At 44.1% G+C, this 72,089-nt stretch overlaps 1 protein-coding gene across 13 annotated transcripts; it reads right to left on the bottom strand.

Moving 5' to 3' along the window:
• Nucleotides 1-15,943: 15,943 nt before the first annotated feature.
• Nucleotides 15,944-69,915, bottom strand: LOC135374874 (uncharacterized). Of its 13 annotated transcripts, none has more exons than XM_064607797.1 (16): nucleotides 69,847-69,915; nucleotides 54,745-54,817; nucleotides 54,625-54,675; nucleotides 53,707-53,745; nucleotides 52,793-52,831; nucleotides 51,879-51,917; nucleotides 50,963-51,001; nucleotides 45,557-45,598; nucleotides 44,161-44,199; nucleotides 38,503-38,544; nucleotides 37,102-37,140; nucleotides 32,585-32,626; nucleotides 31,185-31,223; nucleotides 30,406-30,455; nucleotides 23,004-23,111; nucleotides 15,944-16,002 (listed from the first exon to the last, which is right to left on the bottom strand). In XM_064607797.1, exons 2-15 carry the CDS (start codon nucleotides 54,779-54,781, stop codon nucleotides 23,025-23,027), a joined length of 624 nt encoding a protein of 207 aa, XP_064463867.1. In that variant the 5' UTR covers nucleotides 54,782-54,817; nucleotides 69,847-69,915; the 3' UTR covers nucleotides 15,944-16,002; nucleotides 23,004-23,024. The 13 variants fall into 13 exon arrangements, with proteins under 13 accessions (XP_064463867.1, XP_064463866.1, XP_064463871.1 ...); XM_064607796.1 differs by having other exon boundaries at nucleotides 23,008-23,111; XM_064607801.1 differs by lacking the exon at nucleotides 30,406-30,455 and having other exon boundaries at nucleotides 23,008-23,110.
• Nucleotides 69,916-72,089: the final 2,174 nt, after the last annotated feature.

Below are 72,089 nucleotides of genomic sequence, written 5' to 3'. Positions count from 1 at the left end.
AACTGACCTTCTCTTGCCTTACGTCCTACTCTATGTACACGCTCAACATCACCAAGAGACGTACCCAAGTGTTCCCTGACAAAATCACTCAGGATTTTCTCAGTGTCCAACCAACGCTCACCATCAACCTCAGGGATACCCTTAAATACTAGGTTATTACGTCTCATACGATTTTCCAGATCATCTATATGAGCAGCACAATTTTGCAGGTCACTCTGTATTTGTGGCAATACTAACTCCATTGAATGAACGTCGTTTTTCAGCCCCATAATGTCATTTTGCATAGAACTTATACTCTCTAAACAGGACTCTACTTTTCCAACACGTTCTGTCAGCTCGGAAACACCTTTAGCTATGTCACGCAGTTTGACAGAATTTTCCCGCTGATGCTTCAACACCGTAGTGCTTAATGAATCAATAGCATCTTGCAATTTATCAAACGATCAGCGTCAGTCGGGCCAGGGTTTAGTTCTACATCCCCGGCAAGGAGTAGCAGCCTCAAACACAGTAACATAACATAGCTTCTTTTTTTTTCTAGCATAGAGCGAAGGATTATCAAGGTACACCAATGAACTCTGCCCGAGGAACCCGGAGTACAGCATATGACTAAACAACAGCCAGGTAATCGTAAGTACTGATTTGAACATAGATGCATTGCGAGACCGTCGGTTCAACATACACACAGCTGGGAGTGGAGTAGGCAAGAAAGGCAACCAGCGAACAGTACATAAAGGGAAAACCTTGACTAACCTGCGAAAGGACAACAGTATGAGTAGCCTTGCCGTGAGATGTTCCTACTCCAACTCCCAAGCGGTACGTTCACAAGTCCTGGCTTAAATACTGTCTGGAAGCCATGTGACAAATTACGTAGCGGGCACTTCCCGATTGCTTCAGCCATCGTATCTGTCGCATCTGTTGAAGCTGGGATTATCAATTCCTCGTTATCACGATGAGCACAATAGTTCCATGACACCCTTGAAGAATGCGCTGACGGCGGTCCACGTACCAGACAGGTGGAAACAAGAAAAAGAATCTGTGAAAGGACAACAGTATGAGTAGCCATGCCGTGAGATGTTCCTACTCCAACATCCCAGCGGTACGTTCACAAGTCCTGGCTTAAATACTGTCTGGGAGCCATGTGACAAAATTACGTAGCGGGCACTTCCCGATTGCTTCAGCCATCGTATCTGTCCGCATCTGTTGAAGCTGGGATTATCAATTCCTCGTTATCACGAAGAGCACAATAGTTCCATGACACCCTTGAAGAATGCGCTGACGGCGGTCCACGTACCAGACAGGTGGAAACAAGAAAAAGAATCTGCGAAAGGACAACAGTATGAGTAGCCATGCCGTGAGATGTTCCTACTCCAACTCCCAGCGGTACGTTCACAAGTCCTGGCTTAAATACTGTCTGGAAGCCATGTGACAAATTACGTAGCGGGCACTTCCCGATTGCTTCAGCCATCGTATCTGTCGCATCTGTTGAAGCTGGGATTATCAATTCCTCGTTATCACGAAGAGCACATAGTTCCATGACACCCTTGAAGAATGCGCTGACGGCGGTCCACGTACCAGACAGGTGGAAACAAGAAAAAGAATCTGCGAAAGGACAACAGTATGAGTAGCCATGCCGTGAGATGTTCCTACTCCTACTCCAACATGTGGACTGTACTGCTTGTATGTAGGTAGTCTTCTAGCCTGTGGTTTCTCTCTTCAAGAGTGCACTCAGAAGTTTTCACCAACCAACTTCAGACACAATGACAGATTGATAGAAACACTTGTTCGAGAAAATTTCCCAAGAAAAACAGAGGATATGTCATGCTGTAAGTGTACTATGAGCATTCAATAAAATTTCAGTTTGCCTGAAAAGAGCTTTATTTGTCAACTTAATTTGCACACTATATAATGAATCATTGGTAATAAAAAAAAATCTCATCTGAGATAGGCTATTTACAAACAGTGACTTGCAAACAAAGACATTGTTGATGATTACATACATGCTAATAGAAACTGATTATTTCATACACATACAGTCAAACTCCTTTATAGCGAACACCTTTTTAACGATAATACCACTACAGCAAATTTTTTTGCGGTCCTGCTGGAGCCCTATAGGTCCAATAATGGACATCCTTTTTAAACGAAAATACCTTTACTGCGAATTTTTTTTGCTGTCCCCTGAGTTTCGTTGTAAAGAAGTTTGACTGTATAATCAAAAATTTTCTGACACGGATCATTTACAAACAGTGACTCTCATCTGAGACAGGCTATTTGCAAACACTGACTTGCAAACAAAGACATTGTTATAGATTACATACATGCTATTAGAAACTGGTTATCACATACTCTTATAATCAAATTCTTAGAAAACAGGTTATTTCATGCACATATAATCAAATTCGTCTGAGACGGTCCATTTACAAACAGTGACTTGCAGACAAAGTCAGTTGTTATTTCTATCGCAAATGCATGCAGCAATATGGAAAGCAAACTGTCTCTTTCACTCACATCAAGAGCTACACATTACTTCAGGAAGACATGAAAATTCATCAGACCAGGTCTCAGCTTAGTCATCAATCGTGGCTAACAAATATCCTCTAGCTCCTAACTCACAGTTGTAAGTAATCCCACACTGACAACCATAGATGTGGAATAATGCAATAGCTTTAGTTCATGGTTCTAACATGACATTGTTTCTAATATATGACAAACCATAGCTATATGGATGTAACATCTTTATTACAATTTTTTTCTGTGGGACCAGGAATAGAAGGGCAACATCTGTTGCGGGGTGATAACAGATGAGTTCCCTCCTACTCCCGTATGCCAACTCTGTAATGAAACCTCGTGACGGTGCACACCCCAACACCAGTCGCTTCATTAGAGAGACCAATCCGTACACATTAAAAAAATTCAACCATAGCCAAAAGGTAGCGTGTCAATTCCATCAACACAAATGAAGCGTTTCGTATCCATTGGATTGAGGGCTATTTTTGTCACTGACACACTTTTGTTGACATTGTCCTTGTGCACAATGAGGTTCTGTTTAACTTTATGCATTGTGCCCTGCTCAAGAGCAATTCGTGTACATAGAGAAGTGGAGTTTTTGTGCTTCACATTGTTTAACACCCTTAGCGCGATTGTACTCCTTTTTGCTGCACAGATCGAGGCGTACAGCTTTCGCTTCAGACAACAGAAGCCAAGAATGTGATCACGAGGAAGCTCATTTTTAAGCTTTCCTAGTACCATCCCGTTTTTTGTCGAATAGAGTGGGTGATCAGGGTCATATCCAGAGTTGTCCTAGATGCTCGTCAGCTAGTTCGTGGAGTACTTTATCGTCACTCAGCATCACAATGTAAGAATCAGTGTCCATGTATAGCACTCGTGTATCAGGGGCTACACGGAGAAGATGGTTATGATAAAAATCAAACATCTTCAGCTTAGACAATTCCAATATTGTGAAGCCCAGGTACAGCGGTTGCTTCAAGCGAAGAACAGACTGACTAAATTGGAACAAGATGACGTGATAGCTCAGAGGGCGGAACTGTTTCAAGTTTGGTTTACGTAGAAGCTTCAACACTTGCTCATCTGTTACTGTGAGGCGACAATTTACGAATTTCCTGACTTGCATACATGTCCTGCCATATACACTATTAATCATTAGCTTTGATTGCTGTTTCTCAAATGCGTTTGTAGCTCGCTTCCGAAGTTCGTGATTGAAGTCGGACATAGGATCGCAGAAAGGGCTTTTGATTGAACTTGAGAACCCTGTGAACTTTAGTGAGACGCAACCCCAATTGCAGATACAGTTGCAAATTGCGATAGTGGAGAAAGTACCTCTCTTTATCAAATAATGTTAGCAACAGTTTTGCTTCGGTAGCTTTCTGTGGAAGATTGAACTTCTTCATGAGCGCCCTTCTGATGTCTGACAATAGCTCATAACGAACGGACATTTTTATCAGGGGCAACGGGAAGATCTCTGGGGCGTTCATGAGTTGCTCGGTCATAACCCTAGGTCTACCTCAAGAAAGTAACCCACAGGGGTATCATCTCGCATCTGAGCTATATCCAAGTGAACAATTTCCTCCTCATGAGCCACTCAAATCCTCCGTAAGGCAATGGTTCTCTCATGACTGCTCCATACAGGCCATTTACATCAATGTAGTTAATTTTTTTTTTTTTTTCGGGATCAAACTGTTCTGTTCCTGGCACATTCGCAGTTGCTTTTCTCAGGGGGCACTGTGTGACACCTCCTCGTAAGCCATTCTCGATGAGCAGGTACACGTTGGGGTCGTTAATTAGTTCTAGTTCTACCTGACTCATTTTTAGTGCACAAGACATGCTTAATCCTGGAAGGGATACAAAATGAAACGGTTCAAATCTTGTGCACATCGAGTGTCCACTTTCGAAAGTTCTGAAACACATCTGCTAAAAGCAGTGTGTCTGTCAGAAGGTATAAGTCCGAATACTCTCCAAGACTCTTGAGCCGAAATTTTTCATACACATTCTGCGCGTGTTTGTAGTCTTGTTCACTTACTTTGGTTCCATTCAAAATGTTAAAGAACTTATCTCGAGGTGGTAGCGAAGGCTCATCATAGGCTTCAAAACTGGTGACAAAGTTATAACAGAAGACCCCCTTACGAACAACCAGCTGAAAGTGTTCCTCATTTGGAAAAAACTGGCGAAGGCATTGAAAGTTGGATTCACCTTTATCACATAGATTTTTCACCAGTGTTTCAAGGCTTGCGTTCAGAAAACTCAAACTGTCCAAGAATCGATAAGAGCCGATGTCAATTGCTTTAAATTTTTGACAGCTGGTGGCAATCACGTTGTTGTCTGACTTCTTAAGCAGATGTAAATGAGACAGGAGAAAACTCATGTCATAGTTAGCATTATGTGCAATGATTGGAATCTTGGGTGGCACTCTCAGTTTCAGGTTACACGTCTGACATAGTGTTTGTCGAAATTCTCCGCTTACATGGTCATGGTCTCGAACTTTTTGTCTTTTAGCAAAGGATTCTTTGCACATATTACAATGAGTGGCTGCTGTATGTTGACGCTCATTCTCTTCGGTCATTTCTAGAGGTGCAAAAGCATGTATCCATCCTAAAATTTCGTCATGCAATTTCCGCAGCAGCTCCATAAATACTGTGACACAATTAGGACCACGGAAAAGATGCTTTTGCAACACGTGTGAGTCGGATGCACGTATAACCAAAAGGCAAAATGAGGAAGGACAGTGATCTTCATACACGTTTGTTTCCTCCAAACAAGGTGACAAAACACTTTCAAAATCATATACACAGTAGAAAGGGACTTCCGACATGAGATGTTCCCCGCAAATGCTACCGTCTCTCCCTTCTTAGGGTAAATTGTCTTAGCAACCTTCTGATGCAAACACATCTTTAAATGATCACTGAGGATTCTGTCTGATGAGAAGCCCATCATACACCTCTTGCAATGAAACCGTCCGCTAGGTTGAAATAATCCATTAAAATTTGTGATAAGCAGAAAATGAGAGTCGATTAGCAACAGATCCACATGTTTCTCACGCTCGTCATCGACAACCTTGATGGGGTACAGAGATTTGTCTTCCCTTTCGTAGGCGTACACATTGATACTGATACCATTATTTTTTTCGAATGCTTCAACCTCTTTTGGGAAAGCTACCGGGAATATTTTCGGAAAAACATACTCAGAAATATATGGTCTGTATGAAGATGCCCTACGCCTGCGATAACCAGTAGCAGGATGCAGTGGCAGCTATTACAGAGAAGGCAAAACACATGTTCTGCTCATCTTCATGCAAACCAAAGTCTACACACAACAGAGAACGAAACTTATGCTTCAATTCTTGCGGTAACTCAAACTGGGCACATCCAATCAGTTGAGGCATCAAACGTCCAATGTTCATGATACAGGCATGAATGCGAAAGAGAAAAAAACCTGAACCTTCTACTTCGAGGTTTTCCAAATTTTGTGCTATTTCAGCAGTCACTTGAGTGATAGAAGGTTCTACATCTGCCTCTGACCATACTGTCACTACTTTGGAAGGCACGAAACTAATTTCGAGCTGTAACTCATCGTCTGGCGTGTGACGACCAAGTTCCACTTTAAGCAATACAAAATAGCGCAGTGGGAAACCAAAGTGTCGTAAGACATCAGCAATGTACTGTCTGTACTCGTGAAAAAAGGTTGTAACATCATGTCCGCTAAAGTCCCTGTCATGTAAATGTAGTTCGAACCGATTAGTATAGTTTCGCAGTGTGCACAAAGTCTCACAAAAAGGAATGCAGGGGGCTTGAAGATTGTGAACATTTGCCAAGTGAATCTGAAGACCTAATGCTGTTGCATAATACTGCCGTTCGTGCTGGGAGCATAAGTGGCACGTCACCATATCTCATCACTTTCTCTTCGAATTGGTGATGATAATATCTGGCGAATTGACTTTTTTACCATCTTTGGTAAACCGTTCTTTCTTCTCCATTTTGAGATTTGGAAGCAGTCGCATTTCCTCTAGCTCTTCCTCCGACAATTTTTTGAAGCGTCCAGGTAGATACACTTTCACTGGCTTGTCGTTTTCTATGCGGAGCTCCACGTATACTGCCTCGCCATACATAGTGTCAATTTTCTGAATGTCCAGCACTTCGAACTTTTCGTTTTTGGGTATGTTGCTCATTTTCTGAATTTCACCGTCACCACATTTTTTCAGTTTATCCAACTTTTCCATGACGGATGACATAGCTTACTTGTGTTATGGAGACTTGCTGTTATGATGACAATTTGCTTTCTCCCTCTTGCTGTATAGAATGAACTGAAAGAGAAGAATCGAGTTGCAAACTCTTACATCTTCCACAGGAATATGTAACGCACCTCCTCAGTCTGACGTTCTGAATGAAGAACCACTCTCTATGTCCGCTCTTATATAGCGATTGCATGCAGCTCTCTAACATGTGTGCACAGCCTTAAACGTCTATATCCTTGCAACGTTATACGTGAAGACATGTTTCAGCGTGTCCTATCTAACTTCATTGGTCTGGTAACTAACATAACTGCGTGCACAACCTTGAATGTCTACAACCTTGAACGTGTGTACTTCGACTTTGGGCAATCTTAGAGCACAAACTTGTCTTTGCTTTTTGTTGTAACCTTCCATTATAGAATGCTCCTGGTCTGATAACTAACATGGCTGTGCGCAAACCTTGAATGTCTACAACCTTGAATGTCTGTATTTCAGTTTAGCCAATCTGAGAGTGATGTACAGGCTCGTCTTTGCTGTAACCTTCCTTTATGCAATGTTGTGATTTCATAACATGCTTCATTTGTTTGCAAAAGATGGCTGAGGGTTGGACCTTATAGGTTTACCACTCCGGTCTCAATGACCATATCAGGTCAAAGCCAGAGTGGAAAGACGACACTTGTTACACGTCTAATTAAACATAGAGCTGCTGTCTTCGACAAACCATTTCCGTAATTTCACGCGTATAAGCCGCACCGCAGATAAGCCGCAGGACGCGTTTTTAGGAACGGTTTGAAAATTTTCTGGCAGATAAGCCGCACTCGCAGATAAGCCGCGGGCAATACGAGACGACTGATTTAAATCACGAAGGAGACCATAGAGAAGGCCATAAACCCTGTGGTCCATAGTGTACAACAAAGGAGGTCATCTCTAGAGTTCTACCAAGATCGGATTGTGCCCTTGTTGGGCGTTTTTTATGGATTGATGGGTCAGTGGTCTTCCAGAAAACGTGAATCACTCTCACCACTTTCGTTAAAGCTGCTTGGGGGAATGCACCAGGAAGATTAATCTACTCGAATGTGGACCCGTCCCTGTTACGCACTGTTCGTGCATCGGCAGGGCAGTGCTGTTCCAGAGACACTGTAGGCCCGGCCCCATTCGTTAAAACTGGCGTATGGGAAAAATGTCAGGAAAAAATAGTCATCAGATAAGCCGCACCGGTGGATAAGCCGCAGAGCACCCGTGAGAAAAAAAATCGCGCATAAGCCGCGGCTAATACACGTGAAATTACGGTACTTGTACAAACAACCAATCTTCGATAATTTTCCAGAGGTAACCTTCAGTCAGGATATTCCTACTAATCTTGATACTGTAAGAAATTCTTTAATTATATTTGATGATTGCTTAGCCGACAAACAAAGGCTCAAAGAAATCTGCAATTTTTATGTAGCTGGCTGTCACCACCTCAACTGTTCAGCTATTTTCATAACACAATATTTATTTATTAATGATCCTCTGTATAGATGCATTCAGTTTAACAGCAGTGCCTTAATTTTATGCCGTTCCGCCCGCACTGCGGACCAAATGCAAATACTTTCACAACAACTGTTTGGTCGAAAGAAAAGTGAACTACTGCCAAGTATATATAAAGATGCTTGCAAGAAACCATATTCATACCTTGTAATTGACCTATCCCAAAACTGTTCAGACCAATTTAGGGTGTGGACTAATATATTTCCAGACGACCAGCGACAAATAGTATATAAAACATGAAACGTGTCAAGAAGAATATTCATTTTCTTCAGTTACTTGCTGATGCAAAGTTGCCGGAGCAACGTTATTTTCTCCTGGAACATGCTACGAGAGAGCAACTAACTGCTATTCGAGAGATTTGTATGAATCTTTGTAAAGGAAACATTAAGGTAGCTCCAAGAGTGAGAAATCAGTTGCAACCTTATGCAACACCTATCCGCTTTTTGGCAAAACGAGACACTACAGGAGTGAAGAAAGTTCGAAAGGTATTGCAACAATCTGGTGGTTTTCTACAGTTCCTTTTGCCACCTTTGCTGGGTCTCCTCTCGACTTTAGGTGGAAGGGCGATAGCAAAAGCAATCGGAGTGTAGTCGATGCAGAAATACGAGCTTGTGCCTTACCGGGAAACTCCCATCCCACAGATATTGAAGAAAGATGAACCAGACGATATCAAAGCAAAAGAGATAGTCCAATATCTTCACTCCTTGCTACATCCCACTGTGAGTGAGAGCACACCTACACTGGGTTCAACAACAGCGAGAGAAGAGGAAACACAGACCGAGGAAAAAAGTAATACTGTCGTTGATTTCATGAGCAGTGGCTATAAAATCAGATCACAAAACCTATTACGTCTTCTAGAACCAACGATCTCATGGATAGGAAAACATTTCAGATAATTGTTGACGGTGAGCGACTAGACAATATTAATATAATTGACCTCGTATACTATCTCGTGACGAAAGCAAGAAATGTTCAAAGACCACCCTATTTTGATCGGATTTTGCCGCTATTGGTCAAGCTAAACTTACCAGCACTTATTGTGCACCCATCTCGTCTTCAAAAACATACAGCAGAGAAAACTCTGGCCACTCCTTCACCTCATTCCGTAAGTGAAGCTTCCACACCTCGACGTGCGTCACCACCGCTCACACGAGCCGCGAAGCGCGCACGACAGCTCACATGGACACCGTACTGAACTCCGAGGAGAGAGGCTACTTCGAAGAAGAAAAAATACTGTCACACTTCCCTCCAAGACATCATAAAAAGGTATTAGCTATGCTTCAGCTGATGACAACGGTTCTGGCTTATGACGAGTACGGAAGAGTTATCTGTCACGGAAAGGTGGTGCCACACTCATCTATTGTTGAGCTTTTGAAGTATGAACTTCACAACAGGCAACCTCCCTGGATGAGAGGAGGCGTTTCAGCTACAATCGACGCTTATCTATCACTCGATGCTCTTAGAGTTTGCAGTAGGAAGAAGTACTAATGGCAGCCTACTATGACCCGCAACATGTCGGAAGCTTTGGTGGAGTGCAGAGACTTGCTCAAGTCATTGGCGAAAAGAAGGGCAAAGTCACTAAATTTCTGGAGACAAGTGATGTGTACAGTTTGCATAAGGAATACAAGCGACCCACGAAGTTTCGAAAAACCATTGCACTTGGACTTCATGAACTATTCCAGGCTGACCTAAAGGATTTGCAAAGTCTAAAGAACCAGAACGATGGTTTTCGCTATTTGCTCTTTTGTATAGATGCTTTCTCTCGGCTTCTTGCCATTGTACCTATTCGTAATAAACGATCTCCCGAGGTTATTCGAGCTTTTAAACTTGCCTTTAAAAGAATTGGGACACCCAAGCTTTTGCACACAGATCATGGAACAGAATTTACAAACAAGGCGGTACAACAGTTTCTGAAAGCAAGGGGGATCCGGCTCATCCATACAAATTCACCTATGAAGGCCTCAATCTGTGAGCGATCTCAGCGAACAATTGTGACCACACTGTACCGTATCTTCACATTCCAGGGTCACAAGCGATATGTGAACATTTTACCTCAAGTAGTGAACGCTTACAACAATCGCGTACACAGATCACTTTCTGCCAGACCAGTGGACGTAAAGAAAGAAAACGAGCACATTTTCCGAGAGAGACTGTACCCCAGCCCGGTTGGACCACCAAAAAAGCCGCGCTACAGTGTTGGAGACGTAGTGAGAATTGCAAAATACAGACATCAGCTAATAAAACGTTATTTAGGGTCATTTACGTCAGAACTCTTCGTGGTGAGAGCGATCAAGTTAGGGTATCCTAACACGTACCTATTACGTGATCTTAAAAATGAAGACATCATTGGTGGGTTTTATGAGAGTGAAATTGTACGAGTGAGAGAGGTTCCAAAAGTAGAGAAGATCATAAAACGACGAGTTAGAAATGGGAAGCTTCAGTACTTGGTTCAGTTCACTGGCAGTCTGGACAAGAAGTGGATCGCAGAAAATTACCTTGGTTTGTAATGACCAGTCAAGACAAGTCAGCCGCCGATGACACAACATGGCCTGAGGTTGATCCTCGGCTTGATGGCGCATGGTCGTCATCATCAGACGCAGATGAAGAGCAGCCTGTGCTAGGTAGAGATGTGTGTGGCAGATGGAGAAGAGGTTACACACACGAATTTCGGATGCAGCCTGTGTGTTGTCTCAAACACGTCTCCTACAAGGAGATATTGGAATGTGGGTTAACACAAGTAGGCAAAACTTCGCTCGTGGAAGCTTTTAAAATTGTGACGGATATGGTGTTGTTTCAAGCGCTGCCAGATCAACCTCCTGACAGGGTTACTTGGAAAACTGCAAAAACAATGTATGCCAGAGTTCACACCGCCTGTACGTTTGCCTCGGAATCACCTTTCGCATTACTTGCTGAATGGTCACATCACGTGGATGAAATTTTGACATATGCTGACGAGGTTGACGCTATGCATCATGCTGCCGAGAGTCTATGTTTCATGGAACAAGCCGAGTCTGAAGGTTGGCACTACTTAACAGGCTACATCAGCAAGCTAACACTTGACCTCTTCAAACATCGACTGGTGCACAATGGAGCATAAAAAAATAATCACCGCTCGTGTATCAGGGAAATAAAAATGTACATTTGTACTAAGCCCTCTCATTTCATTGTGAGTGAACAGACAAGGATAGATGTTTGTGTGTTCTCTTCTCCGTTGTGTGGCACACGTTTTTGCTTGTTGTGGTGATCAACGAGCTAACGAAGCTTCCATCCTCTTCCCTTCAGCTTCATCAGGGCAATTGCAGCAAAGAAGCTGAACTGGAAAAATATGTTTATGTACATTCGTGCCCTTCTGACTTGCTTGTGGTACGCATTTGGAGTGAAAACGGTAAACCGAAGCGTTCTGGTGTTACCCTAACACGAAATGAAACATGCCAGCTGCAAAAATGCTTAGAGACAGCCAATCTTACAAGGACCTATTACGATAACGAATGCTCAGATGTATGCTGTTTGTGCTTAGAACGTGAGTTAAAACTTCGCCGCTGCCCAGGCAACATTTACTCTCTTGGCAGAACAATTGGTCGACATCACTCTTGCTATGGAATCTCACTATCTAAAAGGGCTGTGATCTCACTGTCCTTGTATCTAAATAAAAAAAATGTAACTGTTTGCAAACGTTTTCACTTCCTGTGATGGACTAGGAAAGCATTCCTTAAATCACAAAGACCTGCATGTCGCCACTGAAAGCGGGAGGCATGAAACCTTGTCGTTCCTCATATTTGCATTCCCATAAATGACTTGCATGCTCATAGAAAAGCATTATATATATATATATGTATTGCAAAAGAGGAGGGCAAATCCATGTACTTACCACAGTCTGTCTTTCCAGTCAAACACTCTCACGGAGAAAAAAATCTTCATCTGGAATCCCGACTGGATTAACTTGAAAAAAAAAGTTTTCCACCTCTTCTCCATTGTATAGCACACATTTTTGCCTTGTTGTCAAGGAAGATCTCAAACTCCTCCCTTCAACCTCCTCGGAGTAGTTACAGCAAAAGAAGGAAGATGAACTGGAAAATATGTTTTATGTCAAACCAAAATCAAACGATTAAAAAAAAAACACCGTTTCGCTAAGTTTAAATGCAAAGAAACATGCAGTAGCAAGACTGAACATTTCCTAAAGTAGGCTTTCCCCCAATGCACGTAGGAGTTGGGTGAAGACTAGCTACATCTCACAAATGAAGGTAGACACATTCCTTTCTTTCTGACCTGTTTGCCATTGACATTTAGGTGAAGTGTTCTGTTGTTACCCGAACATGAAATGAAAGAGAGAAGCTAAAAAATGCTTAGAAGAAGTCGATCTTACAAGCCCAAAATGTGAGATGGCCCTTCAACCTCGTCGGAGTAGTTACAACAAAGACGATGAACTGGAAAATATGTTTTATGAAGAACCAAAGTCAAACAATTAAAAAAAAACATCGTTCCGCTGAATTGAAATGCAAAGAAACAAGCAATCCAGCAAGACTGAGCATTTCCTAACGTTGACTTCCCGCAACGCACGTAGAAGTTAGGTGAAGCCGACTTGTAAATTAGCAATGTCCTCCAAAACATACAACGCAATGCAATGTCCTAAATAAAAAAATAATGTTGTACTGTTTGCAATCGTTTATTTTTCATTTCATCTACTGCGACGATCTAAGAAGGTGCACTTTAAAATCACAAAGATTTGCATGTCGGCAGTGGGAAGGAATGAACCTCTTTTCTTTTTTTCTTTCACGTACTGCATTCCATAAATGGCTGTGACCTTGCACGCTCACAGGGGAAGAACTTATAACAAGAGAAAAGAAAAAAGCATGTACTCACCTTAGTCTGCTTTTCCAGTCAAACACCCGCACGGAAAAACCTGAGCTGGAATGTGCAAGTGAATCCACCTGAAAACAATCAAGTGGCATTCACTTGGCATTCCAGCTCAGTCCGGAAAGCGTTGCGGACGAACCGTCTTATATAGAAGTTGCTTCGTTTGCCTATGAGACTGCAGCGTCGACCGTCTCGCCCCAAAGACGTGATGAGGAAAGTGATATTATCGTTTATCCTTGAGAGGTAATTACGGCTTTACTCGGGCTGGCTCGCTCTGTTCAGAAATCAAAGCAGTCAGCATGGAGGTAGCTGTCATTAGTATACTGCGTCTTTTATTCTTCTTCTTTTCCTGCGGCGCAACATGTATCGCATAGTAATTATTTTTCCTGTCTTCGAGTTGCAAAGGCGACACCGGCTAGAGTAAAAAGGTACGACCTTTATCCAACGAGTTGTCTGATATGCAAATGCTTGCTATTGCAATAACATCGTGTATCTTCGAGCGTTTATTCGACTTGCTCGCGTGCTCATGCAAATCAGCAGAAGAGATATCACAGTCTGAGTGGAAACAGCGTGACCTTCAGCCATCCCGTCGTCTAATATGCAAAGCGTCGCAAACACAACAACATCTTAATGGAATACGGAAAAAGTGATCTTATCATTTCTCGAGAGTTAATCCGTGTCGTACACAAAACCGGATTAATGGGGAGAGGTTGCCTGGTCGACTGCAAGTCCAAGCGTGTTTAATGAAATCTCTACAATGAATATCATGATGTTCCCCCATGATGCGTCGGATGTCGAATTTCGAAGCGGTAAGCCTTTTGTCGGTTACACGCCCTTAGCACCCTGTCCATAATCACTTCTCAATACTAGCTATGCCATATCCTTGCAATTCGCAACGATGTTGTGGCGGCGGCCGGTGCATTTTTTTTCTTTTTTTCGATCGGTTGTCGAAGATCAGAGCTGTAGGCCTTTTTTTTTTTCGGTTACGCTCTTAGCGCTCTGAAGTTTAAGTATATACTGTCTCTTCGCACTTCGGAAGGAGTCGATTGGCTCATCAACCATTTCCATTAGGCAGACGATAGCGAGGTGTCCTACTTGTCGACTTTAAAACGTAATAAGAAAAAAAAATATTTGAACAATGTTGTGCCATGTATGAATCGAGCTATCGTTTTATCCTTGCAGGGATCCAATAAACAAAATACAGAAGCCGACACTGAAGATTTTTGTTTAAGTTTAATTTGTACAAGCTTTCGCGTGGAGGTCCACGCTTCCTTTGTATTTTGTTTATGAGATCTACAGGACTTGACTCCCCTCTTCGTATACGCTTTTGCAGGATCGAGTAAGAATTGTGCAACTATCCATAAAAAATTAATCTTTGTAATCTTATTATTATTTCTTTTTTTACTAAGATCCTTAGATGAATGAACGGTTATGGCACATTTCTGATTTCATAACTAAGCTAATTATTCATTGTTAACGTAGTTTGTTTAAAACAAGAGGTATATCATTCTGATGGAACTACACAATTAAGATGACATTCAGTGAGTGCATCCTACAGGCAAGCAAAGGGGTTGGTGCCCCCACGTGGTCAGCCACAACTGGTCAGGTTTAAAATCTGCGAGAGGGTGGAGGTAAACTTATTAAGAAGGGTATAACGACAGCTTCGTGGGCTGGTTCAACCTTCGTGAGATGATGGGGTGCTGCTGTAGTGGGACTGGGGGGTAGTTCAGTCATAATTAAAATACGATCTTGCAACTGTGCTTTTATGTAGTTCCTTCTAATCTAGAGTAGGCATGCAACCTAATTATAATAAGAAGCGCGTGTTGCGCGTGCGAGGGACTTGCTGGAGGCTGGCTTACGATATGGGGGCTGGTGCCCACGTGGTTAATTCCTCAGATGACACAGTGAGGTCGGTATCACTCTGACGTGGTTTACTCCAACACAGTAGGGCGTGCACCTAATTATAATATTAAGAAAGGCATGTTGCAGGGATGGCTTACCAGATGGAGTCGTGAAAGTGGGCTGGTGCACACGTGGTTAATTCCTCAGATGATACAGTGAGGTCGGTATGTGTGGGCTGGCGCTCACGTGGTTTAGCCCTAATTAACATTCGCAAGAGCGGGATGGGGCGGGGACGGGGGCGGTCTTGTTTGTTGATGCTAAATACGCTAGCTAGCGTATCTAGCAATTGTTTTGCTAGATAGGCACTGCTAGATACACTAGCTTTTCTGACTACTACAAGTGTGTAATTTCTCCCATATTTCAAAATGCCTAAGACCTGTTTTTATGATATCCTCGTATGACTCATAGTGACGTATGCAAAACCTGTCCATCTATTCGATGATGTTTCCGTTGTAGAGCAACGGTTTGTTCTGTGTTCCAGTGTGCTTCAACACCTAATAAAAGGTATGCCTCTACTCATTTCATTGGTTCAAATGTTGTGCCCTTACTGATTCTCTGGTGGCGCTTCCTGAATCGTTCAAATTGAGGATTACCTCCGTGTGCTGTGTGTCACATAACACTTAGGAATTGAATTAAAAATTGTGTTCCTGCCCGTTTCGTGCTTTTAAGATCCCCCAATCTTGATGGATTGAGAATTATGTAAGCTGATTTACGAAAAATATGACTCGTTTTTGTGCAAGAAAGATGCTTGTGCTTTCAATGATTCTGCGCACGAGTCCACTCGTAACCTGCCGGTATAAGTACGTTACCCCTGCCTTGACAGGATCGGGGAACAATATGGTGAGTTCGCTCGATAAGTGGGTGCTCCCATGACCTGGAGCACATGAAGAGCAGGAAAACACACACATACACAAATTCGAGCTTCATATTTTCAGCTTTATTGCGAGAGTCTTTTCTTTCACCTCGTCACGTGCCTGTAAGAGAGAGAGTAAAGCCTTTAGTTTGCTGCAGAGTTTGAGGTAACTCGTTACTGTAACTAAGTTTTTTTTTTGGTAACTTGTAACTTAACTCGGTACTTTTGCGACGTGGTAACTTTAAGAGAAATTCGTTTCTTTGTCGACTAACTTTGCCAAAGTAACTTAAGTTCCAAGTTACCTTTAATTCGCTTTTCACTCACGTCCACATATTTTCTTGCTTTCTCTCCGATTCCTTCACGACATTTTTTTTTTGTGCCATAAAACGTGGTATTCAATCAGTGACAGTATTTTATTCAGAAAGTAAAGAAACCGCTACCACTGAAATGAAGCTGAACCATTATGCGCCCACAACGTCATCATGACGTTGGTGGACGCACTGAAACCGAAACAAATCGCAAGGAGGGGGCTGGGTTCCACGAACGGGCACTTGTTCGCTGCCTCCCATGGAAAGAAAAGTAGGACCGAAGGTCGCGTCCCTTTCAGAGAGACCATTCGTAACCCCCTCAAGACATTTGGCTTTCGGGCGCGATCTTGTTGGCATCTACGTACCTTCGAGCGTAGTTCGACTCTAGCAAATTGGTGGCGCTGTCGAACACTATGACGTCATTTGTTTACAGACAGGGAGAGGGGTATTATTGGACATAAACCAAAAACGATCTAAGCGTGTTTCACTCTTCCGCAGGCAACTCAAGTTCTAATTCAACTGCTCACGCGCGCTGCACCTGCGTAATGCTATTTTGTGTAGGAAGAAAGTTGGAAGTAACTTTTTCTTTCTTTAAGTAACTCAGTAACTGCGAGTTATATTTCGGGCTTTAGAACTTCGTTCCTAACTTAATTACGTTTCTCACACGGTAGCTTAACTCGTAAAGAGTTCTTTTTGACGGGTAACTTCCCAGTCTATGGTTTGCTGCAACCTAAAAAATGCTCTTCCCACTCCATCCTTTTTTTTTTTTCACTTTGCAGTAAAAGTCTAAAATATACAATGTGCCCTCTTATGTGATACCCCTGTCGATAAGATAGCTCGCTTATCGTTCCAAATGTGTACCCGAGGCTGTTAAAATGCACGAGCCCAATCCAATCCAATTAAAGGAGCGTGAAAGTGATGTCCAATATGGCGAAAACCCGCTCTCATCTTGTAAAGCAGTATATGAAAAACATTTCCGAAGAATACTTCTGCCCAAAACTTTTTAAGTGAGGCGCAATTTCATTTACAAAATCGCTGCCGCAGTTAGAGCTTCGAGTGTCCGAACAGCAGACCACACCCTCTCTTGTCTGACGTCGGTGAGAGAGGGTCTTCTCATTCGTTGTTAGAAAAAAAAACGTCTGCAGGTTTGAAAAATCAGCATGGCGAGCTCTTCCTCGTTGACTGCTATTCAATATATGATCTTTTCTAGGAAAACAAATCATATGCAGCCTGTCAAAATAGCAGTGATGGCCAGTAGTTAACTAGATGTAGTTAACAACAACAACAACATAGATGAATGGATGATGATGATGATGTGGGGTGTTTTTCTGCATTGAGGGCAGGACCCTACCCCATTCCAAAAAGGTTCACATGAAAGGATGACGAGGGAAGGAAATCCCTACAGTTCGTGAAGGAGGCCGGTGACCCTCAGAAATGAAAGAAGAGCGCCAAGTGCACGGCACTGGTGTCCAGGGTTACTCCATGGGCCGAGAACTTTGAGGATGTTGAATGGCCTCTGATCCAGCATTTCAAGTTGAGATTTAAAGGCCCGTCGCTCGCGTACTTACTGGCTGCAGTCTTCGAGTGTGTGTCGAATTGTTGCCGGGAAACCACAAGTTGTACACAGCGCCGTGGTGCTGTGGCCCAGCCTATACCGGAGTGCAGGGGTGAATGCGACGCTAAGTCGTAAACGACGCACTAGGGACGTAAAGAGGCGAGGGAAACCGCCTGGCATTTCAAATGAAAGCGTTGGGTCAACAGCATACAGAAGCGACCACCGGGTGATGTCATGACACCATTCCTGATGGGCCCAGGGCGACGTCAACGCGGACAAGAGGGAGCGCATATCTCCATTCGAAAGTATGATGGAGACTGCTGAGCGGCGATGGTGAGGCGTAGATGTAGTTAAACTACTAGTTAAACTACCTGATTGTAGTTAAAAAGTAGTTATCAACTACCTGCAGAAATGCAGTGTGCAACTACTAGTTAAACTACTATTTTAAGTAGTTAACTACAGTAGTTAGGTTACTGAAGGCGCCAACTACTTCCGATTTTGCCGCAAGCTTTACGGCACGATTGTGCTTCCGACCTTTACCTTGAGCTGCTTGTTTGACGAGAACGGAGCTGCAGAGCAATTGTTCCCTGCATGTATACTACATCTTCACTTTTAATGCTTGTCTAGTGAAGCCTCATTTGCTGCGAAATAATTCTGCAACTTAGTTTATCGCGTAGACACAGAAAGAATCCCGCCGCAAGCTTTATATATGACGATCGTAGCAATGGCTTGAGCATAAGTTTATCACTGCTTGTGATTCATATATAGGTGTCTGAGAACACTACAAGGGATTGGTGTTGATGGACAACGTTAAGTATAGTTATAGATGTAGTTAAACTACATTGCAGTAGTTAAAGAAGTACTTTCTAACTACTCCCCCAAAAAGTAGTTAAACTACTACTTAAACTACTCAGTGGCAAAGTAATTAGTAGTTATAGTTAAACTACTGTAGAGGTAGTTAGTGGTCATCACTGCAAAATAGTGGCCTAATCTTCGTTGCTTGAATGCAACCGTTCCTTCCTTCTGCCGAAGAGCTCAGGGATGGGCAGTAATACTCATATTTTGTATTATAATACTAATACATAATACTCCCTAGAAATCAGTATTATAATACATATATAAATACATTTCAGAAATGAGTATTATAATACATAATACTAATACTTCTCTGTATTACACGAGTAATACTTGTAATACAGGGTTCGCCAAGATAAACTTCGGGGCTTGTAAAGAAGATAAAACAAATAAGAACAGCGTCGGGAAGCTAAAGTAGATGTTAGAGGACGTATTATGCCCCAAAATTTTATGTCGATACTGCCATTTGGTCCGTTTCTCTGCGGATAAATCGTGAAAATTAGAAAACCGCCGCTGCCTAATCGGCTATATACCTATGTTTATGCTCCTTTGCGTCAGATGGCGAAACGGTTGAACGCGGCGTTGCAGACGACATCGAAACAAAGTGAAAAAGTGGAACTGAATGCAGAGTCGTAGTCTGCAACGCCGCGTTCGACCCTTTCGCCATCTGACGGAGAGAAGCTTAAACACAGGTATAGCCGTTTAGGCAGCGGCGGTTTTTTAATTCTCACGATTTATCCGCAGAGAAACAGACTGAGCGGCATTATCGACATAAAATTTTGGGGCATAATACGTCCTCTAACATCTACTTTAGCTTTCCGACACTGTTCTTATTTGTTTTATCTTCGTTACAAACCCCGAAGTTTATCTTGGCGAACCCTGTACATTGATACTTAACTTGGGGAGAAAGGAACAGAAGAATTACTTAGATATATGCCCATTACTTATCGAGACAATCATTCTCCAATAACGTCGTATTCACTCTTACATTCTTGCACGTGGCTTGATCTTTCCGAATACGATCAGACAGCGCTGATCAATTCGATCGTAGTGAACAACTTGCTCTCACTGTGGTAGAGCCCTGATTTAATCCGCTCTGTACTATAAAATGTGGGCCATTCAAAAACCTGTGACTACCCGTAGTGCAACCACGTACAGGGGTGACTGTCTGCACTGGATGCACTCTTTCATAAGACAAAGGGCTTGCACTGGTGTGACTTATCCTTACGGATGCTCAACTGGAAGGAATGTCAGGAAACCTCTAGTAATCTCTGGCGCCAATGTCACTCGCTTTTGGATAATTTGGGGCAGGGGAACACTGTAATGGGAGCCTTGTTCGTGTTCAGATGTTTGTGGGACACGAAAAATTACTGGTAACGGTGCTCCAGTGACACTTTGCACGTCGAACTTACGACCTCTGGGTAAGTATTACGCCTTCAAAAGTTTTATAACACATGAAATACCTCGTTTTGTGTATTATAATACAGATACAAATACATTTCAAAAACGAGTATTATAATACATAATACAAATACTCAAAAGTATTACAGTAATAGTATTATAATACGAAGTATTACTGTTACTGCCCATCCCAGGAACAGCTCACTAGTGACACAGTTCGGGGTTGTATGAATGTGAACGGCAAAGCGAGAACTGAACGCCACGCTGCCGATGCCGACAGGAAAATATGTCGAACGAAAGGGGCTAGTGTACTGTCCAGCACACTTTTTTTTTTTCGGTGGGGAACGAGCTATCCCTTTAACCCGCTCGGCCGAGACGCTGGTAGCACAAATTTGGGCTAGTTTGCTAACCGACAACGTGAACGACTAGCGAAGACAGCATCGTATTCGTTCGTCCTTCATTGAAAAGGCTTCTAATTCCTGCCTTCCCCCGGTATCTCGTATTCTCTCTGTTATGGCGGACTTTGCAGCTAGATGTCGATAGTCTCCGTCATGAAGACCGGCCCATATATGCGTACTGACTAGCCCTCCTGTTGTGTCTTGTTTCGTAGCAGTGATTTCCCCAGAAATTCACTGCTGGGGGGGAGGGGGGGCGAGCTTTCAAGGGGCAGGGGTAGCTTGGTGAAGGTTCCGCTTACGGAATTTTTCTTAGACACGGAAAGAATCGTGGTACATTGGTGACATATCTGCACAGCTTTCCCGTTTTATTTTTACATGTTATTACGTTAGAACACAGTACATTAGAATGGAGATTCATTATAACGGCATTTCAACATTACGATGCATAGTCACACGTGCGACAAAGAAAAAAGGACTACCACCTTATCTCACGAATCTCAGTGAACACCTAGCAACCAACAGTGAAAACCTTATAGGAAAAAAGCAGAATACCCTGCTCGATTGAGTTGGGCACAAATGGTTCTTGATTATCCACATTGAGTTTGCGTATCCGCACACATTGCATATATGCGCGCAATATATGCATTGAACAGTCACTTTCAAATGATTTTGGACAAATGCGTGGTACGACCATCTGCATGACTGTGGTGCTACAGCCCAAGTTTGGCAGTACAGGATGTAACTCGCTGTGCTGGAGACACTATCAGAACGTGTTGGTGGCTGAGCTGGGTGGGGTCACCTGAAAAATTTCTGGGGGTTGCAAAAATGCAGGGAGGGAGGGTGTAGGGAAATCCTGGTTTCGCGGTGCTAACGCGTAAGTGAGGAAAAGTACCAGCTGTACACTTCAAGACAAAAAGGCTACCCATCTCGGTAGAACTGCACTGCAACCACATTTCTACTCAAACCAATTTTACCTTTTGGGTATAGCTGCAGAGTAGAAACAAACTACTATACAGTAGTAACTGTCATTCTACCAGCTTGGGTAGAAAATTCTACCTGTCTTCTTAGGAGTGTAGTATTCCTAATGGTATGGAGACACTTGTGGTCGTTAACCTCGTTCTGAGGAATACTATGTGAGGAGTACACGTAAAGAGGAAAATGTTTCAATATGGGGGCTTGAATGGCCCAACCCAGTGTTCCAACTGCCAGCGTTTCGGGCATCTCTCGCGCAACTGTCGTTGGCCCACACAGTGCTCGGGACCGTACTCTATGAAGGAGTGCACTTCGCGGCGGCAACCAAGATGCTCCAACTTTGGAGGTCCGCATGCGGCTTCCCGCTCTCTGTGTCCGCGCAAGCGGTCGGCGATACAGCGGTCTCCCCCCACCCCACCCCACCTCCATATCGGATTCAGCGAGATCCAAAGCGCCCAAGAGTACCCACGAGAGAGACAACGGTTATAGCCTGGATGCCCCCTGGCGTCTTCGCCTCCCTTGCGCCAGACCTATGGATGTTGTCAATAGAGGTGTGCGCTGACGCAATTTTGTCGGCGGCGGCGTATCTACTATTTACTATATTGCGGCGGCGCCACGCCGACCTGCTTCTATCGGCGTGACCCTTCTCCGCCCCCGTCCCGCTTCTGCAAGTGTTATGTAAAAGTGCGGGGTGAACACGATGCCGGCGTTTTATAGTCTTTCAAGCATTAGGTTTCGACGCTTTTAGGGACAAATTATTCGTAGCATGCTCTGAATAGACGACTGTAGGAAAAAGCAAAGTTATATTTCGGATTTAGCCAATACAAAGAACGTGAACGGGCTCTTGTATGGGCTCTTGCCACGGCCAGCTATTGCAGTATCGGAGGCGGCGCCGCGACGACCCCTCTGCATCGGCGGCGGCGGCGTGGCTTATGCACTCGGCGGCGGCGCGGCGGCGCACACCTCTAGTAGTCAAGAGGGCGCTGCGGTTCCACAAATTGGTGCACATACAAGCACACCGTTCCCCTCCGCGCCTGAGGCGACAAGTGAGCCGATGGTGCCCCGGCAGCTGTGCTGGTCCCCATAATTCTAGCTATCCTCAAGGCCATTTTAGCGGCGCACCCGGACGCCGCTGGACTCCAGGATGTCCAGGTATTACTCGTTTCTGAAAAAGTTTTCTGACCGCGGGTCGTGGACCATACGTATATAGGCGGGCTACTGTCCACCAGCCGAATGCCCCCCGCTGCCCCTTTTTCCTTTTCTCTTTCTGTTTCTTTTTCTTTTTTTGCAAGGAATAGCAAGTCGGCTTCAGCCTGGCGACGGAACCTGAACTGCTGGATTGGATGCCATTCATCATCCGCAAAGTTGTCGGCCCATGGTGTAACCCCGCTCATCACTGCCCTGCACTTCGCCCTCTTGTCTTTCCTTTCTGAGGGCCTCCTTCAAGAACTGTAGGGATTTGTTTTGTTTTCCTTCCCACTTCATCTCTTCATGTGAACCTTTTTGGAAAGGGGTAGGGTCATGCACACAACGCAGGGAAACATCCCATATCATCAGCATCATCCATTCATTCATTCATTTAGATTGTTGTTGTTACATGGGGGGAGGGGGAGACAAAAAGTAGCAAACACACCTACCGTTGTAGACTCTTCTGCTAACACGGTATTATGACATCTAGATAAAAACACAGGCCATTTCCAATTGGAATCTTCTGTGGCGGGTCGAAGATGCCTCGTTTGGCTGTAATCAGACATGCACAAGATACTCAAAAATGTATTTAAGATCAGATAATAAATACTGACGTTAGAATGTAATTAAGACAGAGTATAAATACATAAAAATTAAAGTAATTAAGATAGAGTAGGAAATACTCCAAAAAGTATTTCAAATACAATGAATATAGCATTTATCCTTGAACGCAAAAAGTCACCGGTCACTGGTCATGTGGCCGCTATGTGACATGAATCGCCTAAACCTCGCTGTGTGATAGGAGTGTGCCACCAGGCCGGTATTATACCGTCACGGCCGGTTATTTGCTCGCTCTGCCGGTTCCCTGTAGGAAGGTGATACCGGCAGCCTCCTGCCGGTATCTGTGGCTCGAGACCTTTCACAGGGGATTTTGCGGGGCTTTCTCTTCAACATTCCGCTACAGCTTGAATAAATCACACACCCAACTCCGCAGTCACCAGTACTTTTCTTAGTTATTCATTATTATTATTATTATCATTGTTATTCATTGAGTCTTGTGTTCGGAGGGGACGAGATCAGTGGCTGTGCGAAGCTGTTGGTGGTTGTGTCGAGCCAGCTAGAACTTAGGCCGTACACGACCATCATGAGATATCCGCCTGCAAAGAAGGGTTTGTCTGTGGCAGTCCAATTCGGTTGCTCCAGTACGATCCAGTGTAGCGTTCGTGCTTGTTTAGAGCAATTTCTAGCATTAATCATACAGCCAGACGCAGGAACATATGTTTCCTCATATTATCTTGAGCTCTCTCTCTTTCTCTCTCTCTCTCTCTGCGTGTATACCCTTCACCCGCTTCCTTTTCCCAGTAGCCTTTCCTCCTTTCCATCTACTCCACCTCCTCTCCTTCAGCCGGTATTTTTCACTAGGAAAGGTGGCAACCCTAGATAGGAGCCATCTAAAAACGAGTCCCAAAAAGATGCCAAACAGATACCACATAACTCCACTAAGTATATGTGACCCAGAAAAAAGCAAATTTCTAGCAGGCCCCTGCTCGGCAAGGTCAGAATTCGGCGAAAAGGTTAGCTGAAAAGGTTAGCCAGGCTCTAGGACTCGAACCCACATCTTCTGGATTACCGGTCCAGGGCTCTACCAATTGAGCTAAGCTACCACACCTGCCCAGCGACTTCCAAGGGTGCGTCATCTGAAGGGACAAACCAGCCACTCTCTCTCACTCATCCTCATGAGAGAGAGGGGCTGGCGAGCTCAAAAAGAAAGGGGAGGGCATTAGTCGTACACAGGCGTTCCTGGTGGCCATAAACCAATGTACTCGCTGCGCGTCCAGGGCGAGAGGACGCCGTGATTACTCTAATGGACCGAGACACCTTCCGGAACACCAAAACAATAGTTTCGGACAACGGACCGCCATTCAGGAGTCGTCGGTTACGCAGTTGGGCCCAGCAACGAGGAATACGACTCCAACCGACAACACCATACCACCCAACTGCAGATGGCCTCGCCGAAAGAGTAATTAGAGTCATAAAACAGTACATCTCGATGTACACCCAATTCAGAGGAGGCTAGAAGTGAGCACTAGATGCGGCGGTACGGCACCATAACAGATCGCCCGTCACTGCTCTCGGATGCAGTCCACACTTTGCAGCATTTAACACACCGGCGCTGTTCCCTGCTGATGAACGCTTGCACGTAACCAATCACGTCACACAGGCGATTGACAAGTACCGCTCCAGAATGAAGAGGAACTTTGACAGGCGCAAGAGCCGAAAGATTACTGAAATTAGAGTTGGTGGCGCGATACTGGTGCGACGGGGTGTCCCGGGAAGCAAGACCAGTTTCAGTGGGCCATATGAAGTCCAAAAGGCAGTACACCAAAGGGGTCTACTGAAGGCTATCGGTTATAAAGGTGCGCGGTGGGGAGACGAGATGGCCACCATAGGAAAAAACGTCTTGCCGTACCATCCACGGAGGGATGGTGTGGGAGCATGTAACGTAGGAATAGACGAGGACGAGGAAAAGCACGGGACATTAGGAAAACAATAAAGTTAGGCTTAGTGTCCGGACCAGGAGGTCGGTTTCGGAGACTGGAACGCTACGTAGCTTTTATAATTAAAAACTCAATTAACTATTTTTAGGTAATTAGTGATTTGACAGTTGAGCAACATATGGCCAAGAACGTCCGCCGACCCAGAGATGACAGATGTGAAAACAGCACGTCTAGAGCCCTTATAGTTTTTTTATGACAAATCTGTATCGCCTAAAAAAAGACACCCTGCAAATGAGTGCCCATGCCATTGCTTAACAGAGTAGTGTCAGGGACGACGCTGTCGTCTGCTTTGTAGTCACTCTAAGAGTCGTCACTGTAGTCGTCACTGTAGTCGCTCTAAGAGTTCGCGCTCCCAATCTTGTCTTCTTCTTATTTCTCATATCATTATTCATGTGTCGTTCGTACAGCTTACTTGCTTCATTAGAGAGTTTTAGTACATCGTACGTAAAGGCGGTAGCGTACGTAACAGATGCCCTTGGTGGTTCCTCGCACTGCGCGAATGTCTCTCGCTATTTGGGATGCGCAGAACCATCTATGCTATCCCTTACTTGCGCAAACAGGATAGCAAACGACGCACTAAAACTCTGTAGTGTTTCATTGGGAATGGCGATCGATGCCTGGGGGAGTTTCTTCAGCTTTTAAGCACGGACAGTTTTCGCGGGTTTGTTACAGTTTCTTATTCCATGTTCTCAACTTTAAATGTTGTATAATTCAACTTTTTTAATGACTGTTATAAGTAGAGGGTGAGTGCGGGTAAGCAAACTTGGACCCGCACTGTACCATCGCGTGTGTGACCCGCACGCGCAAGAATTTAATCCGGGTGACTCGCACCCGCAGTTCTGTCTGTATATCCGCATACCCGCATTCGGCCCCACAGGGGGAAATGTTCCTCTTCCAGTTTACCGCTGTTTCTATTTTAAAACGAAGGAAATTCTGAGTGTTGGCTACGTGTGTCGGACGGCTTCAATCATATGCCAATAAAACTGCAATCCAACAGAGAGCCATACATGTCTGCATTAGTAACCGAACTCACCCGCCAGCACTTGCCTGCTGTTGTCTGGCACATGGATTTATACGGCCAACGATATGGCGCACTGCTGAGCTCGCGTGCGACACAGAGGGATTACTTAGTTGGCGATGGAGTGCATTGCGGGTACACCCGCATTTTACCCACTACCCGCAGCTATCGCGAATTCCTCCTATCCGCAAATCGTGACGATGTGCGGGTAACTGCGGGTACCCGCAGGTATGCCTGCACCCGCGCTCAGCTCTAGTTATAATGTGCCCCAGTCGCTCGTGGACAACGGCTTAGGTAATACACAATATCCTGCTAACCTTTCCCTTACCTTCTCTTTTTTCTTACTTTGCATTAAACATATTCCCTCCCCCCCCCCTGCTCGCAAGGGCGGAAAACACTGCAGACACAATGGGGCAAATGAAAAAAAAAAGGACAAAGACAAGCAGAAAACGAAAAATTCTAAGTATTGCACAATTTGAAGGTACCAAATGTGGGAACGTAATTCGCATTTTTCGCGGTTAATTCGAGAACAGAATAAGTGAATTCTATTGCAATACGTACAATAGTCAGGAGATGCTTCCCGTGCCTTGAACTTTGAATTTTGTGCATGGAATATAGTCATCAGTTTGTATTGCACTTTGTGTTGGGAAGAGTATATACTACTCACGGCCACTCAAAAAATAATCTAAAGAACTAAGTTACAGCTAGGCTTCCGGTATCTTCGGATTAAGAGAAAAAAAAGAGGGAAAAAAAGAAAAAACGTACTCCTCCCTTGAGCGTCCAGGAGAGGTTACTCTACCCCACGACAAAGGATATCTTGACCCTCTGCAGCAGCCTATGTTATATTTCCTTTTGTCCAAGGTATGCCGGTATAACTCATAGATCACTCTATTCCACATGACGACATCTCGGCCCTTTTTTTAGTTTTTTTAGGGATATCCAGCGGTGTTTCTTCCTGTTTTTCTGCGAATCGCGGTTCGTGTCCTCCTCAAACTGTACAGGGAAATGAGGGCATGTAGATCGTCTTATTAGCGGGACAGCTGTTTTTGCAACGCAGGAAGATAGTGCGCGAGCAAAAGTTGCATCGAGGAAATTTCGATTTCAAGATGTTCACGTCACCAGACGTTCGCACGAGTAATACTGTTCCGCAAGGTGGTTGCATGACAGCACGAAGTACATGCTCCGTGCATGCTCCGTTTCTGGAGTTCTTATTCCGTGCATGACAGTAAGGGCTTCTGTAAGATAGCTTCTGATGCTTTTCGCGAGTATATGTTTTCACAGCAGTAGCTTTTTCTTCAAATTTCATATATCTAACCAGGTGGTGCTACGAACGCATGTTACAATAGTGGTTAACGAAGGATAAACAATGAAAAACTCTGAATCTCGTAAAGTCCCCAACCCTGTCACAAGCGCAGGCGGCGTCAGTGAATGTTCTGAAGGTCGAGTGCAATAGGGGTGGACGGGAAGGCCTTGAAAAGACTGGTGAAACTAAAGAACGTTGATAATGAGAGAACTGGATGTTTTGGGGCTGAAACAACGTAGAAAGTACAAATACATACAAAGCCTCAAATTGCCTAAGAAAGTAACGATGAAAGATGAAAGTCACTGAAAAGGTGGCCAGCTGCAAGACTGGAATCCACATCAGTGTTAGCTTAGCTCAGTCGGTAGAGCTTGGACCCCGGTAATCCAGAAGATGTGGGTTCCAGTCCTATAGCTGGCTAACCTTTTCAGTGACTGTCATATCTTTCAACGGTGAGAAGACACATACCGTCCACACCTATTGCACTCGACTTTCAGTGCATTTTGGTGCTTGGAATACCGCATGCGTTCGTAAACCCCTTGCTATAACGAACCCGAAGCGACGAAGCACGTCCATCTTATTATTGGGCAAGGGAAAGGTGTCTTCCGCAAGTGGATCAACCACTCTCCATGATAGTATTGTTTTCCTATCTTTGACTATAGGGGAGACCTGTTCTCGTCAATGGTAGTCGCCCAGATTGCATACACCCCATCCTCAACTTCACCCTCAAGGTGGAGCGTCACGCTCCGTCCACGTTGCTAGAGGAGCTTCCAAGAAAGCTCCTGTGTTCACGATGCGTCTTGCACTGCCACTGCTCACTAATGGCGGAAAAGTGTTAACATAAAGGTAGCCAAAGTTATGCTGTGGTTACTTTGTGCTGATTACATTATTCATTTCGAGGTCTTTTTTTTCTCATGTCCTAAATTACCAAAAGGTACTCTTCGCGTTTTGCAAACATTGAAAGTTCTGCAATATTTCCCTGGCTGAATTTGGGCTGTAGTATCTGATTGGCTAACGGACATAGTTTGTGGTATGACCAATAGGTATACACGAAAACGATTCCGTTTCCTTCAAGAGAGTTCATGAACATGGGGAACGTCATTTTAATGTCTGCTGTCATGGAGGAGATCTCATTCGTACAACATATTGTATGTCGTGACAACTCAAAGAGGAAAAGACGTATCTTAGACTCGAAGAAAAGGCATCGTCCCTTGATCCAGATTTATTTCGTCGTCTCTTCATCCAGATTATCATTTACCATCGTCATCCTCATCTTCATGCACATAGAGACCACTATCGTGAGACCGACTTCCATGGAGGAAGGAAAGAGAGGAGGAGTCCTATTGCTCTGAGAAGTGAAGCCGAGATTGGGGACAGTGACATCACCGCTCGTTTTCCGCTTTCGATTACACACATCTCTATGAGAGACCCCAACGCATAGTTTCGGAATACTTGGAAAGGTGCGGTCTAGCGCGTCAAAGTGCCCCCCAAAGTGTCGTATGCAAAGCGACCCTATTCAGGTAACGTGACCCCCTCGTGCCCCCAAAGAAGCTACTGCTCATGTCCCATCCTCACCTCACTTGCCCCACAATTCGCTTTTCTGAAGAAGAGCATTTTCTTATTCTTTCCTCCATGGCAACTTCAGTCAGCGAACACAGCACCACCACCGCTTAGTCAACGCCACACAGCTGCATGTAACCTAAGACCCTTCGTTGTGTGTTCTCAACATGAGTGTAACGAGCACGCACCACCCTTCTTTCAATGTCCTAGGTTTTTAATCTAAAGGTCGAAGGATCTCTTCTCAGATCCATCATCACAGACACAGAGGCCGTGCCGGACACGATGACTGTGTGCTGACCCTTGTGGTTACCCCGCATATCAGCGTTCGCTACGGACACTAATCTGATGTGGTGACACGAATGTGATAATCGTCTTTATAGCAGGAGACACATTCGGTGTTGATGCGTTGAGCGTTTTAGTGGATCTTAATCTAACGCATTGCGTGGGCTGTGACAAGATGAGTACAACGTCCGACGCAGCAAAGATGTGATTGGTGTAAGCGAAGGGTGGAGTCAACAGACTGAGGTACTTGCATTAAAAGTTGTCCAGCATATTACTACTATTCAACAACAATCGATGCGTTTTGGGAGAGTAAAATGACGTTCTTACCAGGATTCTACGGGCGCAACGAAAAGGAACGCCTAGTCCAAGGTGATCAATTACGCACGATGTAAATATACGAGACGTGAGTAGGAACAACATGGTCTAGTAGTGCCTAGGACAGTCTCGATCCACATCGAGAAAACGCGAGACGGTGCGGTATGACTGTTTTCCATTATTTTAAATAGATAAGTCTGCTGGATAACTTCTTATGGAGCAATCTGTGCTGACTGACTACCCTCTTATGTTGTAAATCTAAAACCACTTGGATATTTCATCGATGATGATGATTATTATTATTATTATTATTATTACAGGGTGTATACCAAACTGCAGCCTTCAAATTCCATGACTTTTCCAGGTTTTCCCTGACTATTTCAAGCAAATTCCCTGAGAAAAACAAAAGGAAACTTGGTGTGCCTGCTCCTACGTTTTGATACAGATCCATCACAAAAACAGACCATTTATTGAGGCTTTCCTGCCTTTCTGCCTCAGAGCTTGTCGTGCTGGCGAAAAGCTAGTCGGGATAACGTTGCTGCGGCATTGCCGCTCAACCACCGGCATCATCCCGGCACTAATCCGCTGTTTTCCCTGACTTGAGCTTCTTTTTAGCCAAATTCCCTGACAATCCCCTGACTTTGCCAGTAACATCAAAATTCCCTGACAATTGGTGGTAGACACCCTGTATTACCCAATGAGTGTCCTAGACCCTATAAAGGTGGAGTCAGCCGACTGATGTTGTTTCATTAAAAGCTGTCCAGCATATTAGTAGTATTCATCGACGATGGATGTGTAAAATGATGTTCTTAGCGGGATCAGCACTTCTACGAGCCCTCGCAGGCACGTAATAAGCTGCTGCCACTGCAACAGAATTATTACAGCATCGTAAACTTTTGGAAATGTTTCGGAAACGTTGACATGGATACTAAGCGCGATGTAAATACACGGGGCATGGGTAAGAACAACATGGTCTAGTACAGCCTAGGACAGTCTCGATCCACATCGAGAAAACGCGAGGCGGTGTGGTATGACTGTTTTCCTTTTTTTTTTAATACGTATAAGTCTGCTGGATAACTTCTTATGGAACAATCTGTGCTGACTGACTTATGTTGTAGATCTAAAACCACCTGGATATTTAATCGATTATTATTATTATTACCCAATGAGGGTCGTAGATGAAAGATGAAAGTCACTGAAAAGGTTAGCCAGCTGCAGGAATCCAACCCACATCTTCTGGATTGCCGGTCCAGGGCTCTACCAATTGAGCTAAGCTAACACGCTTTCTCAGCGGCTTCCAATGGTGCGTCATCTGAAGGGAGAAGCGAGCCACTCTCTCTCACTCATCCTCCTTTCACTCTTACATTTTTGCTCACTCATACACACGTTAATACGACGGGATCGACGCAGGCGGAATTGTTGAACATGAAAGAACTGATGTTCTGAGAACTGATGAACTGAGAACATCAGTTCTTTCATGAGGGTCATAGAACCTAGAAAGGTGGAGCCAGTCGGTTGATGTTCTTTCACTAAAACCTATCCAGCATATTACTAATATTCATCGACGATGGATGTGTAAAATGATCTTCTTACCGGGATCAGCACTTCTACGTTTAAGAAATTCTTCCAGCACTGCAACAGAATTATTACAGCGTCGTAAACATTTGGACATGTTTCGGAAACGCTGACATGGATACTAAGCGCGATGTAAATGCACGGGACTTGAGTACACTCTTAAAAATGAACTTCACCACGTAGCACGCTCCTAGCCAACCATCATCCCGAATGACAACGTTCTCGCCCCTGATTTGTTGAAAACGGGAGGCGGAGCCTATTCTGTGCTGTGCATAATAGGTACAAAATAGGCTCCGCCTCCCGTTTTCAACAAATCAGGGGCGAGAGCGTTGTCATTCGTGATGATGGTTGGCTAGGAGCGTGCTGTGTGGTGAAGTTCATTTTTATTAGTGTAGGAACAGAATGTCTCTCGCTATTCTGGGCATGCGCAGAACCATCTATGCTATCCCTTACTTGCGCAAACAGGATAGCACACGACGTACTAAAACTCTGTATTGTTTCATTGGGAATGGCGATCGATGCCTGGAGGAGTCTCTTCAGCTTTCAAGCACGGACAGTTTTCGCGGGTTTGTTACAGTTTCTTATTCCATGTTCTCAACTTTAAATGTTGTATAATTCAACTTTTTTAATGACTGTTATAAGTGGAGGGTGAGTGCGGGTAAGCAAACTTGGATCCGCACTGTACCATCGCGTGTGTGACCCGCTCCCGCACGCGCAAGAATTTAATCCGGGTAACTCGCACCCGCAGTTCTGTCTGTATGTCCGCATACCCGCATTCGGCCCCACAGGGGGAAATGTTCCTCTTCCAGTTTACCGCTGTTTCTATTTTAAAACGAAGGAAATTCTGAGTGTTGGCTACGTGTGTCGGACGGCTTCAATCATATGCCAATGAAACTGCAATCCAACAGAGAGCCATATATGTCTGCATTAGTAACCGAACTCACCCGCCAGCACTTGCCTGCTGTTGTCTGGCACATGGATTTGTACGGCCAACGATATGGCGCACTCCTGAGCTCGCGTGCGACAGAGAGGGATTACTTAGTTGGCGATGGAGTGCATTGCGGGTACACCCGCATTTTGCCCACTACCCGCAGCTATCGCGAATTCCTATCCGCAAATCGTGACGATGTGCGGGTAACTGCGGGTACCCGCAGGTATGCCTGCACCCGCGCTCAGCTCTAGTTATAATGTGCCCCAGTCGCTCGTGGACAACGGCTTAGGTAATACACAATACGATGCTCGCAAGGGCGGAAAACAGTGCAGACACAATGGGGCAAATGAAAAAAAAAAAAAAGACAAGAAGAAAACGAAAAATTCTAAGTATTGCACAATTGGAGGGCACCAAATGTGGGAACGAAATTTGCATTTTTCGCGGTTAATTCGAGAACAGAATAAGTGAATTCTATTGCAATACTTACAATAGCCAGGAGATGCTTCACGTGCCTTGAACTTTGAATTCTCTGCATGGAATATAGTCATCAGTATATATTGGACTTTGTGTTGGGAAGAGTATATACTACTCACGGCCACTCAAAACATAATCTGAAGAACTAAGTTACAGCTAAGGCTTCCGGGATCTTCAGATTGAGAAAAAAAAGAGGGAAAAAAAGAAAAAACGTACTCCTCTCTTTAGCGTCCAGCAGAGGTCAGCAAGAAAAGTCATATCCTGAGGTCTCGTTAATCGCCTTTATGGCGGCGAGTGCGTTACTCTCCCCCACGACAAACGATATCTTGACCCTTCGCAGCAGCCTACGTTATATTTATTTTTCTCCAAGGTATGCCGGTATAACTCATAGATCACTGTATTCCACATGACGACATCTCGGACCTTTTTCTTTGGGGATACCCTGCGGTTTTTCTTCCTGTTTTTCTGCGTATCGCTGTTCGCGTCCTCCTCAAACTGTACAGGGAAACCAGGGCATGTAGATCGTCTTATTAGAGGGAGAGCTGTTTTTGCAACGCAGGAAGATAGTGCGCGAGCAAAAGTTGCGTCGCAAATACATCGAGGAAATTTCGATTTCAAGATGTTCACGTCATCTGACGTTCGCACGAGTAATACAGATGTCTGTTCCGCAAGGTGTGTTGCCTGAGAGCACGGAGTACATGCTCCGTACATGCTCCGTGCTCCGGAGTTCTTACTCCGTGCATGACAGTAAGGGCTTCTGTAAGACAGCTTCTGATGCATTTCGCGAGTATGCGTTTTCCCAGCAGTAGCTTGTTCTTCAAATTTCTTATGTCTAACGAGGCGAATCTCGTCTCTGAATCTCGTAAAGTCCCCAACCCTGTTACAAGCGCAGGCGTCGTCGGTGAATGTCCTGAAGGTCGAGTGCAATAGGGGAGGACGGGAAGGTACAGACTGGTGAAACTAAAGAAGGTTCATAATAAGAGAACTGAATGTTCTTGGGCTGAAACAACGTAGAAAGTACAAATACATACAAAGCCTCAAATTGCCTAAGAAATTAACGATGAAAGATGAAAGTCACTGAAAAGGCTAAACAGCTGCAAGACTGGAACCCACATCACTGTTCGCTTAGCTCAATCGGTAGAGCTTGAACCGCGGTAATCCAGAAGATGTGAGTTCGAGCCCTATAGCTGGCTAACCTTTTCAGTGACTTTCATCTTAGAGCGTTGAGAAGACACATACCATCCACACCTATTACACTTGACTTTCAGTGCATTGTGCTGCTTGGAATACCGCATTCGTTCGTAAACCCCTTGCTATAACGAACCCGAAGCGACTAAGCACGTCCATCTTATTATTGGGCAAGGGAAAAGTGTCTTCCGCAAGCGGACCAACCACTCTCCATGATAGTATTGTTTTCCTATCTTTGACTATAGAGGAGACCTGTTCTCGTCAAAGGTAGTCGCCCAGATTGCATACACCCCATCCTCAACGTCACCCTCAAGGTGGAGCGTCACGCTCCGTCCACGTTGCTAGAGGGGCTTCCAAGCAAGCTCCTGTGTTCACGATGCGTCTTGCACTGCCACTGCTCACTAATGGCGGAAAAGTGTTATCATAAAGGTAGCCAAAGTTATGCTGTGGTTACTTTGTGCTGATTACATTATTCATTTCGAGTTTTTTTTTTTTTTCTTATGTCCTAAATTACCAAAAGGTACTCTTCGTGTTTTGCAAACATTGCAAGTTCTGCAATATTTACCTGGCTGAATTTGGGCTGTAGTATCTGATTGGCTAACGGACATAGTTTGTGGTATGACCAATAGGTATACACGAAAACGATTCCGTTTCCTTCAAGAGTGTTCAGGAACATGGGGAACGTCATTTTGACATCTGCTGTCCTGAAGCAAGTCTCATTCGTACAACATATTGGATGTCGTGACATCTCAAAGAGGAAGAGACGTATCTTAGACTCGAAGAAAATGCATCGTCCCTTGATCCAGATTTATTTCGTCGTCTCTTCATCCAGATTACCATCGTCATCCTCATCTTCATGCACATAGAGACACTGACCACTATCGTGAGACCGACTTCCATGGAGGAAGGAAAGAGAGGAGGAGTCCTATTGCTCTGAGAAGTGAAGCCGAGATTGGGGACAGTGACATCACCGCTCGTTTTCCGCTTTCGATTACACACATCTCTATGAGAGACCCCAACGCATAGTTTCGGAATACTTGGAAAGGTGCGGTCTAGCGCGTCAAAGTGCCCCCCAAAGTGTCGTATGCAAAGCGACCCTATTCAGGTAACGTGACCCCCTCGTGCCCCCAAAGAAGCTACTGCTCATGTCCCATCCTCACCTCACTTGCCCCACAATTCTCTTTTCTGAAGAAGAGCATTTTCTTATTCTTTCCTCCATGGCAACTTCAGTCAGCGAACACAGCACCACCACCGCTTAGTCAACGCCACACAGCTGCATGTAACCTAAGACCCTTCGTTGTGTGTTCTCAACATGAGTGTAACGAGCACGCACCACCCTTCTTTCAATGTCCTAGGTTTTTAATCTAAAGGTCGAAGGATCTCTTCTCAGATCCATCATCACAGACACAGAGGCCGTGCCGGACACGATGACGGTGTGCTGACCCTTGTGGTTACCCCGCGTATCAGCGTTCGCTACGGACACTAATCTGATGTGGTGACACGAATGTGATAATCGTCTTTATAGCAGGAGACACATTCGGTGTTGATGCGTTGAGCGTTTTAGTGGATCTTAATCTAACGCATTGCGTGGGCTGTGACAAGATGAGTACAACGTCCGACGCAGCAAAGATGTGATTGGTGTAAGCGAAGGGTGGAGTCAACAGACTGAGGTACTTGCATTAAAAGTTGTCCAGCATATTACTACTATTCAACAACAATCGATGCGTTTTGGGAGAGTAAAATGACGTTCTTACCAGGATTCTACGGGCGCAACGAAAAGGAACGCCTAGTCCAAGGTGATCAATTACGCACGATGTAAATATACGAGACGTGAGTAGGAACAACATGGTCTAGTAGTGCCTAGGACAGTCTCGATCCACATCGAGAAAACGCGAGACGGTGCGGTATGACTGTTTTCCATTATTTTAAATAGATAAGTCTGCTGGATAACTTCTTATGGAGCAATCTGTGCTGACTGACTACCCTCTTACGTTGTAAATCTAAAACCACTTGGATATTTCATCGATTATGATTATTATTATTATTATTATTATTATTATTACAGGGTGTATACCAAACTGCAGCCTTCAAATTCCATGACTTTTCCAGGTTTTCCCTGACTATTTCAAGCAAATTCCCTGAGAAAAACAAAAGGAAACTTGGTGTGCCTGCTCCTACGTTTTGATACAGATCCATCACAAAAACAGACCATTTATTGAGGCTTTCCTGCCTTTCTGCCTCAGAGCTTGTCGTGCTGGCGAAAAGCTAGTCGGGATAACGTTGCTGCAGCATTGCCGCTCAACCACCTGGCATCATCCCGGCACTAATCCGCTGTTTTCCCTGACTTGAGCTTCTTTTTAGCCAAATTCCCTAACAATCCCCTGACTTTGCCAGTAACATCAAAATTCCCTGACAATTGGTGGTAGACACCCTGTATTACCCAATGATTGTCCTAGACCCTATAAAGGTGGAGTCAGCCGACTGATGTTGTTTCATTAAAAGCTGTCCAGCATATTAGTAGTATTCATCGACGATGGATGTGTAAAATGATGTTCTTAGCGGGATCAGCACTTCTACGAGCCCTCGCAGGCACGTAATAAGCTGCTGCCACTGCAACAGAATTATTACAGCATCGTAAACTTTTGGAAATGTTTCGGAAACGTTGACATGGATACTAAGCGCGATGTAAATACACGGGGCATGGGTAAGAACAACATGGTCTAGTACAGCCTAGGACAGTCTCGATCCACATCGAGAAAACGCGAGGCGGTGTGGTATGACTGTTTTCCTTTTTTTTTTTTTAATACGTATAAGTCTGCTGGATAACTTCTTATGGAACAATCTGTGCTGACTGACTTATGTTGTAGATCTAAAACCACCTGGATATTTAATCGATTATTATTATTATTACCCAATGAGGGTCGTAGATGAAAGATGAAAGTCACTGAAAAGGTTAGCCAGCTGCAGGAATCCAACCCACATCTTCTGGATTGCCGGTCCAGGGCTCTACCAATTGAGCTAAGCTAACACGCTTTCTCAGCGGCTTCCAATGGTGCGTCATCTGAAGGGAGAAGCGAGCCACTCTCTCTCACTCATCCTCCTTTCACTCTTACATTTTTGCTCACTCATACACACGTTAATACGACGGGATCGACGCAGGCGGAATTGTTGAACATGAAAGAACTGATGTTCTGAGAACTGATGAACTGAGAACATCAGTTCTTTCATGAGGGTCATAGAACCTAGAAAGGTGGAGCCAGTCGGTTGATGTTCTTTCACTAAAACCTATCCAGCATATTACTAATATTCATCGACGATGGATGTGTAAAATGATCTTCTTACCGGGATCAGCACTTCTACGTTTAAGAAATTCTTCCAGCACTGCAACAGAATTATTACAGCGTCGTAAACATTTGGACATGTTTCGGAAACGCTGACATGGATACTAAGCGCGATGTAAATGCACGGGACTTGAGTACACTCTTAAAAATGAACTTCACCACGTAGCACGCTCCTAGCCAACCATCATCCCGAATGACAACGTTCTCGCCCCTGATTTGTTGAAAACGGGAGGCTGGAGCCTATTCTGTGCCGTGCATAATAGGTACAAAATAGGCTCCGCCTCCCGTTTTCAACAAATCAGGGGCGAGAGCGTTGTCATTCGTGATGATGGTTGGCTAGGAGCGTGCTGTGTGGTGAAGTTCATTTTTATTAGTGTAGGAACAGAATGTCTCTCGCTATTCTGGGCATGCGCAGAACCATCTATGCTATCCCTTACTTGCGCAAACAGGATAGCACACGACGTACTAAAACTCTGTATTGTTTCATTGGGAATGGCGATCGATGCCTGGAGGAGTCTCTTCAGCTTTCAAGCACGGACAGTTTTCGCGGGTTTGTTACAGTTTCTTATTCCATGTTCTCAACTTTAAATGTTGTATAATTCAACTTTTTTAATGACTGTTATAAGTGGAGGGTGAGTGCGGGTAAGCAAACTTGGATCCGCACTGTACCATCGCGTGTGTGACCCGCTCCCGCACGCGCAAGAATTTAATCCGGGTGACTCGCACCCGCAGTTCTGTCTGTATGTCCGCATACCCGCATTCGGCCCCACAGGGGGAAATGTTCCTCTTCCAGTTTACCGCTGTTTCTATTTTAAAACGAAGGAAATTCTGAGTGTTGGCTACGTGTGTCGGACGGCTTCAATCATATGCCAATGAAACTGCAATCCAACAGAGAGCCATATATGTCTGCATTAGTAACCGAACTCACCCGCCAGCACTTGCCTGCTGTTGTCTGGCACATGGATTTATACGGCCAACGATATGGCGCACTGCTGAGGCTCGCGTGCGACAGAGAGGGATTACTTAGTTGGCGATGGAGTGCATTGCGGGTACACCCGCATTTTGCCCACTACCCGCAGCTATCGCGAATTCCTATCCGCAAATCGTGACGATGTGCGGGTAACTGCGGGTACCCGCAGGTATGCCTGCACCCGCGCTCAGCTCTAGTTATAATGTGCCCCAGTCGCTCGTGGACAACGGCTTCGGTAATACACAATACCCTGCTCGCAAGGGCGGAAAACAGTGCAGACACAATGGGGCAAATGAAAAAAAAAAAAAGACAAGAAGAAAACGAAAAATTCTAAGTATTGCACAATTGGAGGGCACCAAATGTGGGAACGAAATTTGCATTTTTCGCGGTTAATTCGAGAACAGAATAAGTGAATTCTATTGCAATACTTACAATAGCCAGGAGATGCTTCACGTGCCTTGAACTTTGAGTTCTCTGCATGGAATATAGTCATCAGTATATATTGGACTTTGTGTTGGGAAGAGTATATACTACTCACGGCCACTCAAAACATAATCTGAAGAACTAAGTTACAGCTAAGGCTTCCGGGATCTTCAGATTGAGAAAAAAAAGAGGGAAAAAAAGAAAAAAACGTACTCCTCTCTTTAGCGTCCAGCAGAGGTCAGCAAGAAAAGTCATATCCTGAGGTCTCGTTAATCGCCTTTATGGCGGCGAGTGCGTTACTCTCCCCCACGACAAACGATATCTTGACCCTTCGCAGCAGCCTACGTTATATTTATTTTTCTCCAAGGTATGCCGGTATAACTCATAGATCACTGTATTCCACATGACGACATCTCGGACCTTTTTCTTTGGGGATATCCTGCGGTTTTTCTTCCTGTTTTTCTGCGTATCGCTGTTCGCGTCCTCCTCAAACTGTACAGGGAAACCAGGGCATGTAGATCGTCTTATTAGAGGGACAGCTGTTTTTGCAACGCAGGAAGATAGTGCGCGAGCAAAAGTTGCGTCGCAAATACATCGAGGAAATTTCGATTTCAAGATGTTCACGTCACCAGACGTTCGCACGAGTAATACAGATGTCTGTTCCGCAAGGTGTGTTGCCTGAGAGCACGGAGTACATGCTCCGTACATGCTCCGTGCTCCGGAGTTCTTACTCCGTGCATGACAGTAAGGGCTTCTGTAAGACAGCTTCTGATGCATTTCGCGAGTATGCGTTTTCCCAGCAGTAGCTTTTTCTTCAAATTTCTTATGTCTAACGAGGCGAATCTCGTCTCTGAATCTCGTAAAGTCCCCAACCCTGTTACAAGCGCAGGCGTCGTCGGTGAATGTCCTGAAGGTCGAGTGCAATAGGGGAGGACGGGAAGGTACAGACTGGTGAAACTAAAGAAGGTTCATAATAAGAGAACTGAATGTTCTTGGGCTGAAACAACGTAGAAAGTACAAATACATACAAAGCCTCAAATTGCCTAAGAAATTAACGATGAAAGATGAAAGTCACTGAAAAGGCTAAACAGCTGCAAGACTGGAACCCACATCACTGTTCGCTTAGCTCAATCGGTAGAGCTTGAACCGCGGTAATCCAGAAGATGTGAGTTCGAGCCCTATAGCTGGCTAACCTTTTCAGTGACTTTCATCTTAGAGCGTTGAGAAGACACATACCATCCACACCTATTACACTTGACTTTCAGTGCATTGTGCTGCTTGGAATACCGCATTCGTTCGTAAACCCCTTGCTATAACGAACCCGAAGCGACTAAGCACGTCCATCTTATTATTGGGCAAGGGAAAGGTGTCTTCCGCAAGCGGACCAACCATTCTCCATGATAGTATTGTTTTCCTATCTTTGACTACACTGTTAAAACAGAACTTTACCGCATAGCACGCTCCTAGCCAACCATCACACCGAATGATATCATTCTGTGTCATGATTTGTTCAAAACAGGGGGAGGCGCCTATCTGGGACAAGATAATCTGCCCCAGATAGGCGCTTCCTCCCATTTTCGACAAATCAATGCACAGAATGATATCATTCGGAATGATGGATGGCTATGAGCGTGCTGATGCGGTGAAGCTCTGCTTTACCAGTGTAGGGTTATCGCGTCTGATTCAAAGAGAGAGGTGGGCGTACGCCTTTTTGTGGCAATTTGGACACATGAAAGTTGTCACAAAAAGGCGTACGACTACCTCTCTCTTCAAATCAGAAGCGATAACCCTATCATCCGTGGCAATGGTTGACGCACAGCTTGCTATGCGGTGAAGTTCTTTTTTTAGAGTGTGTTAAAAGCGCAGGCGGCGGCGTTCGCAAACACTCGTTCGTTTATATTGGATTCTCTTTTGGTTTCTTATTGGTTTCCCTTGCTAGGTTGTAACGAACCCGAAGCGACGAAGCACATCCATCTTATTATTGGGCAAGGGAAAGGTGTCTTCCGCAAGCGGACCAACCACTCTCCATGATAGTATTGTTTTCCTATCTTTGACTACACTCTTAAAAATGAACTTCACCGCATAGCACGTTCTTAGCCAACCGTCATCTCGAATGATATCGTTATCTGCCCTGATTTGTTGAAAACGGGAGGCGTACGCCTTTTTTGTGACACTTATGCTGTTCATAATTGTCACAGAAAAGGCGTACGCCTCCCGTTTTCAACAAATCAGGGCAGATAACGATATCATTTGAGATTATGGTTGGCTAGGAGCGTGCTGTGCAGTGAAGTTCATTTTTAAGAGTGTAGAGGAGACCTGTTCTCGTCAAAGGTAGTCGCCCAGATTGCATACACCCCATCCTCAACGTCACCCTCAAGGTGGAGCGTCACGCTCCGTCCACGTTGCTAGAGGGGCTTCCAAGCAAGCTCCTGTGTTCACGATGCGTCTTGCACTGCCACTGCTCACTAATGGCGGAAAAGTGTTATCATAAAGGTAGCCAAAGTTATGCTGTGGTTACTTTGTGCTGATTACATTATTCATTTCGAGTTTTTTTTTTTTTTCTTATGTCCTAAATTACCAAAAGGTACTCTTCGTGTTTTGCAAACATTGCAAGTTCTGCAATATTTACCTGGCTGAATTTGGGCTGTAGTATCTGATTGGCTAACGGACATAGTTTGTGGTATGACCAATAGGTATACACGAAAACGATTCCGTTTCCTTCAAGAGTGTTCAGGAACATGGGGAACGTCATTTTGACATCTGCTGTCCTGAAGCAAGTCTCATTCGTACAACATATTGGATGTCGTGACAACTCAAAGAGGAAGAGACGTATCTTAGACTCGAAGAAAAGGCATCGTCCCTTGATCCAGATTTATTTCGTCGTCTCTTCATCCAGATTATCATTTACCATCGTCATCCTCATCTTCATGCACATAGAGACACTGACCACTATCGTGAGACCGACTTCCATGGAGAAGGAAAGAGAGGAGGAGTCCTATTGCTCTGAGAAGTGAAGCCGAGATTGGGGACAGTGACATCACCGCTCGTTTTCCGCTTTCGATTACACACATCTCTATGAGAGACCTCAACGCATAGTTTTGGAATACTTGGAAAGGTGCGGTCTAGCGCGTCAAAGTGCCCCCCAAAGTGTCGTATGCAAAGCGACCCTATTCAGGTAACGTGACCCCCTCGTGCCCCCAAAGAAGCTACTGCTCATGTCCCATCCTCACCTCACTTGCCCCACAATTCTCTTTTCTGAAGAAGAGCATTTTCTTATTCTTTCCTCCATGGCAACTTCAGTCAGCGAACACAGCACCACCACCGCTTAGTCAACGCCACACAGCTGCATGTAACCTAAGACCCTTCGTTGTGTGTTCTCAACATGAGTGTAACGAGCACGCACCACCCTTCTTTCAATGTCCTAGGTTTTTAATCTAAAGGTCGAAGGATCTCTTCTCAGATCCATCATCACAGACACAGAGGCCGTGCCGGACACGATGACGGTGTGCTGACCCTTGTGGTTACCCCGCATATCAGCGTTCGCTACGGACACTAATCTGATGTGGTGACACGAATGTGATAATCGTCTTTATAGCAGGAGACACATTCGGTGTTGATGCGTTGAGCGTTTTAGTGGATCTTAATCTAACGCATTGCGTGGGCTGTGACAAGATGAGTACAACGTCCGACGCAGCAAAGATGTGATTGGTGTAAGCGAAGGGTGGAGTCAACAGACTGAGGTACTTGCATTAAAAGTTGTCCAGCATATTACTATTATTCAACAACAATCGATGCGTTTTGGGAGAGTAAAATGACGTTCTTACCGGGATTCTACGGGCGCAACGAAAAGGAACGCCTAGTCCAAGGTGATCAATTACCCACGATGTAAATATACGAGACGTGAGTAGGAACAACATGGTCTAGTACATCATAGGACAGTCTCGATCCACATCGAGAAAACGCGAGACGGTGCGGTATGACTGTTTTCCATTATTTTAAATAGATAAGTCTGCTGGATAACTTCTTATGGAGCAATCTGTGCTGACTGACTACCCTCTTATGTTGTAAATCTAAAACCACTTGGATATTTCATCGATGATGATGATGATTATTATTATTATTATTATTATTATTATTATTACAGGGTGTATACCAAACTGCAGCCTTCAAATTCCATGACTTTTCCAGGTTTTCCCTGACTATTTCAAGCAAATTCCCTGAGAAAAACAAAAGGAAACTTGGTGTGCCTGCTCCTACACTCTTAAAAATGAACTTCACTGCACAGCACGCTCCTAGCCAACCATAATCTCAAATGATATCGTTATCTGCCCTGATTTGTTGAAAACGGGAGGCGTACGCCTTTTCTGTGACAATTATGAACAGCATAAGTGTCACAAAAAAGGCGTACGCCTCCCGTTTTCAACAAATCAGGGCAGATAACGATATCATTCAAGATGACGGTTGGCTAAGAACGTGCTATGCGGTGAAGTTCATTTTTAAGAGTGTACGTTTGATACAGATCCATCACAAAAACAGACCATTTATTGAGGCTTTCCTGCCTTTCTGCCTCAGAGCTTGTCGTGCTGGCGAAAAGCTAGTCGGGATAACGTTGCTGCGGCATTGCCGCTCAACCACCGGCATCATCCCGGCACTAATCCGCTGTTTTCCCTGACTTGAGCTTCTTTTTAGCCAAATTCCCTGACAATCCCCTGACTTTGCCAGTAACATCAAAATTCCCTGACAATTGGTGGTAGACACCCTGTATTACCCAATGAGTGTCCTAGACCCTATAAAGGTGGAGTCAGCCGACTGATGTTGTTTCATTAAAAGCTGTCCAGCATATTAGTAGTATTCATCGACGATGGATGTGTAAAATGATGTTCTTAGCGGGATCAGCACTTCTACGAGCCCTCGCAGGCACGTAATAAGCTGCTGCCACTGCAACAGAATTATTACAGCATCGTAAACTTTTGGAAATGTTTCGGAAACGTTGACATGGATACTAAGCGCGATGTAAATACACGGGGCATGGGTAAGAACAACATGGTCTAGTACAGCCTAGGACAGTCTCGATCCACATCGAGAAAACGCGAGGCGGTGTGGTATGACTGTTTTCCTTTTTTTTCTTAATACGTATAAGTCTGCTGGATAACTTCTTATGAACAATCTGTGCTGACTGACTTATGTTGTAGATCTAAAACCACCTGGATATTTAATCGATTATTATTATTATTACCCAATGAGGGTCGTAGATGAAAGATGAAAGTCACTGAAAAGGTTAGCCAGCTGCAGGAATCCAACCCACATCTTCTGGATTGCCGGTCCAGGGCTCTACCAATTGAGCTAAGCTAACACGCTTTCTCAGCGGCTTCCAATGGTGCGTCATCTGAAGGGAGAAGCGAGCCACTCTCTCTCACTCATCCTCCTTTCACTCTTACATTTTTGCTCACTCATACACACGTTAATACGACGGGATCGACGCAGGCGGAATTGTTGAACATGAAAGAACTGATGTTCTGAGAACTGATGAACTGAGAACATCAGTTCTTTCATGAGGGTCATAGAACCTAGAAAGGTGGAGCCAGTCGGTTGATGTTCTTTCACTAAAACCTATCCAGCATATTACTAATATTCATCGACGATGGATGTGTAAAATGATCTTCTTACCGGGATCAGCACTTCTACGTTTAAGAAATTCTTCCAGCACTGCAACAGAATTATTACAGCGTCGTAAACATTTGGACATGTTTCGGAAACGCTGACATGGATACTAAGCGCGATGTAAATGCACGGACTTGAGTACACTCTTAAAAATGAACTTCACCACGTAGCACGCTCCTAGCCAACCATCATCCCGAATGACAACGTTCTCGCCCCTGATTTGTTGAAAACGGGAGGTGGAGCCTATTCTGTGCCGTGCATAATAGGTACAAAATAGGCTCCGCCTCCCGTTTTCAACAAATCAGGGGCGAGAGCGTTGTCATTCGTGATGATGGTTGGCTAGGAGCGTGCTGTGTGGTGAAGTTCATTTTTATTAGTGTAGGAACAGAATGTCTCTCGCTATTCTGGGCATGCGCAGAACCATCTATGCTATCCCTTACTTGCGCAAACAGGATAGCACACGACGTACTAAAACTCTGTATTGTTTCATTGGGAATGGCGATCGATGCCTGGAGGAGTCTCTTCAGCTTTCAAGCACGGACAGTTTTCGCGGGTTTGTTACAGTTTCTTATTCCATGTTCTCAACTTTAAATGTTGTATAATTCAACTTTTTTAATGACTGTTATAAGTGGAGGGTGAGTGCGGGTAAGCAAACTTGGATCCGCACTGTACCATCGCGTGTGTGACCCGCTCCCGCACGCGCAAGAATTTAATCCGGGTGACTCGCACCCGCAGTTCTGTCTGTATGTCCGCATACCCGCATTCGGCCCCACAGGGGGAAATGTTCCTCTTCCAGTTTACCGCTGTTTCTATTTTAAAACGAAGGAAATTCTGAGTGTTGGCTACGTGTGTCGGACGGCTTCAATCATATGCCAATGAAACTGCAATCCAACAGAGAGCCATATATGTCTGCATTAGTAACCGAACTCACCCGCCAGCACTTGCCTGCTGTTGTCTGGCACATGGATTTATACGGCCAACGATATGGCGCACTGCTGAGCTCGCGTGCGACAGAGAGGGATTACTTAGTTGGCGATGGAGTGCATTGCGGGTACACCCGCATTTTGCCCACTACCCGCAGCTATCGCGAATTCCTATCCGCAAATCGTGACGATGTGCGGGTAACTGCGGGTACCCGCAGGTATGCCTGCACCCGCGCTCAGCTCTAGTTATAATGTGCCCCAGTCGCTCGTGGACAACGGCTTAGGTAATACACAATACCCTGCTCGCAAGGGCGGAAAACAGTGCAGACACAATGGGGCAAATGAAAAAAAAAAAGACAAGAAGAAAACGAAAAATTCTAAGTATTGCACAATTGGAGGGCACCAAATGTGGGAACGAAATTTGCATTTTTCGCGGTTAATTCGAGAACAGAATAAGTGAATTCTATTGCAATACTTACAATAGCCAGGAGATGCTTCACGTGCCTTGAACTTTGAATTCTCTGCATGGAATATAGTCATCAGTATATATTGGACTTTGTGTTGGGAAGAGTATATACTACTCACGGCCACTCAAAACATAATCTGAAGAACTAAGTTACAGCTAAGGCTTCCGGGATCTTCAGATTGAGAAAAAAAAGAGGGAAAAAAGAAAATACGTACTCCTCTCTTTAGCGTCCAGCAGAGGTCAGCAAGAAAAGTCATATCCTGAGGTCTCGTTAATCGCCTTTATGGCGGCGAGTGCGTTACTCTCCCCCACGACAAACGATATCTTGACCCTTCGCTGCAGCCTACGTTATATTTATTTTTCTCCAAGGTATGCCGGTATAACTCATAGATCACTGTATTCCACATGACGACATCTCGGACCTTTTTCTTTGGGGATATCCTGCGGTTTTTCTTCCTGTTTTTCTGCGTATCGCTGTTCGCGTCCTCCTCAAACTGTACAGGGAAACCAGGGCATGTAGATCGTCTTATTAGAGGGACAGCTGTTTTTGCAACGCAGGAAGATAGTGCGCGAGCAAAAGTTGCGTCGCAAATACATCGAGGAAATTTCGATTTCAAGATGTTCACGTCACCAGACGTTCGCACGAGTAATACAGATGTCTGTTCCGCAAGGTGTGTTGCCTGAGAGCACGGAGTACATGCTCCGTACATGCTCCGTGCTCCGGAGTTCTTACTCCGTGCATGACAGTAAGGGCTTCTGTAAGACAGCTTCTGATGCATTTCGCGAGTATGCGTTCTCCCAGCAGTAGCTTTTTCTTCAAATTTCTTATGTCTAACGAGGCGAATCTCGTCTCTGAATCTCGTAAAGTCCCCAACCCTGTTACAAGCGCAGGCGTCGTCGGTGAATGTCCTGAAGGTCGAGTGCAATAGGGGAGGACGGGAAGGTACAGACTGGTGAAACTAAAGAAGGTTCATGATAAGAGAACTGAATGTTCTTGGGCTGAAACAACGTAGAAAGTACAAATACATACAAAGCCTCAAATTGCCTAAGAAATTAACGATGAAAGATGAAAGTCACTGAAAAGGCTAAACAGCTGCAAGACTGGAACCCACATCACTGTTCGCTTAGCTCAATCGGTAGAGCTTGAACCGCGGTAATCCAGAAGATGTGAGTTCGAGCCCTATAGCTGGCTAACCTTTTCAGTGACTTTCATCTTAGAGCGTTGAGAAGACACATACCATCCACACCTATTACACTTGACTTTCAGTGCATTGTGCTGCTTGGAATACCGCATTCGTTCGTAAACCCCTTGCTATAACGAACCCGAAGCGACTAAGCACGTCCATCTTATTATTGGGCAAGGGAAAGGTGTCTTCCGCAAGCGGACCAACCATTCTCCATGATAGTATTGTTTTCCTATCTTTGACTACACTGTTAAAACAGAACTTTACCGCATAGCACGCTCCTAGCCAACCATCACACCGAATGATATCATTCTGTGTCATGATTTGTTCAAAACAGGGGGAGGCGCCTATCTGGGACAAGATAATCTGCCCCAGATAGGCGCTTCCTCCCATTTTCGACAAATCAATGCACATAATGATATCATTCGGAATGATGGATGGCTATGAGCGTGCTGATGCGGTGAAGCTCTGCTTTACCAGTGTAGGGTTATCGCGTCTGATTCAAAGAGAGAGGTGGGCGTACGCCTTTTTGTGGCAATTTGGATACATGAAAGTTGTCACAAAAAGGCGTACGACTACCTCTCTCTTCAAATCAGAAGCGATAACCCTATCATCCATGGCAATGGTTGACGCACAGCTTGCTATGCGGTGAAGTTCTTTTTTTAGAGTGTGTTAAAAGCGCAGGCGGCGGCGTTCGCAAACACTCGTTCGTTTATATTGGATTCTCTTTTGGTTTCTTATTGGTTTCCCTTGCTAGGTTGTAACGAACCCGAAGCGACGAAGCACATCCATCTTATTATTGGGCAAGGGAAAGGTGTCTTCCGCAAGCGGACCAACCACTCTCCATGATAGTATTGTTTTCCTATCTTTGACTACACTCTTAAAAATGAACTTCACCGCATAGCACGTTCTTAGCCAACCGTCATCTCGAATGATATCGTTATCTGCCCTGATTTGTTGAAAACGGGAGGCGTACGCCTTTTTTGTGACACTTATGCTGTTCATAATTGTCACAGAAAAGGCGTACGCCTCCCGTTTTCAACAAATCAGGGCAGATAACGATATCATTTGAGATTATGGTTGGCTAGGAGCGTGCTGTGCAGTGAAGTTCATTTTTAAGAGTGTAGAGGAGACCTGTTCTCGTCAAAGGTAGTCGCCCAGATTGCATACACCCCATCTTCAACGTCACCCTCAAGGTGGAGCGTCACGCTCCGTCCACGTTGCTAGAGGGGCTTCCAAGCAAGCTCCTGTGTTCACGATGCGTCTTGCACTGCCACTGCTCACTAATGGCGGAAAAGTGTTATCATAAAGGTAGCCAAAGTTATGCTGTGGTTACTTTGTGCTGATTACATTATTCATTTCGAGTTTTTTTTTTTTTTTCTTATGTCCTAAATTACCAAAAGGTACTCTTCGTGTTTTGCAAACATTGCAAGTTCTGCAATATTTACCTGGCTGAATTTGGGCTGTAGTATCTGATTGGCTAACGGACATAGTTTGTCGTATGACCAATAGGTATACACGAAAACGATTCCGTTTCCTTCAAGAGTGTTCAGGAACATGGGAACGTCATTTTGACATCTGCTGTCCTGAAGCAAGTCTCATTCGTACAACATATTGGATGTCGTGACAACTCAAAGAGGAAGAGACGTATCTTAGACTCGAAGAAAAGGCATCGTCCCTTGATCCAGATTTATTTCGTCGTCTCTTCATCCAGATTATCATTTACCATCGTCATCCTCATCTTCATGCACATAGAGACACTGACCACTATCGTGAGACCGACTTCCATGGAGGAAGGAAAGAGAGGAGGAGTCCTATTGCTCTGAGAAGTGAAGCCGAGATTGGGGACAGTGACATCACCGCTCGTTTTCCGCTTTCGATTACACACATCTCTATGAGAGACCTCAACGCATAGTTTTGGAATACTTGGAAAGGTGCGGTCTAGCGCGTCAAAGTGCCCCCCAAAGTGTCGTATGCAAAGCGACCCTATTCAGGTAACGTGACCCCCTCGTGCCCCCAAAGAAGCTACTGCTCATGTCCCATCCTCACCTCACTTGCCCCACAATTCTCTTTTCTGAAGAAGAGCATTTTCTTATTCTTTCCTCCATGGCAACTTCAGTCAGCGAACACAGCACCACCACCGCTTAGTCAACGCCACACAGCTGCATGTAACCTAAGACCCTTCGTTCTGTGTTCCCAACATGAGTGTAACGAGCACGCACCACCCTTCTTTCAATGTCCTAGGTTTTTAATCTAAAGGTCGAAGGATCTCTTCTCAGATCCATCATCACAGACACAGAGGCCGTGCCGGACACGATGACGGTGTGCTGACCCTTGTGGTTACCCCGCATATCAGCGTTCGCTACGGACACTAATCTGATGTGGTGACACGAATGTGATAATCGTCTTTATAGCAGGAGACACATTCGGTGTTGATGCGTTGAGCGTTTTAGTGGATCTTAATCTAACGCATTGCGTGGGCTGTGACAAGATGAGTACAACGTCCGACGCAGCAAAGATGTGATTGGTGTAAGCGAAGGGTAGAGTCAACAGACTGAGGTACTTGCATTAAAAGTTGTCCAGCATATTACTATTATTCAACAACAATCGATGCGTTTTGGGAGAGTAAAATGACGTTCTTACCGGGATTCTACGGGCGCAACGAAAAGGAACGCCTAGTCCAAGGTGATCAATTACGCACGATGTAAATATACGAGACGTGAGTAGGAACAACATGGTCTAGTACATCATAGGACAGTCTCGATCCACATCGAGAAAACGCGAGACGGTGCGGTATGACTGTTTTCCATTATTTTAAATAGATAAGTCTGCTGGATAACTTCTTATGGAGCAATCTGTGCTGACTGACTACCCTCTTATGTTGTAAATCTAAAACCACTTGGATATTTCATCGATGATGATGATGATGATTATTATTATTATTATTATTATTACAGGGTGTATACCAAACTGCAGCCTTCAAATTCCATGACTTTTCCAGGTTTTCCCTGACTATTTCAAGCAAATTCCCTGAGAAAAACAAAAGGAAACTTGGTGTGCCTGCTCCTACGTTTTGATACAGATCCATCACAAAAACAGACCATTTATTGAGGCTTTCCTGCCTTTCTGCCTCAGAGCTTGTCGTGCTGGCGAAAAGCTAGTCGGGATAACGTTGCTGCAGCATTGCCGCTCAACCACCGGCATCATCCCGGCACTAATCCGCTGTTTTCCCTGACTTGAGCTTCTTTTTTATCCAAATTCCCTGACAATCCCCTGACTTTGCCAGTAACATCAAAATTCCCTGACAATTGGTGGTAGACACCCTGTATTACCCAATGAGTGTCCTAGACCCTATAAAGGTGGAGTCAGCCGACTGATGTTGTTTCATTAAAAGCTGTCCAGCATATTAGTAGTATTCATCGACGATGGATGTGTAAAATGATGTTCTTAGCGGGATCAGCACTTCTACGAGCCCTCGCAGGCACGTAATAAGCTGCTGCCACTGCAACAGAATTATTACAGCATCGTAAACTTTTGGAAATGTTTCGGAAACGTTGACATGGATACTAAGCGCGATGTAAATACACGGGGCATGGGTAAGAACAACATGGTCTAGTACAGCCTAGGACAGTCTCGATCCACATCGAGAAAACGCGAGGCGGTGTGGTATGACTGTTTTCCTTTTTTTTTTTTTAAATACGTATAAGTCTGCTGGATAACTTCTTATGGAACAATCTGTGCTGACTGACTTATGTTGTAGATCTAAAACCACCTGGATATTTAATGGATTATTATTATTATTACCCAATGAGGGTCGTAGATGAAAGATGAAAGTCACTGAAAAGGTTAGCCAGCTGCAGGAATCGAACCCACATCTTCTGGATTGCCGGTCCAGGGCTCTACCAATTGAGCTAAGCTAACACGCTTTCTCAGCGGCTTCCAATGGTGCGTCATCTGAAGGGAGAAACGAGCCACTCTCTCTCACTCATCCTCCTTTCACTCTTACATTTTTGCTCACTCATACACACGTTAATACGACGGGATCGACGCAGGCGGAATTGTTGAACATGAAAGAACTGATGTTCTGACAACTGATGAACTGAGAACATCAGTTCTTTCATGAGGGTCATAGAACCTAGAAAGGTGGAGCCAGTCGGTTGATGTTCTTTCACTAAAACCTATCCAGCATATTACTAATATTCATCGACGATGGATGTGTAAAATGATCTTCTTACCGGGATCAGCACTTCTATCGAAAAGATCATGTTCCAGCACTGCAACAGAATTATTACAGCATCGTAAACATTTGGACATGTTTCGGAAACGCTGACATGGATACTAAGCGCGATGTAAATGCACGGGACTTGAGTACACTCTTAAAAATGAACTTCACCACGTAGCACGCTCCTAGCCAACCATCATCCCAAATGACAACGTTCTCGCCCCTGATTTGTTGAAAACGGGAGGCGGAGCCTATTCTGTGCCGTGCATAATAGGTACAAAATAGGCTCCGCCTCCCGTTTTCAACAAATCAGGGGCGAGAGCGTTGTCATTCGTGATGATGGTTGGCTAGGAGCGTGCTGTGTGGTGAAGTTCATTTTTATTAGTGTAGGAACAGCATGGTCTAGTACAGCGTACACTCTTAGAAATGAACTTCAACGCATAGCACGCTCCTAGCCAACCATAATCGCAAATGATATCGTTACCTGCTCGGATTTGTTGAAAACGGGAGGCGTACGCCCCCTGTTTTCAACGAATCAGGGCAGATAACGATATCGTTCGAGATTATGGTTGGCTAGGAGCGTGCTAATGCGGTGAAGTTTGTTTTGAAGAGTGTAGGATAGTCTCGATCCACATCGAGAGAACGCGAGACGGTGCAGTATAGCTGTTTTCCTTTTTTTTAAATAGATAAGTCTGCTGGATATCTTCTTATGGAACAATCTGTGCTGTATCACTACTACCCTCTTATGTTGTAGATCTAAAACCACTTGGATATTTAATCGATTATTATTGTTGTTATTATTATTATTATCGAATGAGGGTCCTAGACCCTATAAAGGTGGCGTCAGCAGACTCATGTTCTTTCATTAAAAGCTGTCCAGCATATTACTAATATTCATCGACGATGGATGTGTAAAATGATCTTCTTACCGGGATCAGCACTTCTACCGAAAAGATCATGTTCCAGCACTGCAACAGAATTATTACAGCATCGTAAACATTTGAACATGTTTCGGAAACGCTGACATGGATACTAAGCGCGATGTAAATGCACGGGACTTGAGTACACTCTTAAAAATGAACTTCACCACGTAGCACGCTCCTAGCCAACCATCATCCCGAATGACAACGTTCTCGTCCCTGATTTGTTGAAAACGGGAGGCGGAGCCTATTCTGTGCCGTGCATAATAGGTACAAAATAGGCTCCGCCTCCCGTTTTCAACAAATCAGGGGTGAGAGCGTTGTCATTCGTGATGATGGTTGGCTACGAGCGTGCTGTGTGGTGAAGTTCATTTTTATTAGTGTAGGAACAGCATGGTCTAGTACAGCCTACACTCTTAGAAATGAACTTCAAAGCATAGCACGCTCCTAGCCAACCATAATCGCAAATGATATCGTTACCTGCTCGGATTTGTTGAAAACGGGAGGCGTACGCCCCCTGTTTTCAACGAATCAGGGCAGATAACGATATCGTTCGAGATTATGGTTTGCTAGGAGCGTGCTAATGCGGTGAAGTTTGTTTTGAAGAGTGTAGGACAGTCTCGATCCACATCGAGAGAACGCGAGACGGTGCAGTATAGCTGTTTTCCTTTTTTTTTAAATAGATAAGTCTGCTGGATATCTTCTTATGGAACAATCTGTGCTGTATCACTACCCTCTTATGTTGTAGATCTAAAACCACTTGGATATTTAATCGATTATTATTGTTGTTATTATTATTATTATCGAATGAGGGTCCTAGACCCTATAGAGATGGCGTCAGAAGACTAATGTTCTTTCATTAAAAGCTGTCCAGCATATTACTAATATTCATCGACGATGGATGTGTAAAATGATCTTCTTACCGGGATCAGCACTTCTACCGAAAAGATCATGTTCCAGCACTGCAACAGAATTATTACAGCATCGTAAACATTTGAACATGTTTCGGAAACGCTGACATGGATACTAAGCGCGATGTAAATGCACGGGACTTGAGTACACTCTTAAAAATGAACTTCACCACGTAGCACGCTCCTAGCCAACCATCATCCCGAATGACAACGTTCTCGTCCCTGATTTGTTGAAAACGGGAGGCGGAGCCTATTCTGTGCCGTGCATAATAGGTACAAAATAGGCTCCGCCTCCCGTTTTCAACAAATCAGGGGTGAGAGCGTTGTCATTCGTGATGATGGTTGGCTACGAGCGTGCTGTGTGGTGAAGTTCATTTTTATTAGTGTAGGAACAGCATGGTCTAGTACAGCCTACACTCTTAGAAATGAACTTCAAAGCATAGCACGCTCCTAGCCAACCATAATCGCAAATGATATCGTTACCTGCTCGGATTTGTTGAAAACGGGAGGCGTACGCCCCCTGTTTTCAACGAATCAGGGCAGATAACGATATCGTTCGAGATTATGGTTTGCTAGGAGCGTGCTAATGCGGTGAAGTTTGTTTTGAAGAGTGTAGGACAGTCTCGATCCACATCGAGAGAACGCGAGACGGTGCAGTATAGCTGTTTTCCTTTTTTTTTAAATAGATAAGTCTGCTGGATATCTTCTTATGGAACAATCTGTGCTGTATCACTACCCTCTTATGTTGTAGATCTAAAACCACTTGGATATTTAATCGATTATTATTGTTGTTATTATTATTATTATCGAATGAGGGTCCTAGACCCTATAGAGATGGCGTCAGAAGACTAATGTTCTTTCATTAAAAGCTGTCCAGCATATTACTAATATTCATCGACGATGGATGTGTAAAATGATCTTCTTACCGGGATCAGCACTTCTACCGAAAAGATCATGTTCCAGCACTGCAACAGAATTATTACAGCATCGTAAACATTTGAACATGTTTCGGAAACGCTGACATGGATACTAAGCGCGATGTAAATGCACGGGACTTGAGTACACTCTTAAAAATGAACTTCACCACGTAGCACGCTCCTAGCCAACCATCATCCCGAATGACAACGTTCTCGTCCCTGATTTGTTGAAAACGGGAGGCGGAGCCTATTCTGTGCCGTGCATAATAGGTACAAAATAGGCTCCGCCTCCCGTTTTCAACAAATCAGGGGTGAGAGCGTTGTCATTCGTGATGATGGTTGGCTACGAGCGTGCTGTGTGGTGAAGTTCATTTTTATTAGTGTAGGAACAGCATGGTCTAGTACAGCCTACACTCTTAGAAATGAACTTCAAAGCATAGCACGCTCCTAGCCAACCATAATCGCAAATGATATCGTTACCTGCTCGGATTTGTTGAAAACGGGAGGCGTACGCCCCCTGTTTTCAACGAATCAGGGCAGATAACGATATCGTTCGAGATTATGGTTTGCTAGGAGCGTGCTAATGCGGTGAAGTTTGTTTTGAAGAGTGTAGGACAGTCTCGATCCACATCGAGAGAACGCGAGACGGTGCAGTATAGCTGTTTTCCTTTTTTTTAAAATAGATAAGTCTGCTGGATATCTTCTTATGGAACAATCTGTGCTGTATCACGTACTACCCTCTTATGTTGTAGATCTAAAACCACTTGGATATTTAATCGATTATTATTGTTGTTATTATTATTATTATCGAATGAGGGTCCTAGACCCTATAAAGGTGGCGTCAGCAGACTCATGTTCTTTCATTAAAAGCTGTCCAGCATATTACTAATATTCATCGACGATGGATGTGTAAAATGATCTTCTTACCGGGATCAGCACTTCTACGTCCCTTCCAAGGCAAGGCATCAGCTGCTGCCACTGCAAGGGAATTATTACAGCATCGTAAACATTTGGACATGTTTCGGAAATGTTGCCCTGGATACTCACATCCAATGACGAGGAGTAACAGGAGAAGGACCTTCATGATTGGCTGATGCTCTTCACTGTGTCAGCTACAGCGCTGTATTGGAAAGACAGACATGCTAGATATTAACAGAATTTTAGAATACGCCTGGCCAGAGGGAAGTAGGTTGTTCACCCACCTTTCTGTCTTGTTACGGCAAGACACAATTACAACTATGTACCGGGTGTCCCGCCGAAATACCCCGGCTGGATAATTCGTGAACAGGTGGCGCCATCGAAGAAATTTCTTTTCGGTAGAGATCCTTGGGACATCGGCCATGAACTGAGCAGTGTGCGGCTCATTTGCATACACTCACTAATTAAATAAACGTGCTAACTTTTAACTCTTACTTCGCACGGTTACGGAACCTCTGTTTTACGCCTCGGGACCTCCAGCGAAAAATATTCCAAGAAAAACAAAGGCATCGACACTTAGTGATTTTTTCGAGTAATTATTTGGTTTCGGTTTACATATTCCTTGCACGGAGCTGTACACCAATGCGCTCTTTGGATCAGCTGTGCGGATGTCAATTTCGTGTTCATCCGCCTTGTTCACGCACGGGGGCGATGGAAGATTATAGGAACAGCTGCAACAGACGCTTTGGTATTCGTTCTCAAAGCGACTGATAAACAACGCTGGCGGTTCTGTCGTTCCGTAGGTGAGATAGCGTGCTCTTATCATGGATGATGGCGAATGCGCCGCGAGTGCTGTGAACTAGTGGGGTACACTCTTAAGAATTAGTTAGGCCACATAGCAGGCTCCTAGCCAACCATCATCCCGAATGACAACGGTCTCTCCCTTGATTTGAGGAAAATGGGAGGCATATGGTTTCTTTTTCTTTTTTTCTTTTTTGGTATCAATTATGCCGAACATAAGGACAAAAAGGCTCCGCATCCAGTTTTCAACAAATCGAGGGAGAACGTTGTCAATCGGGATGATGGTTGGCTAGGAGCCTGATATGTGGTGTAGCTAATTCTTAAGAGTGTACCCCACTAGTTGACAGCGCTCGCAGGCCCATTCGCCATCATCCATGATAACAGCACGCTATCTCGTCTACGGAACGACAGAACCGCCAACGCAGTCGCTTGGAGAACGAATACCTCTTGCGGCTGTTCCTATAATCTTCCATCGCCCCCGTGTGTGAACCATGCGGATGAACACAGCTCCGCGCAAGAAATATGGAAACCGAAACCAATTAATTACTCGAAAAAATCACTTTTTTTTTTCCTTTGAATATTTTTCGCTGGAGGTCCCGATGCGTAGAGCAGAGGTTCCGTAAGCGTACGAAGTAAGAGTTAAAAGTTAGCATGTTTATTTAATCAGTGAGTGTATGCAAATGAGCCGCACACTACTCAGTTCACGGCCGATGTCCCAAGGAACTCTACCAAAAAGAAATTCTTCGATGGCGCCACCTGTTCACAAATTATCCAGCCGGGGGATTTCGGTGGGACAACCGGTATACCGAAGACAACAAGACGTGATTTCAACAACACTGAGAGAACATGCTTTTTTTTTAGGTTTCTTCGCTGACTTAGGAGGCAAAGGCTAGAGAGAAGGTATTCATTTATTTATTTATAGTTGTAACGCCTGGATCAGTTCTAAAGACTAGGTCAGTATAGAAAAACGTATTGTACTAAAATTGTGAACTTGTGTGGAATGAAACTTGTGTTATTGGTAGACTGCAACAAGCAAAAAGGAAACGTCAGATGCGGGAAGCTTTAGTCATTTTTTAGCCGTCAGGGTATTGCGTCAGTGAGGCACCCTTGAAGCTGCCCTTGGTCAGCTTGGCGTCACTTGCCCTTTTTCCCATGGTCTGTACTTGCATAACAATTTATGTGGTCTTTTGAGTAAAAGTCATTTGCTGACTCGAGCCGCTTCGTGTTTGTCTTTTGTCCCTCCATGTAAGCCCAAGCACAGGTCCATTAAAGGTCAGATATGCCGATTTTGAAGTGCCGCAGAACTGAGCGATACTCGCGCTGTGTGTTCATTACCGAACACTGAATATGTGTGCGAAATATCTTGCTCCAACTGTTCGTAGTTTTTTAGAAAACAGTTTTTTTAGTTCCCACGCCCGGCCGACAGACCGTCGGCAAACCCTGCGCACGGGCGCACCGACGTCACTGCTCTGGGTTTATCTGTCTTTGGCTTGGCATGGACTCTTGGCTTGGCTGCTTGGCTTCTTTCGTTTCCTCCTCTGTGCACCGTACATAAGCGAACAGCTGTTATGTTGTTGCTAAGCCGGAAACAAAGCATGTGAATGTTTTTTTTTGGCACAGCGTCGTTTGGAAAGTGCACTTCCTTGTTCTGACCTTGCCTTTTATGGGCTGGAGCGATATGATTCGTGAATTTGTCCACGGCGAAGTTGTCGAAGATGCGACGGTGCTACGCTGTTAGAACAATTCATCCGAGCATTCAAGTGTTACCTATTATAAGCTGCCAAAAGACCAAGTAGTGCGAAGCTCTTGGCTGACAGTGGTGCCTGCTAATTTCCACTGCAAGGATTTCGTCCACGAATGTTATCATAGGTTACGCGCGACTCCAGAGGCAATTTGGAATCTCGGCACGAAATCGTCTGATGAAAATCTGAGGTGCCCGACGCATAACATTTTGAACGTGCCACGGAGGATCAAGGCAAAAAACGAGAGCAAAAAAAGGTAAGTCGAGGTTCAGATATAAAAAATAGCAAGCTTAATGAATCGATTGTGCAGCTGTCCTACTGCGCTTACTCTGATATAACCACGATTAACAACACAATAGTACTATTGATAATCTAACTTCTGAATTATCACAGGTACACGCTGAAGACGGAAATGAAGCATGATCTGGCTTGCATCTGGTCATGAAGAAATTGCGGACACGTTAGTTGCAGTACACCTCCACCAACAGGTATGACAATGTGATGTTATAATTTGAGTATTCATCTATGTTCAACTTTTCATGTGCACTCGCATGCAGACATCTTGACACCACTTTTAAATCTGCCCTCAAAGTTACAACCTGTGTTTTCAGGGTGGAAAACAAAGGTCGCCATTCCGATTAGCTGCTATCTCCCAGTTCAAGCACTTTTGTGTTTGGACACTGGTTCCTGTGGATGGCGTGTTACAATCTTCACTGTCTGATATAGAAGGTACGTTACATTAGTTCAGTTAATTTGTCTTTTGCACATATTTTTGTTACTGTTAGCTGGATTACTGTTGGACATACAATCCTTTGACACACCAAAGCTGATGTCGCCTCTGATAACGTTTTTGAATTTTCAGTGTCATCAAAGTCCATTGAAGAAGGTGCCTTTACTATCTGTGAATCTTTAACTGAAGAATAGCCCAGAATTCATGTTAACATTGTCTACTCTTATTAATTCACTGTTTTCTGAGAGCTAAGAAAAATGGAAACTATTTATTTGTCACAACTTCACACTGGATACTGCTGTGGTACTGGCTTGACATGTAAGCTAAAATACTTGGATTCTACAATAATTGTGTTCAACTTGGTGCATTACCGTGGGCAATGCCACATTCACTACATTTTTAGTGGGTCCGGTGCACAAATACTGTGTGCATACTGCATACATACATACTGTTCGATAGGCAAAAATACCTGAGCAGTGCTGTGTAGTCTTTTTACCCAAAGTCCATACCCTTACTGCAAAGTCACAGTACGTAGAACAGCAATGTGCAGGTATGCTGCGATAGAGATTCACAACAGAAAGAAGACTGTTGAGAGCATCTAAATTTTAATGAGACGAGACTTTCGTGCACAAGGCTGCTCTTGTTAATGTCTAACATGAAGTTACAAAATCCCAGAATATATAAAACATGTTGTAATGTAGACAGCAAGGGTTGGTACACACATAAAGATAATTATATAGTCATATATAATAAAATAAAAAGGGGGTACAACTCCCCCCTCAACTCAACTCGACAACTCAATAACTCTACTTATTCTCTACCTTACAACATGTCATATATTCTGGAATTTTGTAACTTGATGTTAGACATCAAGAAGTACAGCCCTCTGTGCAAAAGTATTCTTTCAGTTGTGCACAACATTATACAGTAAATGCGACTATCCATTTCTTGTCATTAAATGCTTTTCCCTTTCTGTCTTTCTTTTTTTCTGCAGTGATGAGCATCCATAAGGACACATGCCAGAAAGGGAGTCTCTTTGGGATGACAAACCCTCATCACCTCATGAGGATACAATGGTTGACGAATGGTTCTCGAGCACATCGAAACTTCCAACGAATAATTCATGAAAAAGCCAGACACTGCTAGCACCAGGAATTGAACGTGGACCGTCTTGCTACCAGTCAGAGATGTTCAGTGGCGTAGCCACGGGGGGGGGCTAGGGGGGGCTCGAGCCCCCCCCCCCCCTACATGCCACGGACCAGTGATGGGCAAAGTACCTCAAAATTATACTTAAAGTAAAGTACCAAGTACCTGGCATCATTAGTACTTCAAGTACAGTACAAAGTACCGAATTCAAAGTGTACTTCAAGTAAAGTACAAAGTACCAGGCAAAGTACTTCAAGTACTGATCAAGTACATTGCCAATTTAGTTTGTATCACTTTGCATTTTACTGTTTAGCATCTGTGACTTGTTTTTTTGTTTTTTGCAGGAGTTTAGCGAGTATTCTTGACAAATGCTTTGGAGCCATAAAGTCTTAGGTTAAGTGCTAACCCGTGAATATAAACTTAATCAGAGGTCATAATGTGCAGTTACATGTAGGAAGGTAATCAGCAGCTGTGCTGTGATTATGCAAAATAGTATTACACCCTGACTGATCCAGGATCACCTGCCTAGTGTGGTGTTCTGGTACTAATCTTCTGCTATAGCAGACTAGGAAATTTCAAGAAGAAAAAAGTACAAGGCAACAGAAATTACATATTTCTGGGAATTTCTTGCTGCTTTTTGTTTAGAAAAAGAACATGATGAAAGTAAAAAAGATCAAGCACAGTATAAGCCTTCATTTTTATACGACTGTAATCCGCTGCAATGTAATCCATGTGGCCAATTAAAAAAAACGTAAAATGTAAAAATTAAAGCCGGTGTGTCTTGCAGAGTGTTCATCATGTAATGCAATCACACATATAATGTGATATATAATGCATAAATGCTTATTAATTGCGAATGAAGGAGACATTATAAAAAAGCATAGAACTCTGCATTGCGAGAACTGAAATGACAATGGACCAAGTCATTGTGCTGCCGGTTGCGATGTCATAATGTGTGCGTGTCTTTGTATTCCATTCGTTTTACATAATAATAGAAGTGTTGATACTTTTTACACATTTCAAGCCTCTCAACAATAGATGTGCTTCAACAAATGTGCTATTTAAAAACACAAAAATCCTTTTTGGTAAAATGTACCGCATCCCACTAAAAGCGCTGAAGTGACGGCACGAAGACGAAAACTCAGAGATAGCCCTATCTGTGTGTTTTCGTCTTCTTGTTGTCATTTTAGCGCTTTTAGTAGGATGTATTTTTGATACTCTTTTGTGACTTTTTGCCTGGAGTCCAAGTTTGGGTACTTGAGTACTTGATGGGAAAGTACTCGGAAAAAAGTACTTGAAGTACAGTACAAAGTACACGATTTAAGATGTACTTAAAGTAAAGTACAAGTACCCAGAAATGTACTTAAAGTACTACTTGAGTACTTGGTACTTCAAGTACTGCCCATCACTGCCACGGACCGGCCCACACAAATCGTGCAAATCCGAGAACTTAATATATGGGGGGGGGGGGGGGGGACCAGTGTGACCATCGCAAAAGTTCTTGCAGTTCATGGTGTCTATCTATGAAGCACTCTTGAATGGTTTTCAAAGTATGAGCTTTTCAAAATACTTCCAATCTCGTGACATCACTTCATTGGTCATGACAGCCTATACATGTAATCGTACTGTGAACGTCTAAATGAACTATTTTCGTTCCCTTTTTTAATCCTCAGTTTGCAGTGTGCACAAGTATGTGTGTGTTGTCGACACAGGATCAGCGGGGAGGGGCGTGTTTTCGTATTGAGCCCCCCCTACCTTTGAGGTCGGGCTACGCCACTGGAGATGTTACATTTCAGGCGCTCATTGACTTTTGGTGAATTACTTGTTGACTTTGTCCCAAGGTGGAGCTCGCTACAGCTCATTTGCTATCTGTTAATGTTGTGGCGTGTGTTGCGTTTTTCTCTTTGTGTGTTCCAGACTCAGAACGGTTAATTTGGATCAGGTCAGGTACGTTTCATTTAGACATGGCAAACAAAGTGGTGTTTCTCAACACAACTTAGCAGTGGTCTTCATGCATTACTGCTACGGCCATTAAGCGTGAATAGAAACCTGCACATTATCCATGATGTAATACCCCAAGACTAGGGAACACGAAGGGACAGACACAAACATGTCCCTTTGTGTTCCCTAGTCTCGGGGTTTTACATATGCATCATCTTCACCAGCTCGCTTGCTTGCAGCCATTTTTTCTGCACATTATGTTCACTCTACTTTTATCGTGTGCTATATAATCTTGTTCAAGTTCTGTCAAACAACCTGTAATGCTATAAAAAAATTCAGTACACTGTTTGTGTGGGTTGAATGGTAGCGCATGAATGCAGGAAAGAAACTGTCATGTTATGGGAAGTGTTTACGTATTGTACATTTAACTACTAATTTTATTGGTTAGCTTTCGCTGGCGTATCATGTCAAGCCATGTTATATTAATTTGGAACATGTTCTTCTTAGTAGCCAGAGCAGCTGATACACAGAGAGAACATAGCCCGTGTGTGTGTGTCTTTTCCACCGCAGCCTTTGGGTTTCCTCCCTGATGGCTACACATGTCAGGGATAGGTTTCAGAACCGGTAGTTCCCGCCGAGTGTGAATTGCTTTTCAGGGGATCATCACGCTGGCAGATGAAACATATGGTTTAAATTATTTGCGGGACAGGAATTGCGCAGCTTGACACAAATACTACTACTACGACGTAAGAGTGGTTTCAAATCTAGCTTTTTTTGTGTTCCTGGCATTATCGCACAAGATGTAGCATCCACTATGATCCTTTATGTGGGGGGTATGTACAGTGCAATCAACAGATGCTATTTACAAATCTGTGTTTTCTACTGTGTTGAAATGGGGTAGTTTGTATCTGAGAGCCATAGTGAAACACAGGCCCTCGAGAAACATGGCAACACATTGAAGGGACTCCGGATGCTGCCTAAATTTCCAGAACACACAGCTCAAGGCAGCGGTTAAATAACAAGTGGTTAGAGAAATCCAAGACAGTTGCATCCGTAAGCATTCCGCTGTTGGATTTGCTTCTGTCAGAGATACGTTATCTCAAAGGGAACGCACGGACGCACTCAGAATGATACTAGGGCTGCCTGTGAAATAGAATGAGGAGAGGGGAAGATATATAACCCTTTTTCTTGTATGTTATTCTAGTGGTTAAGTTGTCATTTTCTTAGCAGCATATGTGTGTATATTCCAGAGTCTGCTAATAAATATATCAGTTTAGAGCTAGCAGTCGCATTGTAGATGTCTCATCCTGTCCTTGGTTGCTTGTGATTCACTATGGCCATGCTTGCTATTGCAAAAACAGAAAACAAAAAAAGACAATAGAAAAACACGGAAAGAGCGACCTAAAAGGCTGCCTGTTCTAGTGCTCACATGGAGGCAATGCAATGAGGTAACATGTTCCATTCATGAACTGTGCATAGTAGTACATATCACAACGGCAACCGATTATTCAGATTTTTCTTGAAGTACTTTGGTTTTTTTTAGATTTGTTTGCACAGTCTATTATTGGAGCTTTATGTGATTCTTCTCTTCAGATACTTTAAGATTGCTGATGCTGTGCAGTTTGTTAATTTTGAAACTGTACTGTGCTGAGGTACAGAAACAGAATTGTCATATCTGCATTTGAACACATAGGAATAATTTGTAAGTACTTTACTTGTTGACATTAATATTTGCACCAGGTCACAACATTGTTGATTTGTGGAAAATGTAAATAAATGTATTTATTTGCTTGCCAAACAATGCACAAATGTCTTCTTTTCTAGTGAGATATTCCCTGTTCACCAGACATAAATGTCGAAAAGTTAAAGGGGCACAATGATGGTAGAGTCTAGCGTTGCTTTTTGCCACTTCACATATATGCACTGTTATTCGTGTGCACATGTAGGAATAGGAAGGTAGAGGATGCGCATAAAAAATTTCGTATGCAGCCACACATATGGTTCAGAAGATTCATTAGATGATGTCCAAGCATGTATAATTGTGCTTCATGTGCAATAGGTATGCTAACGGATTGCTTCCATGAAGCCTTTTTATTTATTTTTTATAATTTTTTTATAAATGTTATTTTTTTATTTTATATAAACTTCATATTACATATTGTATACTTATATTTTTATAAATTTTATAAACTAAAAACTCAAGTTACACGGCCCCCGTAAAAGTGCCCTTTGCAAATGGTTTGGTAACGTGTCTCGAACTGTAAAGGTAAGAGGCAATCGAGAATGCTGCAGACAAGGTTGCAACTTACATATTGCTTATCACGTCCTACATACAAAGTGATTTGTACAATAATTCCTGAGCACGGAATTAATCCCGAGGCTGGCCAGTGATGTCACCCAAAACGACAAGTCACATAATTGCCTTTAACACTTTTCACCCCATGGGCTGAGTTGTGAATTGAAAGAGCACTCTACAGGAGGATAAGGTGCACCTGATTTCTAGGATCTATGCTATGCCCTAACTCTTCAGACACCACATTTCTAAGTGGCAATATGTGCTCTGGTACTTCTTTTGCGTCTGCATAGTGTGCAACCACATGGCTACTGGAGCTTTCGTGTGCATGTTTTTGTGCGACGGTGTTCATTACAAACAATATCCAGATGTTAGACATAAAATGCAGTAGTTTGTAGCGTACCACACAACGCAGCGTGACATGGGAGTGTGTGATTCAAAGAAAGCTTCTGGAAAATGCACAGAATCCCACAAAAAGTTTAAAATGTGATTTGTATTTCGTTTTACGTCTTTCGTCGTTACATACCATCGTCGACGCTGTTGCACATTGATAAATCGTACGTAAAACTTGTCCCATAGCAGTATGCGGTTTCTCAAATACATAGCACAAAAACGCTGTCGGCATTTTCTTGCTGACACGGCTGTCGAAACGTCAGTCTCTACAATGGGCAAGTGCTGTAAAGGGGCAAACGCAGACGCGACTTGATACAAATTGTACGTGCTCACAAAACACAAATGACGAATTCCAGTCACAACATCGCACAGAGGTTGGTTCGCGAATGAGTTCGCAACTGCTGCACTGTTTACTCATCGCGGAACGGTGGAACCCGGCTGTCCGCCATCTTCAAGCACAGATACGTGAAGCCGCGAGAAGCCGTAGCTGAAATCCACTGACAAGTACGAAGGCGCGTACACGTCACAATGCCCGTTCGGGTGCATCTACGTCATAAAAATGGCTGCGCCCATGTGTGTTTCGGAATGCATTACCTATTTTTTTGACATGGTACTGTACCGAACTGAGAGAATGAAGGTGTATTTTGGGGAGAGCTTGATGTGGGCTTTCAGAATATCACAACCGTTCCGACTTTTTGGGATATCGGCATAGCTGACCTTTAAATCTGAAAGTTCCTCTGGGGCTCCGAAACAACCCAGCGTTTTGCAATTAGAGCTCTACGATTCCTGACGGACTGGGTTTCTCTTGTTTGACTGCTACTCTTTCACTATAGCACCACCAGCAACCCTCATGTGTTTCAGCAGCCACCACCCCTCCAAATGAATGGGCTAGTCCTCATAACTGTGTCATAAACTGCAGACAGGGAAGTACCCGGCTTCGAACCCCGGCTGTGCTGTCTGGGCTTTCCCTCAGACTCTTTCAGACATCTTAGGAAGTCGGCCCAGGACGTTGTCCACCTCTGTGACAACGGCGACCCCTTTCAACACCTCCTCATAGCTGCGACCAACCTCAATCTTGGCGTATATTGGCCAAACATATCTCCCGAAATCTCAACATCATCTTAAGTCCCTTTCGTCTACCAGCCTGCCTCTATCTATGCCGTTTTATCAGTCGCACTTTGAAGATTGTCAGAAACATGCGTATTGCGTATGACCTTCACATCCGTCACATGTGCACATCTGAGAAGCGTCGTTGGTTTACGAATGTTCGATGCCCGACGACTCCGTACCAATCCCGATTAATTTCTAGGTTTCCGGCCCCGACCAATCTGTAGCCTACGCAGTCCGACCCAGTGAAGTGGACTGTAAAAGTTGACCGTGGCTCGCAAAAAGTGGGGTTAGACAGGTTCGAGCTCAATCTAGGCCCGGCGATGTGCATGGCCGGCCCGCAAAGAGAAAGCGGGCCGGACGTACCCGAAAGCCCGTGCAGTGCTCCAGGGTGGCCGGCTTAGACCAAGCTCTTCTGTGCCCTGCATGCCAGCATGACTAATCATCGCTCATAGGTTCCTTCGGATACGGACTCCCTCCCGTTCTCTGAGGGTTCTGCTTTTAACTTTATCCACTCCATCCATGTCTAAAAGTCCCGTTCAACATGGCTTGTAACTAGCAAATGAGCTGGTCAGTCGCCACTGACCCAGTACAACCAGGCATGCACATTGCTTTGTGGGAGCTCTTCATTTTTCTTCTGCGCCATACTTAACAAATTGCCGGCACTGAGCGCCGTAACTTATACACTGTGAGCAAAATAGGAACATGCTTCACCGCAGAGGCCGCGCTTCACTATCAGACACGAACCATACGCGGAGATTTGCCTAAAAAAATCACCTGTCTCAGCAGGCCCAGTGAACGCTCTTAACACAGTTCAATATTGCGGCTAATTCTGTCCACTGCTTTTGCCTGTCTAATAATGTGTAGGACGGCAACAATATGCCCACGAATAAATTGCGGTGGTCGATCATGAACTGCAGATTGATTTCATATTGGTTGTGCAAGCGTTTGGCAAAAACTGCATTATGCTGTTGTAGGTCTGTTATCTTTAGGGTGTATGATTTTAAAGAAAAGTCTCAAATACTGCGTAACTGTAGCAAATTGAAGGGTACAAGCATTTCTGTGAGTGAGGATTTTAAAGAAAATTCAGGAAGCGCGGACACTGTTGTGGAATAGCTGCTCAGATGATAGGAGTTCTGGTATTAAAGCTCGACTTGCCTACGACAAACTGTATCTGCGTGACAAGGTGTACTGCTGGGATTTTGTAGCTAACTCTCGTAAGGAGCTTGTCACGGCAACCGCGACCACGGTTCTGAGTAGCGATATTCTTACTAGTAGACATACTGATTATCTAAATAAAAATTCCTGATGTACTGGGTCTGCCCCTGACGCTCTTTTATACAAATACTCGCAGCATCTGCTCCAATGATAAGCGTGACTGCCTTCTGTCCCACATTGATGATTGTGACGCTGATATTGTGGCCCTCACAGAGACTTGGTTGACACCCCATATAAATAATGACGAAATATTCGCCAACTCATCACTGGTGTACGAGATCTTTCGATGTGATAGGGCACAACGTATAGGTGGTGGTGTACTCTTGGCAGTCAGGCCATGTTTGAAACCTGTTGTCATTAACCTTTCAGTTGTTGATCTTGAAATGGTGTGGATTTCCTTTCGTTGTAAGAATAATAATTTTGTAGTAGGTGTGTGTTACCGCCCGCCTGATTCATCGCCATCTTTCGTTTCATCGTTTCATGATGCACTCAACGAAATAGCTATCAGATTCCCTTCATCAATAGTATACATCGTCGGCGACTTCAATTTCCCTGATATTGTTTGGGATCCGCTACCCGTCTCATCTGCCCGCAATAAGACTTGTGACGACTTTATTCGAGTTGCATCTATTTTTAACTTGTCCCAATTAATTTTGCAGCCCACTAGAATTGGTTCTACTCGTTCGAGTATCTTGGACCTTTTGTTCACAACTCACCTGAATACTGTCCAGTCTATACAGTTGTTAGCTGGCATTAGTGATCACGCTATCGTAGTTTCCTCTATTGACATACCTTACATTCGTGAACGTGTTACTACCAAGACCATCACTTGTTACTCGAGAGCGAATTTCGATGCCATCAACCATGCCCTTTCTGCTTTTTCCGAAGACTTCCTTTCTTGTTTTTCATCGCGGTCATTAAACGAGAATCTCAAGCGTGAAATCAATCCTCTTGTTGACCTTCATATACCTCGGATTACTGTTCCAGCGTGTAGTCGGTCCCCGTGGTTTAACAATGAACTCAAGAGGCTTAGAAACAAGAAAAAGCGGCTGTTCCGCAGGGCACGTAGCAGTAACGATTCCGATCTGTGGGCTAGATATCACCACAGTGCGAATGAGTTTAAACAGTCTGTACGGTCTACAAAAACTAGGTACTTTGAAACAACATTGCCATTACTCCTTCGTACTAACCCTAAGCTGTTTTGGAATTCCGTTCGGCCTCATAATAGTCATACTGTAAACCTCACGGTCAATGATACTGCTATATCCCGTGATTTGTGCGCGTGTGTTCTTAACAACGAGTTCTCCAAGTCGTACACTGTAAGAGATCCTCAGGCTCTATTACCATCCATAAATGATTCATTCACTACAGCTTTTCCTATGGACCCTGTTATGATTGACCCTGTTGGTGTATTTTCACTCATTGACAATCTAAGGCTATCTTCCAGCTGTGGACCCGACAACATCACGTCTAAGTTTCTCAAGAGTACCAAGGAGACCATTGGCATTTTATTGTACCAAATATTTTCGCAATCTATTGAGTGCTGTAGGATTCCGGACGACTGGAGGACGGCGAAAGTGGTTCCTGTCTACAAGTCTGGTAGCAAGCAAGATCCGGGTAATTACAGACCGATTTCGTTAACTTCCATCCCCTGCAAACTTCTCGAGCATATCATTTATTCCAACCTTATCCGTTTCCTCGAAGCTAACTCCTTCTTCTCTAACTTACAACATGGTTTCCGGCAAGGGCTATCATGTGAAACTCAGCTGGCATGTTTTACGAGCGATCTATTCTCCGCCATGCATTCTAAGTCACTTACTGATGCCATATTCATAGATTTTCGCAAAGCTTTTGACACTGTTCCTCATCATCTCCTTCTTCTGAAGTTGTCAGCCCTGAAAATCGATCCTAAAATTGTAGCTTGGATCGGGGACTTCCTTCATAACAGAATTCAGTTTGTGTACGCCAACAATTCATTTTCTCCTTCTACGCTTGTCACTTCAGGAGTTCCCCAGGGTTCCGTCCTCGGGCCTCTCCTATTCCTAATATACATTAACGATTTACCTTCCTCTATATCATCACATATAAGACTCTTTGCCGACGATTGCGTAATATACCGTATTATTAACTCCTCCAGCGACGTATCTGCATTACAAAATGATCTTGACAGCTTATCTTCTTGGTGTGAAACTTGGCTCATGTCCTTGAACGTTAACAAATGCGTGGCAATCAGTCACACTAAACACTTGGTTAATTCCTACCTCCTTGGCAACATTAAGCTGGATAGCGTACTTAGTTACAAATATTTAGGTGTTCACATTTCGAGTGATCTTAGATGGGACATCCACATTAATTCTGTGCTCTCCAAAGCCAGCCAAACACTTGGCTTCATTATACGCAATTATTCAAAGGCACCCTGCGACTTAAAACGGCAGCTTTATGTTACATTAGTCCGCCCAAAATTGGAATACGCATCATCTATTTGGGACCCGCACCAGGATTCTCTCATTAACAAATTAGAAGGCTTACAAAATCGAGCTTTATATTTTCCGACTACTCCCGACACTCTAGCGTAACGCTACTCAAGAAACAAGCCTCCCTTCCCCTTCTTTCTGTTCGTCGCAAAATAGCTCGCCTCACATTGCTTCACAAGTTTTACTACCACAACATTCTGCCCTCCTGCTCTCACCACCCCATCATATTTCCAACTACCTCGACCACACAGAGAAACTACTTGTTCCATTTAGTCGCACAAATCACTTCGCCAATTCATTTGTTCCCAGAACAGCGAACGACTGGAACCATCTTCCCACCTCCACCGTCATCGTCCGGGACCCTAACAGCTTCCGCAAGCTGCTGGACCAATTACTTTGTATGTAAATTCGTTGTATGTTCCTTTATTTTGCCACTCCCCTCTGTAATTCTCTGACCTGAGGGTAAATAAAGAAAGAAAGAAAGAAATGAGCGGAAGTCATCCCCATATCATCGTCATCATCTCTCTCTCTCTCTCTATGGTGTAAAGCGTGACACTTTTGCTCCATGGTTAACGCTCTAATTTGTCGTCTCCTTTTAATACCATCGGCTTTCCACGTGATTCTCCTCCTGCTGAGTAATTGGCTGAGAGCGCGGCGTCTCGTTCCCGGACGTTTCAACTCTGCATCCAAGTCAAACAACAGCCAACCATCCGAAACGCGCCATCGCAAAGGAAAAAAAAAAGCTTCAGTTGTCGCGCATGCCACGCGAATGTACGAGGAGTGTTCAAGTCAAACCGGGACTTTCTGTCTCCCTGAGTGTACAAATGGCTCGCGCTACTTCTTTTTCGTCATTTTCACACGCGACAGGCCCCACCACGTGGTGGTCCAAAGTTTGTGCAAAACAGAAGACACGTGCTGGACAAGATGGCCGACAACGAGGTAAGCGCGCACATCGAACAGCGAATTGTCATTAAGTTTCTCGTGAATGAAGGCGTAAAGTCATCTTAAATTCACAGAAGACTTCAGGCTCAGTACGGCCATCTCTTACATCGGGCAACCAGGTTGCGACTTGCGAGATAGTTAGGTGTGCTACTTAAGGTACTCATTGCCAGTCAAAAATTGTTTTCTTTACGTCAAACCCCAGAGCGCGTTATCCTATCCAGCGATACATGATAACCCATTGGAGTTATGCTCCTACATCTGACCCATATCTGCAAGGCATTACGCACAATTTAAAATTATCCCCGCATTTTCTTAGAAGCTGAACGAAATTACTCCCCGTTGCACCAGCAGGGAGAGCGCTAATTTTTTAGATAGCCATGTCCATAGCCAAATCGATAGCCAACTAACACTGGACATGTAGACACGGAGCAGAATGGGACTTACTACTTCCAGAAGACAGCACAAGTTTCGCAGACAACCGTTGTTTCTGTTACGCCAGGCTGTCGTTTATAAACCCCCGATACATCCTGGAGGAAGTTTGCGCACGCTGAGCTGATTGGTTAGAGAGAAACAGCTCCTACGATATCCGTATACTGATACGCTTGTGAACACTACGCCGGTTTATGTAACATCGGCAGAAGCCTCGGATGGATGGATATACCAAACAAAATGTGGACATCAGCTTCAGAATGCCACACCTAATGCGTTTTATTGGCTAATGGTACACATTTTTCAGAACTCGCGTATAGAACACAGACCGTTATCTCCGGTATACCAAATATACTCCAAGTCGTAGGTCATTTTAGAAAACACATTCCTGTACTTCCCGCTCATGTTGCTGAACACTCTGAACACAGAACTTGACCGCATAGCACGCTCTGCACCAACCTTTGCCACGAATGATAGGGTTTTCGCTTACGATTCGGGGAGAGAGGGAAGCGTACGCCTTTTTGTGTCAATTATCGTGCGTTTCAAATTGCCACAAAGAGGCGTACGCCCCCTTCTCTCTCTTCGAATCAAAAGCGATAACCCTCGTGGCAAGTATTCGAGCTGAGCGTGCTATGCGGTGAAGTTGAGTTTTTAGAGTGAAGACTCTGAAGATCGATGCTCGGTCATGACCCAGAAAAATACTTCGGGGGGGGGGGGGGGACTTTTTGTGGGGGGAGGATTTCCCCTCGGTTGCCCCTCCCAAAAGTATACCAAATGTACCATTCCTGGGGGGGCGGGGAGGGAGCATGCACCCATGGACAAGGAAGTTGCCACCGGTCACTCGCCTATGCGCTAGCGCTGTCACAATAAGACTGACAGTTGTGTGTGCTTTCTATATTTTACGACTATCATTTTCTAGAATTTGGGTAGTCGCTGCTGTGTTTTGCAGAGGGAAGGAATTGAGAAAAGAAAAGTATCCAAGCGCAAAGAGAATTGACCACTTTTGTGACAGAAAACCCTGAGAAAAAAAAAGAGGTCTTGTCTACTGTCTATACAATTTCTATAGAAGGTGCCGATAAAACGTGTATAGAGATCCTAACTGCTCGATAAAGAACTTTGAATTGACATTCTATACACAATTGGGCGGCCACATCCTACAGAAAGTCTATTCAACCAGTAAACAGACATTCTATACAAAATGTGCAGATTTACTTTAGACGGTGTATATGTGCTTGACAGTAAGGGTGTGTCCAAAGTAGCAAAAAGATACTTGAGAATCAGTTCTCGCCCGATGGAATATCCGCCAGAGCCAATGAACTACAGGTTTTCAGTTGAAACCAGCATTCTTCCTCCTACCATTTCTTCTTTTAACCTCTGCCACCACACATTTCATTTTCTCATGCAGCGTTTCTTTTTGTTGGTTTCCTGGATTCCCAGTAAAGGAAAATACGCTTTAAAAGGCAAATGGGCCATTCCACGCTAAGTGATCCAGAGGTGCCGCTCGAACCCCCCTAAAATTTTATGTGAATTTTTTGGTGGTTCCTTATGACTCCGAAAGCAACAGAACATTGGTCTTTTCTAACGAAATTGAAATTTATAGGGTGCAAAGCCCCTCAAAGATGCAGTGCTTGGCGAAAACCTATGTCGTTCTAAGCAAGCATTACGACCCAGGTAAGGCACGAACCATGTTAAAAAGCGTCTTATTTGATAGGGGAGCGTTCATTTTACCGTGTGAACCAATTTTCACCACCGCATTCGACGGGCTCCACGCTTGCGGCGTGCACGAAATTTGCATAGTTTGTGCAAGATTACCTTTTTTTTTTTTTTGTAATATAACGTTCTGGAATTTCTTCTTCAAAATTTTTTGTCATATAGCCCTGGTATTGTACTTTCAACACACAAAAAAAATTCAACCCCGCCGGTGCAATGTAAGCCGCATTAAAAAATCGGGAAGTTGTAAAAATTCGACAAAATGCACATTTTTTACCGAAAAATTCCGTGTGAGGAGGTCGGGATAGAAGCGTGAAGAAGGTGTCTTTCGATGCACCGTCTTCCGAGCAAGATGTAGCAAAAAAAAAATCTCAGAGGTATTTTTTGTTAAACTGAAATAATATTTTTTAATTGAAGTTAACTGCGGAAACGTGTATGTCCACTGCGGCGCATCGTACCGAATGAGCAACTGAGCGGGTCACTCACAAAACACTAGACGGAAAGAAACCACTAGGCAGTCGCATTATTGAAGAGCAAATAACGATTGA

Source organism: Ornithodoros turicata, unplaced genomic scaffold (genome assembly GCF_037126465.1).
Source record: "Ornithodoros turicata isolate Travis unplaced genomic scaffold, ASM3712646v1 ctg00000783.1, whole genome shotgun sequence".
Classification (NCBI taxonomy): domain Eukaryota; kingdom Metazoa; phylum Arthropoda; class Arachnida; order Ixodida; family Argasidae; genus Ornithodoros; species Ornithodoros turicata.
This window is presented reverse-complemented; position numbering and strand designations above follow the sequence as displayed.

Coding starts and splice junctions, on each gene's coding strand:
- LOC135374874 (XM_064607797.1), bottom strand. CDS start 54,781: ATGAAGGTCCTTCTCCTGTTACTCCTCGTCATTGGAT. Junction 51,918..52,792: donor CGGTAGAAGTGCTGATCCCG/GTAAGAAGATCA, acceptor ATTCTGTTGCAG/TGCTGGAACATGATCTTTTC. Junction 38,545..44,160: donor ACGTAGAAGTGCTGATCCCG/GTAAGAAGATCA, acceptor TATTCCATGCAG/AGAACTCAAAGTTCAAGGCA.